The 72,089-nt window shown below is 43.9% G+C and overlaps 2 protein-coding genes, 1 long non-coding RNA gene and 2 pseudogenes across 6 annotated transcripts in view; 4 read left to right on the top strand and 1 right to left on the bottom strand.

The window, feature by feature from the left end:
- Positions 1 to 1,511, top strand: part of LOC146300576 (uncharacterized) — a 3,037-nt gene extending 1,526 nt beyond the window's left edge. For 2 of the 3 annotated variants that reach the window (XR_014766405.1, XR_014766403.1), the window contains 2 exons: positions 7 to 1,260; positions 1,343 to 1,511. This is a non-coding gene — a long non-coding RNA (uncharacterized LOC146300576). The remainder of the gene's footprint in view (positions 1 to 6; positions 1,261 to 1,342) is intronic. The other variant, XR_014766404.1, reaches the window with a different exon arrangement.
- Positions 1,512 to 21,955: 20,444 nt separating this feature from the next.
- steap4 (STEAP family member 4) lies at positions 21,956 to 26,027 on the top strand. Its single transcript, XM_084703905.1, has 10 exons — positions 21,956 to 22,453; positions 22,713 to 22,820; positions 22,946 to 23,016; positions 23,112 to 23,199; positions 23,489 to 23,767; positions 23,852 to 23,946; positions 24,049 to 24,159; positions 24,350 to 24,392; positions 24,652 to 24,816; positions 25,333 to 26,027. Exons 1-10 carry the CDS (start codon positions 22,253 to 22,255, stop codon positions 25,597 to 25,599), a joined length of 1,428 nt encoding a protein of 475 aa, XP_084560031.1. The 5' UTR covers positions 21,956 to 22,252; the 3' UTR covers positions 25,600 to 26,027.
- A 473-nt stretch (positions 26,028 to 26,500) lies between these two features.
- LOC146300574 (serum amyloid P-component-like) lies at positions 26,501 to 33,106 on the top strand. The gene is made up of 5 exons (XM_084703907.1): positions 26,501 to 26,802; positions 27,008 to 27,065; positions 31,425 to 31,527; positions 31,676 to 31,970; positions 32,694 to 33,106. Exons 2-5 carry the CDS (start codon positions 27,008 to 27,010, stop codon positions 32,913 to 32,915), a joined length of 678 nt encoding a protein of 225 aa, XP_084560033.1. The 5' UTR covers positions 26,501 to 26,802; the 3' UTR covers positions 32,916 to 33,106.
- An 89-nt stretch (positions 33,107 to 33,195) lies between these two features.
- LOC146300573 (metalloreductase STEAP4-like) lies at positions 33,196 to 44,199 on the bottom strand (annotated as a pseudogene).
- Positions 44,200 to 54,656: 10,457 nt separating this feature from the next.
- On the top strand, positions 54,657 to 58,281 carry LOC146300572 (metalloreductase STEAP4-like; annotated as a pseudogene). Its single transcript, XR_014766402.1, has 4 exons — positions 54,657 to 56,836; positions 57,049 to 57,154; positions 57,253 to 57,323; positions 57,682 to 58,281. The product of XR_014766402.1 is annotated as a metalloreductase STEAP4-like (transcript).
- The last annotated feature ends 13,808 nt before the right edge of the window (positions 58,282 to 72,089 follow it).

Here is a 72,089-nt window from a genome sequence, read left to right as displayed (position 1 = left end):
CTACAGATGACTGACGAGGAAGTCAATGTACTGGTTGGAAACCAGGAGGTATCATTGACTGACAGATGTCTACCCCAAAGTGGAGGCCAATATATTGGCAGGACAAGAGAGGTTGTGGAAGAGAACTTTCAATGGGCCAGGATGATGGCTTTGTGGTGGGGGACCTGGTGTTGAGAAAAAACATTCGCCAGGAACAAAGGAAGGGGGGCAAGATGGAAGCTGATCTTTTAGGTCCATACACCATTGTCAACATTGACGAAAAAAGTGCTGACCTTGAAAAGAAGGAAAAACATTTGAGAAGATCAACATCGATCATCTTAAAAAATACGTTGAACCCCAGCCAAGAATACCAGTTAAATAGATTGCTGCCTCCACGCCTCCTCCAGCACTGCAGCCTGTCCCCTCTACGCCTCCTCCAGCACTGCAGCCTGTCCCCTCCACGCCTCCTCCAGCACTGCAGCCTGTCCCCTCCAAGCCTCCTCCAGCACTGCAGCCTGTCCCCACCACGTCCCCACCACGTCTCCACCAGCCCTGCAGCCTAGTCCACAATCTTGCACCCTAGCCACAAGCCTCCAGTCTCCTGTCAGTCAAGCGTCAAATTCACTCACCCCAGAGGAACGTAAGTATCCTTGCAAGTTTCATTGCAAATGACTTTGAGCAACATACTGAAAGCCATCTGCATACATGCAGAACTCTGTCATTTGCCTCAGGACTTGGGTGACCTTTTGGAAATGTATGCTGCATTCAATTACAAATTAGTTCTCGGTAAATAACTTCTCTAATTCTCAGTAATAGCAGAAATCTGGTCGGCAAGGGGTGTTGTGGAGCAAGGTAGGACCCTACAAACTCTTTGCTAGAGACCTGCTGAATCTGGCCCCTGGAAGAGAGGTAGAGAGTGAGGTAAATGCATTCATTAAGTATTTCCATGTACATGCTTAAATATTTTTATATTTAAAGACCAATATGTAACTAGTTTCCCACACAATTGTCACTTTTGTGAATGCATTTATCCATGCCCACATTCTGAAGTTGCACGAAACAACTGTCAGAAATATATTTCTTGTCGATTCATTTACGATTACTGCAATGTGGCAAGGATCTTTCAGGGGATTAAAGAAGGTGACTACTTTCAAATTTTGTTCATAAATGGTAACAATACATACAAGTATTTATTAATTTTGTTTATGTTTTCAGATGGACTCAATGGCCTATGATGTAGTCATAGGACCAGTTTGTCACCAAAATCACTGGACACTTGTGGTGAGAATGTACATGCACTATAAAATGACTATTTCAATGTGATATTCCATCCTCTTTACATGATCTTGCGTGTATTGTGAAGGTCATCTATCCAAAGGAGAAGCGGGCGCTGTACATTAACCCCCTTGGTGAAACCCCTGACCAAATAAAAAATTGCAACGATATCACAAGGCAAGTTGTGTCAGTGGTAATGTTATGATGTTCTTCGTTCCAAATAACCATATTTTGCTAATCTACAGATCTTTCATGAGACAAAAGTTGGAGCTGCAACAAAGACAGCTGGCACTTGCCGAGGCGCAATTCCACTGTCCCTCCATCTCGGTCCCAATAATTCTCCCCCAGGATGGAGGTAAGGGGCATTTCTATTTTATTTATCCGCATTGCACAATGTATCCTGTTCAATTTCACTAATCAATCTCCCTTCATTGCAGGTGAGGCAGACGCCCAGTGAGCCAGAGGTGCTACTGCTTTTGTTTCTCTTAGTTTTTTTTGTTTGTTGAATAAACTACTTTTCCTTTTCAACCATGTGTTGTGTGGATCATTTTGCGTCATTTCCTAGCTTTCAAGGCCGTAATCATAATACATACTGAGGGGGACACATCTCCCCCAATATTCAAATCTGGTCAAAATGTCCACCCCAATATATTGATATGAAAATATAAATGTGCTATACGCTACGACAGGCAACCACACACACTGTCCGAAATGATCATAAATGTAATTCGTCCCCCCCAATGTTGACCCCATGGCTACGGCCTTGAGCCCTATACATCAGAGGTCGTCAACCCTGGTCCTCAGGGACCCCCTGTCCTGCACATTTTAGATGTTTCCCTGCTCCAACACACCTGATTCAAATGAATCAGTCGTTATCTAGTTAGGCAGAAGCCTGTTAACGACCAGGGTTGAAGTCGTTGTGTGATAGTAGGGGTAGGTGGTTCATTGTTGGGAGTAGGGTGGTGCTGATAACAGTGCGTGGTGACGGGGTAGGGGATGATGGACATCAAAACAGATTGACAAGCTCCTCTCTGGTCTGGACACCAGCTTGGTGGAGTGCTGCTCGGGTTTCGCGGAGGGCGAGGTTGGGGGCTTCATCTTCCGATGATTCCCCATCTTCATCCTCAGGAGGCGGCTCATCTGCGCCAACACGCACTGCAATGTTATGCAGCATGGCTGTGACAACAATCACGCGGCAACACTTTGCAGGTGACAAGCTCAGCCCCCCCGACGAACGATGGATAGTTCGGAAACGTCCCTTCCACCTGCCAAACACCCGTTCAATGTGGGTCCTGGTGTGTGTGTGGGCCTCATTGAACCTCTCCTCCTGTGGTGTTGCTGGGTTGGTCATCGGTGTCACAAGGTAACTCCGGAGAGGGTAGCCACTGTCCCCGAGGAAGATGCTCCTGCCGAACTCTCCTCTGCCAGCCTTCTGCCCCACAGCTGAGTTGGCCCACACAAAGCTGTCGTGTGTGCCTCCTGGCAACCATGTCCGTGATGAGGCTATCGTGGTCCACTGCCACCTGAGTGTTGATGGCAGTGTAGTGTTTCCTCCCAATCCAGCACGGATCCACCAGGGAGGGATTGTGAATTGGGATGAGTGTGCCATCCACGACACTGATTACCCGGGGGATCCCAGCCATGGCGTGAAATCCACTGTGGACCTGGCGGACCTCGTCCCGTGTGTTGGGAATTTTTATGTGTGTCCGGGCATGGCGCAGGAGGATCGGTGTCACGGCTGCCACACTCCGTGAAACCGATGCCTTGCTGAGGCCAGTGCCCTTCCCCCACCACCTCCAGGAAGCTCCCCACTGCGTAAAAACGCAGCGCGGCCAGGAGCTGCACCTCCGGGCTGAGGGCAAAATTGCAGCGGGTTTCCCTCTGGATGTGTGGTGACACTATCGTTACGAGGCGTTGGATCTCCATACGGGGAAGCCGGTATTTGGACTGGACAGCCCGGTCGGACAGCACATTCAATGGGGAGAAGTGCTGACGCACATAGGCATTTATATAAACCGTCTGGCTTCGCGCATGGCGACGCTGTTGGTGCGAGAATAGCTGTACAGCGAGAATATGCTGTTTTGCAGCCATGGTGTCTCACTCGCGTGGACTTCAGCAACGCCTTTAAATAGACTGGCAGGTGGAGCCTCTCTTGATGAGGTTCCAGCCGAGTTCAATTACACCTGTCAGTTTCCCTGATTTCTGTGAAATACCACAGGGTTTTTGATGTTTTTATATCTAATGTAAACTCATGCAGATGCGAATGTTTGTGAAAACGTAATGAGTGATAGTAATGATGATTCATTTTATTTATGTAGCTACAGGAACACATGGGCAATTATTTATTTTTATATCGTTATTTTTCTTCTTATGCTATTATTTTTCTTGCGTCAGTGTTCTGCAGCTGCGGGCGCACATTTATCATCACGTATGGTTTTAGTATTCCTCTGAGTGTCAGATATAACTTTCCCTCACGCGGCTGCAGTGAGCGTTTGGTCGCTAAGAAGGCTGTTAAGAGTGGGTCAGGCCGATCTTACATTTCCTTCTTAGTGAAAGATCTTCTTAAGCTAAGAGCGACTCTGGGAAACACGTCCTTCTTTCACAGCGCGCTTAAGAGCTTCTTAACGAATCTGGGAAACGCGGCCATTTAATGTTTACTAATTGTACTGTGTCTTTTGTAGTTTGTCATCAATGAGCATCAATGAGCAGAGCTTGTCATCAATGAGGACTGCTATACTACGCAGTGGAGAAGGGAAATCGCTTGCAGACTGGTAGCTGATTCAGGTTTGTTAGTTTGTCAATGTATCATAATTAATGTGTCTGAGAAACTATTTAAACTTGTGTAATGTGTTAAAAAACTTGTCAGAGCTGTGCAGAGCATGTGGAGATGCATGCCAAAGTCCAGGAAGAAATGCTCACGATGAATGGGTAAGCATCTTCAAAACTCTGTATATTTACAGTAATGTGATAATAATCTACTACCATGCTTCTCCTCAGATCCAGTGCACAGCATGTGGTTTATGGTTCCATTGGGTGTGTGTTAGGAGACCACCTTTGGACCACAACTACTATTGTCCAGTATGTTCTTTATAAACTTGTGTAGGGCTGCTTTGGCTCAGGTCAGTGGTTCCATCCATGGCCCTGCAGTCTCGGGTCAGTGAGGTCAATTGTGTTTTTGATGTTGGCGATCACTGTGGCGATTAAGGCCTACAGATCAACCTTTTTTATTATTTCTTGCAATACTGATTCGCTATGACTGCATTTTCGGAAGTGGCTTGTATTGTTTAAGGCCATGTGAAGTAGCGTTGTATAGTTCCTTAGATAGTGTATTAACGATGCGCTATATGCTAGCAGCCTAGTTTGTTCTCAGTTATTTGTATAGTTTTCTTGGAAGTCGCTTTGGATAGAAGCACCAGCTAAATGAATACATGCAAATGTAGTTAGACTTGTATAAACTTACACCACTTATTTAAGATGTACTCCTATATGTCAAAATGTATCCACCTTCCTGCCAAAGTAAATTCCTTGTATGTGCAAACTTTCATGGCAATTAAAACCCTTTCTTACTCTGATATTTCTCATGTTGTAATGTGCTGGTGTTTTCTTCTGTTCGTAAGGGATGCACTTGGTTGAAACCAGAGAGAAACTCATATCACTAAAGATTAATATCAATAGCTACTTCGCTGTGTCGGAGTTTGATTTCTGAATCGTACATCAGTTTGGAAAGAATGATTCGATTAAAGACACAATGCTTGGTTAATTCTGAGCCAACTCAAGTGACACTGTAGGCTATCATAAGCCTTTGTTTTGCAAATTCGGAGGGATATATTACTATATCCAGAGCTCAAGTGTCACGCATTCGCTGTGTATTTCTCACGCTTTTCATTCATTTCTCACGCAGTGAAGGGATAACTTCTGCCATAAACAATTAATGGACGAGGCACAGGCATTCTGAGATGAAAGCTGTCTCAAACTGTGTGTATTAGCACTTTGGGAACCAGTTGATTCAGAAAAAGTCAAATCAAAATGTTACCTGAAGGCCAACGTAGGTAAGAAATAATTAACTGGAAACTCAGAGAAAACTCATGTGTTCCAGTAGCTCACGGTGTAATGGTACCTATAACGGATATGTTTTTGCTCGTGGGATCGAATACCACTCGAATCTTTTATTTTCTTAATTTCCATTTATTATGGTGTGAATGGCTGTAATGTAATGTTCACTACATTTGGTCAGAATATATAATTATGAAATGAATTGATTTCAAAAGATATAGCGAAGAAGAAACACTCAGCCAAAGGCTACACAAAATTGCATAGGAAACTAATGTTTCCATGTTGTGTTACGTGTATTTTGATCGTATTGTCTGGGTTTGCAGCAACGTTTTTAGTATGAATTTTTAATATGTGGTGTCAGAGGGAGCTGTGATGTCGTGGTAAATATGGTTATTACCTCGAAACAACCCCAAATACGTGCATAGTAGCCTACATTCGGGTAGTGTCTATGGGAACCAGTTGATTTAGAAGAAGCCAAATCAAAATGTTACCTGAAGGCCAACGTAGGTATGAAAAACTTAACGATTTCACTACATTTCGTGATCTGGTGTAGCTCACGGTGTAAATCAACAGTCTTCAGTGCGTATGTCTTTTTGCTCTAGTGCGATCGAATCCCACTTTATGCGAGCCTGCAGATGTTTTATTTTTTTTCCATTTATTTTGTCGCGAATGGTAGTCTAATGTAGTGCGCACAAAGCCCGTAGGCCTACTTTCATATTTGCCAAAGCGAATATGACATCCGACTTAGAAAATCGCCAGTAATATGTTTGGGAATTTGTGATGAATCTGGTGATAGAGGCAGACAGATGGGTGCACGCACAGCTGGGGAACCAGTTAAATTGGGAACCAGTTGGGATGTAACACCGGAAATGAAAAACGTTTATTTTGACAAAGTTTAGCCTTTTGCATTGAAGACCGCGACGCACCACACAAGCTTGAGTTTAAATACATTATTTAATTTGATATTACTTACTGCACATGCAAGTCTTGAATTGCTTAAATGTATGATGCTGCCAGTATACCTCGGTACTATAGATAGTACTTAAGCTACTACTGTAAAACAGTCTATCCCATATAGTGCTAGTTCTATCCAGCCTAGCACACAGATGCACGTCAAATCTACTGCGTTGTCTCAGTTACACTATCAGGGCTTGGAAATACTGCGACTTGCTAAACACAAGCTGCAAGACCCAGTGACATTTTATATACAGCTAGCAAACTAACGTTAGCTAGCATCACTAATGACATTGGCTAACTCAACTTCGGTAGGCTATCCTCAGTGCAAGTAACAGTTGACACTGTTTGCTCAAAGATTCTGACACAAGTGCTAAGATTTCTCATAGGCCAAGAGAAAAAGTGCTAAGATTCCAATTGGCCCAGAGAAATGTCAATTATAAGAGTCATCCAATGTTTTGCAATTCTAAGCCTGCATGGCATACAGAAGAATGGCAGCCTACACCCCCCCCCCCCCCCCCCACCCCCCAAACAAAAAAACTCTCCAGTTCTACACAATTCACGTAAATACGACGGCGTATTAAGGCCGATTTATACTGTGTTTTTACGCACACAGGGAACGCCCTTTCCTTCAAGAAACGTCCTCTGCGTGTCTTCGCAGAGCTCTGCGTGCGCCTCCTGATTTTCCTGACTACCCGTCTGTCCGTGCGTCTTTTTACGGATACCCTTGGCTATGATTGGTCCCTATTGCGTCAGGGGTGGGGGGCGGGGTTGCCGTGACCAACAAGAGAACAGAATCCTTTGACCGCCATTGTTGTACGTTTTTACAACTCTTATTTCAGCTAAACAGTACATGTAAATCAGCATCTGAATTAAAATGTGACGAGAAAAGGACAGTGTAGTTGCTGAAAATTTGCTTATTTTATTGATGAAATGGTTCATTTGTAAATTTGCTCCGACTTTTCGATAACCTAGCTGGCATCGCAGTGCAGCGTCATCTACTGTTCTGGCTGTGAATTGCTTTCAGCACGCAGAGCCGTCGGAGTAGTATTAATTCAACCAGTCCATCCGACTCCGTGCGTGCGTCTGTCCGTTAACGGAGACGCAGAAGTATAAATCGGCCTTTAGGGCCAGTAGGAGAAAAAAAAATTGAGCCGGAGGAGGGGGGGTAACATTCCTAGATTAAAGTCGTAAATTTGCAAGAAAAGGATTCAGCAATAAGGAAATAGGCTACTCCTGATTTTTGCCCAGAATCACCAGACTGTAATAAGCATTCGGACTTTGAAAAGACATTGCAATTCGAATTCGATTTGTGATCAGGACACAATACGACAGATCCTCAAGGTGTGGATCAGTTTAGAAAAGGGCAGCGTCTTGGCTGTGTCCTGTTGAACCACAAACCAATTGAAAAGTATAATTTGATCAGGTCATCCATTACTGGGCTTTATACATGGCAAACAACGGCGTCTGTGCTGTGATGAGGTTGACCAAGCAAAGTGAAGGAATGAGGATCCTTGAGAAAAAAACAAATCCATATTTTCGACTTCATAATGTTGGAGAATCTCCAAGTTTTTTTCTCGCAAATTTACTTTTTTTTTCGCAAATTTGTGATTTTATAAACTGGGAGAATCTCTGACTTTTTTCTCTCAAATGTACGACTTTATTAAATTACTCCCCCTCTCTCCTCCGGCTCCGATTTTTTTTTAACCTACTGGCCCTAATACGCCGTTGTACGTAAATGACCCAATTGACCGAGAAAGCAATGATTGTCAGTTTGCAGCGACAAGTTTGGAGGTCTGTTATACTTTGGGAAGTTTACATTTCCCTTCACACTCCGTAATTTATTTTAGCAACATTCTCAGCCCTTATATCGCTAATGTTACACACCGTGGACGTGCACTCAGAACCGACCTAATGCTTTTTGGCATTGACATAAAGACAAATCATTGAAATTTTATTTGGTCTTCTTAATTGCTTACAAATAGAAATTCAACAACAAGTATTTATATAAGCTATTGTTCCTACAATTAACATTATTCACCTGTGACCACCCGCCCAAAGAAATGGCTGGGCCCCTGAAAAGGTCCAGTGAATGCCCCCCCCCCTAATTGGTCTTTACTTATATTAATGCATGCACGTGTGTCCTCTCTCTCTCTCTCCTACATAAAACATATGTAAACTGAGAGAGACTTATTCAGTGATGAGAGCTACATTATAGCAAAACAAATACATCTTTATACATAAAACTTAAACATGAAGTTTAATTAATATAACTGAGAGGCCTTAACAACTTGTGTGGTGCCGGGCCAGACACACACACACACACAAAAATAACAATTTGATACACTGAGATCTGCTACACTCACACCACATTTACTAGTATAAAATGCAATTTCGTTGCCTTCATCTTTGCCTATTATACAGCCATCTTCTGTATAGCTAACTTACCACATAATGGCAGACGCTTGGCGTAGCAGATATTGCAGACGCTTGGCGTCATAAGTGGATGGTGTCATGACAGAGATTGGCTGGAATACAGTGTCAAGGTAGATGCAGGTTACTGCTTTCCTTGTCGCCATTTTGGTAATACTGCTTGGGGAACAGTAGACTCGGCTTTCCAGGTCCGGGGCATTGTTCGTTGCCCAGAAAAGTGAAACATTTCCACGTTAACCAATGCGCCCTCTAGCCTGCGAGACAAGATTATGTCATTTAATTGCCTTAAGTGGCATTCAGAAACACTTAGTGAATCTTGACTTGCAGAAAGAGAACTGTCCGTAGTCTGAAACTGTAAACAACTAAATAGTATTTAGTATTAGTATTTTGTTAGTATTTTGTTTTGTCTCAGCATTGATATTTTTGACCCTTTTGTGCTTTGTAGATAGGAAAATGTCATCTTAAAAGAAGAGATGTATCAGAAGTTTTTTCACCACCCAGAGAGTAAGTAGCTATCAAGAAGGTCATTAGTAGCTAGTAGGAAAACTACCCACACAGTGCCAACCTGCTAACCCTAAATCCCCACCCATTCTACAATGGAAACATTGTGGACCAGTGTCCCTACCAAAGCTGAGACCAAACCTACGCCCTTGAGAGGGAGGCAGTGGCCTTTTCCTCTCACTACTACACTACACAATTAAGAAGGACCCACAATTGGCAGAAATATTGAAGTCTATCCTGCGAAATGCTATATATACATGTCACAGCATGCAGAACAAACTCATTGATGTACTCAGCGGTGTGGTTACGGAAGCTATAGTGGGCGAAGTAGGCATAAAAGGTTTATGGCACCCGGGATCCGACGGGCTACGAAAACATATCAATTGTAATTTGATGTCTCTGAAGAAAACCAAGCTACAGTGTGCCTTCTTACTATAACAACTGCCGATGCAGGAGATGCTAAAACACTGACGGACACTATAATAGCAGAGCTAACAAAAACTGTCCTGAAGATCTTAAGCCAAGTTTATGACGGCATACCTGCCAACCTACACGCATTTATTGTACCGACTACGCAATTCTTGGTCAAAATCCGCAGGTACGAAATGCCAGCTGAAACTACGCAAAACAAATCAATCAATACTCTCATCACTCTCAATGTTCCAAAAAGTTCTGTTGATTTTAATGGGCCACCCCAATGTTCGCAAGTCAGTAATTTTTTTTGATTCACCTCTGCAAAAAAGTAATGACCGCTGTCGTTGGCAACGGGTATTGTGCTTCTAATTGCGGTCGATTCACATATTTCATATCATTCCGCAAGTAACCCTGTCATTTAACGTAACGGAAAGTCATGGGAACTTAGGCTAACGCTGTAGGCTCATTAAGTAGGCTAACTCTGCATTGCTGAGGTACAGGTACAAGTGGGGCAGTAATAATCATTTACGTAAATGTGACTGTAATGTTAATACAATGTTAAAACGTGTTCGTTAACTTTGAGATCATTAATTAAATTAATTTCAATATCCTTATGAGATACATTTGTGTTTATAAAAAGTTAGCTGTCGTATCTAGGATAGCTAATGTATGATGTGATTAGCCTTGTTACGAGACAGCTACGGTGTGAATAACTGATGGAGTAGGCTAATTTAGCAGCAGTAACGTTAACCTAAATGCTACGCTCCCCGCTCTAACTTTGAATCGCTTTATTGGAGCAAAGTGACTATTACAAAGGTGTTTGACTACAGACTGCTAACAAAGCAAAGTATTCCTACTATTGCAGCCAGTCCACAGAACAGTCTTGCATGTTACTTGAGGTATAACATAATTATGACGTCAAATGATGAGAGCAGCCGATCAAAAAAGAAGCGAGTCCATGGCCCACAGAAGTTCCTGGCTAAATATCAGGAGCAATGGCCGTGCCTCCGTAGCCTGGCTCTGCCCTCCTACGTACTTCCGCTCAATTTTGGATTTTCGCTTCAGTAACTCAGCGAACAGAGGGAGTGGCTGAGAACGATGACGTTGATGTCGTGCGTTAGTTTGAGTTGTAGTTCAGTCATGGCGGTGGAGAAAAATGTGAGCGAAGCTATTAGGTCAGTTGTGGCAACGCTGCCGAATATCCTTAAATTAAAGTCGGAGCAAGAACAATCCTTGCTGAGTTTTGTTGGTGGCCATGATGTTGTGGCCCTCTCCCCCACGGGGTTCGGGAAAAGTTTGATTTTCCAGCTACGGCAGCTAGCTCCGTTACAGTAGCGGTGAAGGAGTCGGCTAAGGGGAACACTTGCGATTGGTTATGGCAAATCAGAGTGGCTCTGGGCAGATCCAATAGTTTTAAACTTCAACAGAGGACCCGCCTTCAAGGAAGTTACGTTTGTCAATGAAGCAATCCGAGACCCACATTACAAATGTAATGTACGAGGGTCTGGTTAGGACCAGACTAGTGCCTCCGCCCCTCAAAACCGCTGCACCATGCATTTTGCACATTATGCAATTATGATATCAACATTAGCCACCAAGGAGCTTCAGGTAATATTTTTTTTAACTTTTATGTGGATCACTGGGCATGTACATTTACATTTATGCATTTAGCAGACGCTTTTATCCAAAGTGACTTCCAAGAGAGAGCTTTACAAAAGAGCATAGGTCAATGATCATAACAACGAGGTAGTCCCAAACATTGCAAGCAGCCAAAACATGAAGCATACATTGTAAAAAAACTAAACAAGTGCCAAAGGGAAGACCCATAAGAGCATGCAGTTATACAAGTTACAAATTAAAACAACATGAACCACAAAAAGTGCAAGACTGTACCTGTAAAAGAACAATCAACAGTAAAATATTTCACAGTGAGTACAAGAGCAACAAGTCACTCAATAAGAGTCATTGTGATCCTGGAGGAAACTAACATCAGGTCCAGCCAAGCATTCCTGTTGTGCCGTATTCCCGGAACAAGTGTGTCTAGAGCCTTTTTTTTTTAGTTGGGGAGACAGTCAGTGTCCCTGATGGAGGTGGGGAGCTGGTTCCACCATTGGGGGGCCAGGCAGGAGAAGAGCTTGTGTTGAGCTTGAGCGGTGGGACCACCAGGCGGTTGTCTGAAGAAGACTGTAGGTGATGGGTGGGGGTGTAAAGTTGCAGGAGAGACTTGATGTAGTCGGATGCCGTCCTGTTCACTGCTCGGAAGGTCAGAACCAGGGTCTTGAATCTGATACGGCCGTTGATGGGTAGCCAGTGGAGAGAGACGAGGAGCGGGGTAACACGGGAGCGTCTGGGTAGATTGTAGACCAGGCAGGCCACTGCGTTCTGAATCCTCTGAAGAGGGCAGGTTGCACATACTGGGAGACCAGCGAGCAGCGAGTTGCAGCAGTCCAACTTGGAAAGGACCAGTGCTTGGACTAGCAGCTGGGGGGAGTGCTCAGACAGGTACCCCTCCTGATCTTCCGGAAGTTGTAGAGGGTGAATCTACACGACCGGGAGACTGCAGCAATGTTGGCCGTGAAGGAGCTCGTCATCCAGGGTCACCCCAAGGTTCCTGGCAGAGGATGAAGGGGTCACTGTCGCAGATCCCAGGGTGATTGAGAGATCATGGGAGATGGAGGGTTTGGCCGGGATGATGAGGAGTTCTGTTTTGGTGAGGTTCAGTTGGAAGTGGTGCTTGGTGCATGTAATTTCTTTGCTGTTAATCACTTTGAGCTGCATTTTTTTAAATTAAAGGTGCTATACAAATAAAGTTAATTATTATTAATAATAATAATTTCCAACCCTCTACTTACAAAAGCTTACATTCTTAGATCATTTTTCAATTGAATGCTTTTTTTCATTAGGCCTATATGATGTGTGCCTATGTACTGTAAACTGATTCAATTAGGGTTTTTTTGCAGACTGTCGACGCCACGTGGAGGGGGAAAAACATTCAAAATTGATGGCTGTTACAGATGCAGTCCCTAAAATAAACTAATTCTTCCTGCAAGCACAAGATTTGAGACCAATTCGGGCAGAAACCCTTTTCACCTCATTCATTGTAGAACACAATTTGCCATTAGCTGCTGCAGATCACGCTGGACCACTACTTCGGAAGATGTTTCCTGATAGTGAGACAGCCAAACAGTATGGCTGTACCCGAACAAAGACGGCCTCCATAGTGAAAACACTGGCCAAGAATGATGATGAGTGCATTAAAGAGGTAATGAAGCGGTCTCCGTATAGCCTTGCTACAGATGGGAGCACAGATATGGAGTACATAAAACTGTACCCCATTGTTGTAAAGAGTTTTGATGCCAGTCTTGGGAGGGTAGTTGTGATGTTGCTCAATATTTGTGAATCCAGACAGTCTACTGGGAGAGCAATATTTGAATTGCTTGATGGTGAACTGAAGAAGAGAGTCATACCATGGTCAAATTGTGTCAGCTTTGCAGCTGACAATGCTGCAGTCATGCAAGGTTTGGGGAAAGGCGTAGCGGCTTTTTTTGAAGGCACAAAATCCACACATCTACCTAGTTGTTTGTGCTTGTCACCTGATACAACTAGCCGCAGAGAGGGCATCCAGGCAGCGTAGTGTTAACATTGAAGACTTCATCACCATTTATTATCATCTGGACAAAAGCAGCAAAAGAGTCAAGGCACCTGCCACGTTCCAACGCTGGATGGATCGAGTCCTTGCTCCCCACAAGAAGTGCGCGGCAGCATACCTGGATGATGTGGTCATACACAGTCCAGATTGGGCCAGCCACATACCCTGAGTGCAAGCAGTGGTTGATTCGCTCAGGGAAGCAGGGCTCACAGCGAACCCCAAGAAGTGCAGGCTGGCCTTCAGCGAGACGAACTACCTGGGGTACACCATTGGGAGAGGGTTGGTCAAGCCTCAGGAAGCCAAGTTGCGGGCCATACAGGACTGGCCCCAGCCAATCACCAAGAAGCAGGTGAGGTCGTTTTTAGGCCTAGCCGGCTACTACCGACAATGTATTACGGATTTTGCTACCTTAGCAACACCTTTAACGGAGCTGACGACCAAACGGCACTCACGAATGGTGAGGTGGAACCCTGCAGCGGAGGTGGCCTTCGTTAACCTGAAGCAAGCTCTGTGCTCCATTCCAGTACTGGTGCCGCCAGACTTCAAGAAAGAATTCATTGTCCAGGCGGATGCGTCAGAGGTGGGTCTGGGTGCAGTACTCGCCCAGGCACATGACGGTGAGGAACATCCCGTTCTCTACATAAGCAGGAAGCTACTTCCAAGAGAGAAGATTTATTCCACGGTGGAAAAGGAATGTCTCGCTGTAACCTGGGCCCTCGAATCCCTGCGGTTCTACCTTCTGGGCCGACGTTTTACGGTGGTGTCTGATCATGCCGCTCTGCAGTGGATGGCCAGGAACAGAGAAACGAACAGTAGGATTACCAGATGGTTTTTGAGCCTACAAGCATTTAACTTTACTGTTGTCCACAGGGCTGACAAGCGCCACGGCAATGCAGATGCCCTCTCCCGGCCTGACGCCTTCTTTACCTCCTTCACCCCGACAAGGACGTCGGTCTCAAGGGGGGGGGACGTGTGACGTCACGAGAGGCTGGGTCCTGGAGGGGTGCTACACTGCCCTACAAAGCCAAAAGACCGTAACTCGCCGAAGTGTAAAACTGAGAAAAACGACTTCAAAGTTTTTGCACTTTCAAAGTAGTTGTCCTGCCAAATGTATTTTAGGTAGGACACTGGAAATCTATCAGTTTGATGTTTTAGTGATTACACATTATCTAAACTAGAAATTGTTGAAATTGTCTCCATTTGAACGTTTTTGAGTGCCGCAAATCAAAGGCAAAGAACCGTAATTGATGTTACGGCATTCTGCATTGGATTTCTAAAGCCAAAGCAGGCTTTTGGAAGTTACGGTGAAGACAACAACCTTATTTTCTCTGAAAAACAGACGAGTTCATTTAAGATATTTGGCCACATGATAAAGCAGACCTTAACTGTTCTGAAAATGAAAAAAAATCATTTTCAACAAAATTGAAGTTACGGTCTTTTGCCTTTGCACGGCAGTACATTCCCCGGAGGTGGTTGTAGCCCTGAGCAGCTATAGCTCCCTCTGCTGGGGGAGTCGAGAGCTCCCTCCCTCAAAGCGGGGCATTCCCGCACACCTGGGACTGATCAGACCCTAATGACCGAAAGGGTTCGGTTAAAAGGGAGAGCCACAGTTAAACAAAAAAGGGATGAGGAGAAGGATTCCTGGAGAAGGAAGAGGCGGTATACGTTTTCTGTCATCGTATGCAAGAGTTGAAAGTTTTTGTTAATTCTGAGGATCAGTAATAAACCCTTTGTTTTCGTTCAACCCCGGTGTCCTCGCACTATTTTGAGCCATCCCGCTGAGGGCTGTGTTGCCTCTCGTGGCATCACAGTAATGAACATGTTTTCAGAAAACCTGAAAAAAAGAGAAAAGTTGTCCTGACTCAATTATTCCCATCTCCTCTACAATATAGCCTATTCCTTTACAGTTTTTCTCCATTGCTTTGGCTCAATTCTTGTAACAGAAATTACATTCTCAAAGCTCCACATGCATTTTGCAAAATAGCCTATATGGTTCAGCACAACTACATAGATCACCTTCAAAAGGTAATATCTCACCCAAAATAGTTAACTCATGATTCAAAACCAAATCATTTTCTCTTATAAATAGTCAGTGCCCCCAAAATGAAGTTCCTTCTCGATTGCTTTGGCTCATCTCTCAAGAAAAAAGAAAACATTCTCAAACCTTTAAATACATTTGCCAAAAAAAACCAGATGGTTCAGCAAAACACCATGGAACACCTGCAAATGGTCATCTCTTTCCTAAAACAGACAACTTATCAGTCAACTAAATCCTTTTCTGATCCAAATAATCAGTGCCCCCAAAATGAAAAGTCCCTTTGGCATTGTGTAAACACTGCAGTTCAAAATGTTTAGATGTTTTGTCAGTATGGCAGTGAACCTTAGAAATATGTGCACTGTGCTACAGTTACTGTAGTAGATGTTTTTTTTTCCAGAATACAATGTGTCTCAATCTACATTTACATTTATTCATTTAGCAGATTCTTTTATCCAAAGCGACTTCCAGGAGAGCTTTACAAGATTGCATAGGTCACTGATCATAACAACGCAATAGCCCCAAACATTTCGGGTAACCAAAACATGAAGCATACATTGTGAAAAACCCAAATACAGTACGTGCCAAAGAGAAGAACCATAACAGCATGTAGCCAAACAAGTTACAACTAAACAACATGAACCTCAAAAGTGCAAGAGTGTACCTGTAGAAAAGCAAGCAACAATGTTTTGGCTAACCACAATGTTATCTCGTTGTTTAGGATCATTGACCTATGCACTTTTGTAAAGCTCTCTCTTGGAAGTCGCTTTGGATAAAAGCTAAATGAATACATGTAAAATGTAAATGTGTATCAAACAGAAAAAAGATTACAGTAATTCAAAAGTAGCCTACAAGGTTTCACATCACATATTGCACTTACACTGCCATGGAAATTGTTACTGTAATTGCCATACATCATGGTTACTGTAACAGGAAATGTGTACAGCACAATATACTGTCATACAATAAGCACATCAAAACTAACATTATGTATAACCTACACTAGTTGTATGAGTAACCACAGTAAGTTTCAGGCAAGTGACACTTTCCTAGTCAGAGTTAGCAGGGGGTGCATTACAGTAAACCTGGCATGAAATGCATCTCCTCTATTGTCTGTTCTGTATATCCCAGCATCAAATGATTCCTATTGTACACTGAATGGACTAGTATGAGTAACCATGGTACTTTTCAGGCATGTGACCCCTTCCTAGTCAGAGTTGCAGAGGGTGCATTTCATGGCAAGAAGGAAACATACAGTAAGAAAGAAAAGCAAAGCTGGAGTTTCCCTATTTGTCGTCCTCACTCTCCTGGAGTGCAGGCGGTCCAAGGACACCAGGAGTGTCTGGGTACTGTATGGGCAAAGACTGGGAATGTGGTTGACTACACCATTCTCTGAAATGACAGTACAAACAGTGATGTTTCCCCCGAGCTGGCCTGGGACAAGTCTATATATTTGATGGAAGCATTTATACTGCTGCATTGCTCCTGTCAGCTAACTAAACTTACTGTGTGATTGGTGATAGGATGTGTCCCCTTGTTTTGTAAAGTTCTAGTTGCACCTGACAATGACTGTCAGCAGATGATCCAAGAGATCCATATTACAATATATACCATGATGTTTTTCATGGTATTATGTGCCTGAAAGAATTTGACAGTGGAGTGAACTATTGTGCAGGTGATGATGTACACAAGGAAAAAATGCCAATATGTTTTGCAGAGAACAACCACTGACTGAGAAACAACAGTCAGTTTAGACCAGCAAGATGTTTGCAATTGAAAGTCGGCCTAATTGAAGGCAATTATACCTAACCATTTCAAAGATGTGCTAAATCATTTGAAATGTGTGCAAACTGTAGGCAATTGCACTTGTCATTTACAAGGATGTGCTAATACAATTGCAATTTGATTAAAGGAATGAAAAATTCCAATCTGTTGTGAAGTGCCCAGCGGTTTGGAGGTTTGCAGGTGTTGTTTTGAGAATGTAATTTCTGTTTCGTTAAATGAGCCAAAGCAATGGAGAAAAACTGTAATACTGGCATTGGCTATAAATTAAATATCAAGATGGATACACTTTCCTGCAGAATATGCAGGTATGCTCTTATTTTGACTCTCATACATGCTTTGTAAATGTGTGCCCCCCCTTGTGAAAAAAAAGCCCACCCATTGAATTCGTTCTGGAGCAGACTCTGCATCACAACCATTGGGAACCAATGATAAAAAGGCTGAGACAACACGCACATTGTGGTCAAAGCTGGTATACATTGTATGCTGTTCGGGCGTGTGAGGGCACTTGTCACCCCCCATATAGCTCGATGGGCGGCGCTATAAAGTCGCAGACATGCACGCACCCACATCCTCGACTACCTCACGGTGCGTGTCCACTACAGCGGAGCAGGCGGCGCATCGGCGTCAGTTTCCAATTCATTTTAAAATTAAACCGGGCGTTGACACTCCCATAATGCTGTATGCAAGCGTCAACGCCCTGTTTAATTGAAAATGAATTGGAAGCCGTCGCACAGCCCGGTCCGCTGTAGTGGACACGCACCGTTAAGGTCAATTTATACTATTCCGACTCCGTTACGGACAGTTGGACGGACGGATTTGTTGAATTTATAGTACTCCAAAGGCTGTGGGTGCTGGAAACAATTCACTGCCAGAAGAGTAGGTGGCGCTGCACTGCAGAGCTAGGTTATCGAAAAGTCGGAGCAAATTTATAAATGAGTCATTTCATGAATACATTTTCAGCAACTACACTGCTCATTTATCATCACATTTAAATTCAGATGCTGATTTACATGTACTGTTTAGCTGAAATATGAATTGTAAACTTACAGCAATGGCGGTCAAAGGATTCTGTTCCTTTGTTGGTCACGGCAACCCCGCCCCTGATGCAAGCGGTTCTTAATACGGACCGATCACAGCCAAGGGGTATCCGTAAAATGACGGACGGATGGATAGTCAGGAAAATCAGGAGGTGCACGTAGAGCTCTCCAAGGGGCTCCACCATCCCACCACCATCCCCTTCTCCCATGTTGTCTGTCTGTACTCCATGTGGGGGATTTAACTAGTTGCTCCCTGCCTCATGTCATGCATGTATGCTGCAGTGAAGGCAGGGAGTGCTTCCCCATGTACATCCATTCCGCCAATGTTAAACCTATTTTTCATGTAGGCTATATGAATAAATGGTGAAATCAATCACGTGAGTGTCTTGATTGAACTGGTGTTCCAGCAAATCTATTTCAAGATAAGCCTTTATTCTTCTGCCCAAAGTAGGCCTACACAATCTTTTGGTCAGTTTTTGGCACTTGCTTCATGAGATGCTGTTTGTACAACTCATTTACTGGTAACTGGGAATACATGAGATTACATTAAATTCCACAGTTCCACATGCAGAATTCACCTGCAATTACGTAAATGAACATCTCACTGGTACAGCATCCATGCTCTGTTCAACTGGATCAGAATGTGCAAATCAATTTTCTATTCTTTATTCTCTGAGTGTCAGTGTAACTGACAATTCCACAAAAGTCTGTAAATAAAAGTACATGGGGAGAGACCTACCAGTAGCTACCACATAGCCTGGCTGCCAGCCCAACTTCTCCGCGCCCACAAAAAAATTTGGTCGGGAAGTTGGGTCTGGAGGGTCTCGTATTGGGAACAACTACATAAAACCGGGATCTGGACGGACCAATGAAATTGCCAGGGCGGGCTTTATACATGATGGACAGATGATCAACAGTACCGTAATCAACAACGTCACGAAAGAGCCCTTGGGTTGAATTCGTTTTCAACAAACAACATATTAAGTTGCTCTGATTGGTTGTAGGCCTATCCAATTGAGCGTACAGGCATTTGTTTTACGAGTTCGGTTGAAACATGCCCCCTTAGTCACAGCCCAACGGAGAGTTTTCAGACTCATATTCTGACTAGAATTATGAGTATGACAACGTCAGGCTAGCTACCACACATACGCTTCTCTGAATCTATTTCTACGGCACCAGTCAACGTCTCTTTTTATCATCATCATCCCGTAATGAAAAGCATTCTGTTGGGGGTTGCTGCTATTACAAGTTGAAATAGGTGTAACTGGTGAAACTCACTCCTCAGGTATGTAATGGGCCACCCGTTTCAATGAATAGCTAGTTATTCTTTGGCGTAGTTGGTAGTGGTTGCGCTTGGAAGCCGAGAGGTGGCAGGTTCCACTCCCCGTGGGGGTGAACATTGGCCAGATGCCTCTGACAGAGCTTACAAGCCCACGTCCGTTACATACCCGTTACACAGGCACAAACTAATATTTACTTTGTATCATGTCGAATATGATTAAAACCAAGGTGACGTACAGGCTACAATCACAAACTTACAGGTCTAAGCAAAATATGCCTTACCTGTTCATAGTATGTTTTTATATTTAATATAACATTTTATATAACTTTTTCCCCTGTAATATTAACGGACAATGTTAATGTTCAATGTATGGGCTACTGCATTCAAATGAATGCATTGACTTGGCCAACAATTGCATTCCACGCCAATTGCCTCTACACTGCTACAGCCGTACAGCTTTTTGGGGGAATATGTGCTCAGACACGTATTAACACTTCTATCTGGAGTGTTGTGAAGTACAACAATGTTTTTTTGTCGCCAGGTGCCATGGTGAATCCTAATATCGGAGAGCTCCATTGATGGAGATTTCAATAGTTCTCAAGCCCTCGCTTAACTCAGAGTGGACGTACCCCGAGTGATTTAACAAATTAGAAAGGAAAGGAGCTTTTCTGGAACCGAAATTTATGTAGTTTCCCATTTTAGGGACAATCAACTCAGAGTTCAGGGTTGGGTTCACAGTTTGTTGAACCCACTTTCTGGAATATCCCCCAGGTCATCCTGCTGTCAGGCCTCAAGTAAACAAGCAAGAAAGATAACTCTGAAACATAAACAACACGGTCAGCTTCACAGTAAACACAAAGGAGACGTCAACAACAGAAAATTGAATCTTCACCCTTGGTTCACAGATTTCCAAATACCAATCAATGTTGTAAAAAAAAATTCTCAGGTCTTGGGTTGTTGTGTAGAGTTGGATTTCAGCTGATATGGATTGAGGAACCCTCATTGACATGCCCTGGTAGCCAGCAGGGCATGATGGGAAGGAGAGGGTTGCGGGTACTGGTTGCTAAGCAGCAGATTATAGTTATTACCACAGAAGGTCAGGACCAATCAGAGAGATTTTAAAAGTGTTTTGGCAATGAAATATTTGCGTTCAGGAGTTTGTGTACTTGCGTGTGTGAATGTGTGGGAACAACTTACGACTTTAACCTGAGGGTGTCACCTACAAGAAAGACTCAATTCACTGCACACACAATAAAGCATGCCACTGATAAAAAACAAGCCTTAAAAGATTATACATCGGTGGACCTGTGACTGACCTAAACCAAACCACCAGAGACTCTTAATGACAGTGCTCTGGGGAGGCTAGGGAGGGGTGCGTCCAGGCAGGAAACAGACTGGCTATATTAAGAGGTGAAGCGTGACCTGAGGGAGAGCATCTGCAGGCCCTAGATTAGCATCTGATTGGTGGGTCTGCCTGTGCACCTCATGAATCAGACAAAAGCGGTCACCTAGTCAAACATAGCCCACACACGTACTGTACACACAGACATGTACACTCGCATGCAAGAGCATGCACACACACAGACATGCACACACACTTTAAACAGAACCGTGCTGATAAATATTTTTTATCAGAGCAAAGATGGTTTGTTTGGTAAACATGTATTCATTTAAATTAAAGGGCATTCCACTCCAATTTGTCTTCACATGACCTACATTAGGTCCAGAATTTAAACACAATGTTAATTATCTCTCCACTGCAGAATACACTGAAGCAAATCTTGGAAAGTAAAAATATTGTAACTGTGTAACTCGGCAAGAAAAAAGTATTGTAAGTTAGAAAAACATGATCAGCCATTGACAGTTTTGTCCAGTATAGACTTCACGTTAAAACTTTTAGGTTTTGATTTTTCACTTAACTAACTTAAAGGTTTCAAGCGTGTGGAATGATTGTATGTATGACAATTTTGCTTGACTGGAACAATTATGTCCCAATTGGATACGTTTCTTAACATTTTCTTAAAGTGCTTATTCAATCTTTTGGAGTTCCCTGTTTTCTGACCAAAGCAATTAAAAAAATGGCCATGTCCCATCACGACCCCAGCAGGAACCATCCTGATCCCTCCGTCTGGGGTGATGAAATCCAGATGGAGGGTTGGGGGGGGGGGGGGGGGGTTGTCATGCCCCTGCACTAGGACAGCAGCTGTAGCACTTTATAGCTAACCTTTCAAATGTAGTTCCTAAGCATTTGTTGATCTAACAAGCATGTGGGTAGATGGCTCTTTTTGATTCTCATCTTCTGTGTGTTTGTCAGTGTGTGTGTGTATGAAGACAGTTGCAGATGTGGATGGACAGATTCTCCAAATCCTGGAAACCTACAGTGGATTTGGCAGGTCGCCGTGGCATTCCGCTGTTGCACAATAGCACACTCCTTCCCAGAACTGCATGTCCTCTGAGACAGTGGCTCATAGCAACAGAGGGGGAGCACACACACATACACACACGCACATGCACAAACACTCCCTCTTCTTCTTAACCTGAGACTTTCCCCCCCCCACCCATTTTAATGGGCTCAAATACTTGCTGACAGTGAGAAGAGAGAGAGAGACACACAAGTTCCAGAGACGCAGGACATCTTCAGACCTCTGGAAAAACTACAGGAGACCTGCAGGAGCTGACAGAACTTTGAGGACTATCATTTGGGAACGCCGGACATGTCATTTTGGGACTAACCAAGCTTTGCTTTTAAGATTCAGTCCCACCTGAACTTCCCTGTCAGACTGTCGAGTGTCAACAATAACAGTAGCAGACATCTGCCCTGTCTGTCTCTCTCAGAAGACATCACATTTGCCAGCATGCACATGGAGGAGAAGACCGAGTGTGTGTCACTGTCTCCGCTGGGCCACCCGACCCCCTCTGAACGTGAGCTGGTGTCCATCTTTGGGACGGGGGACCTGGGCCGTTCTCTGGGCCAGTGTCTGCTCCAGGCAGGCTACAGGGTGGTTTATGGTAGCAGGAGACCCCACAGCTGCGGCCCTCTGCCCCAAGGAGCACAGGTACCTGTCTGTCTGACTGTCTGCCTGTTGGTCTTCCTGGCTGTCTGTCTGACTGTTGATCTGTATCTGCCTGTCTGCTGCTGCCTATTTGTCAACCTGTCTGTATGTTTGTCCTGAATTCCTGACTGTCTGTCTGTTGGTCTGTCTGTTAATTTGATTGTCTGTTTGTCTGTCTCTGCCTGTCTGCCTGTTTGCATGTCTGTCGGCCACTGGTTTTGTACTTCGTATTTGTGTCGACATGTTACTGACATACTTACAGGTTAAGGGTCATGCAGCAGCTGCCCAGTCAGCCCAGCTGGTCTTCATAGCTGTCCACAGAGAAAACTATGACTTCCTGGAGTCTTTGGGAGAACAGCTAAAGGGGAAGGTCAGCCCTCAATATCCTCATGTCCTCCTCATGAATATTCATTGACTGATAACCTCATTATATTGATGAAGCTAATCTTTTTTGTATTTGGTTATCTGATTATTGATATCCTGATTGGATGGCAGGTGTTGGTGGATGTCAGTAACAACCAGAAGAAGGACCTATATCCCGAGGCTAACGCTGAGTACCTGCAGAGGTGCGGAATACACCAGTGTTTTAACTAAAGAACAGTGTCCAGAGTAAAGTCTGCTGACTGAGAGTATGTGTGTATGTGTTGACGTTTCTCACCAGACTGGTCCCTGGAGCTTCTGTGGTCAAAGGCTTTAACACCCTGTCTGCCTGGTCTCTGCAGAATGGATCCACGGACGCCAACAGACAGGTAGCACACACGCGGTGTACACACACACACACAAACACAGATCCAGTAAAATCCTTGAGGAAAGTGAAAACACATAGGAACATTTTTAGAGCACCATCAGCAAATGTATCACACACACGTGGATCACATACACATGGATCACACACATACACACATTGCTGGTTTCCCACTTAAATTAGAACCCCTAATTCAGTTCAAAAGGGGTTCTAGAAACTGTGCATGTGTGTTCCAGAAGTATACAGTAATTGCGTAACTGACGCCCAGCGTCTGTGTGTGTGTGTGTCGTCAGGTGTTAGTGTGTGGGGACAGTGCGGAGGCCAAGCAGGGCGTGATGGAGCTAGCCACCAGGCTGGGCCTCAGCTCACTGGACCGGGGCTACCTTTCCTCAGCCAGGGAGCTGGAAGACATCCCCCTGCAGCTGTTCCCTCAGTGGAGGCTCCCCCTGCGCCTGGCCATCGGCCTCACCGCCTCTTTCTTCTTCTACCTGCTCACCAGAGATGTCATCTACACATACGCCACCCAGGGCAAAGATGTCTCCTTCAGAATTATGGTCTCCCTGGCCAACAAGGTACCATGCAGCTACATTCTGATTTAGCTGACTGTTTTCCAACTTGGTGATATAATTCATGTGTGTGTGTGTGTGTGTGAGCAGGTGTTCCCCATCGTGTCTCTGATCATGCTGTCTCTGTGTTACCTGCCTGGTGTTCTGGCAGGGTTCCTACAGCTCTACAGAGGGACCAAGTACAGGTCAGACACCTGCTGGATGCTCAGTATTGATAGGCTGTAGGCCAGAGGGGAGGGTCTCTTTTCAGACAGGGTATTGTTAAAAAGTCTGTGATGTATTTGCAGGCAATTCCCTGATTGGCTGGATCACTGGATGTTATGCAGGAAGCAGCTGGGTCTGCTGGCATTGTGCTTTGCCGTCCTGCATGCCATTTATACCCTGATCATACCCATTCGGTAAGTGATGTTCACACAGATCAGTCATATTGGGGATAGTATAGCTCAGTGGTGGAGCATTTTAATGCAAACAAAGAGGTTGCAGGTTCAATTCCCACCCCTCAACATTGCTTTGGTTGAAAATGTATGCTAAATTAACACATTGTTATTTTAAGCAGTCCATGTTTCAGAACTGTTCATTGTTTTTCAGGTATCATGTGAAATTCTGGATTGGTGCAAATATTGTCAGACAGGTAGGTACATCCCTTGAACTGAGACTCAGCATGGTCATCATGGAAACACACCACTAGCAGTACAGTACACAGCCGCTACTCGTGTCTTGTCAACAAAACAGCATGACTGCATATATACTGTGTGAATAACATTGATGAACACTGCCATTGTAAACAGGAGGGAATGTAAACAAACGTTTTAGTTTCCCCCCCCCCTTTATCTCTCCCTCTATCTCTCTCTTTATTTCTCTCATTCACTCCCTCCCTCTCTCTTTCTCAGTTAAAGGAGAACAGGACAAGTGAGTTTGACACTACTGTGGCATGGCGTTCGGACTCCTACTACTCCCTTGGAATTCTGGGACTTGGCCTGTTCATATTGTTAGGAATAACATCCCTCCCATCAGTTAGCAACGCCCTCAGCTGGAGAGAGTTCAGCTTCATACAGGTGTGTGTATACGTATGTGTGTGTGTACGTGTGTGAGAAATTGCTTACTTTTTAGAGTTTGTTTTTCACAGTCTGTGAATGTGTAGGAGAGTATATCACCATCACCACAGGGAACACACTCATTCATAAATGTAACTGGGTCACATCAAGCTCATTTTCTAATTCATTCACTCTCCCTCCTACCTCACCACCATCCCCCCTCCCGATCGTCTCCCCCAAATTGGAGCTGTGCTGTAAATGTTAAGTTATTCATTAGCTGTAATTTAGGAAGCATACATTGAGTAAGGCCAGGAACTGTGTGTGCGTTTGCAAACGAGTGTGTGTCTGAGAGGGTGTGCATGTGTGTGTTAATTTAGGTCAAATTATCGTCTTTGCAAAGGTCAGACTGTCTCCTATCTGATCATTATGTGCTACATGGCAATCACGTTTTGTGCCATTGTGTGTAAGTGTGTGTGTGTATGTGTGGACGGAAGTGTGACACCCAAAATACTCACACCTTTGTCTCCTCCCCTGCAGTCCAAGTTGGGCCACCTTACCTTGCTGCTCTGCACAGCCCACACCTACCTGTATGGCTGGGACAGGTTCCTGCGTTCCTCCACCTACAAGTGGTGGACCCCTCCAGGCTACATGCTGTGTCTGGTGCTGCCCACCATGGTGCTGTTGCTCAAGCTGCTGCTCATCAGCCCCTGTGTGGAGCGCAGCCTCAGTCGCATAAGGCAAGGCTGGGAGAGGCGGCAGTCTGGGGGGCCGGCAGGGACCGTAGGGAAGCCCCTGTTGCTTTAGAAGACCCCCACGCACAGATGGTCACACAGCTCTCACTGCATGCACACAAGTCTGTCTTGGTGGTTTAGGCTGATAGCTCTAAGAGTTGTCAGGTCAAAGACTCAGATCTGCTGCTGAGTGTGCTGTACTGTATATTGGGAAATCATTTCCTCTTTTGTCTTCAAAAGAAAACACATTTGAACTTTGCTTAACCAAGTCAATTCTAAAAAGCCCCAAAATTAACCCTAACTAATTTCACCTTGGGTCACAGAACACAGCAGCGGCAAATATTAAATTGTTCTTTGTTGAAAGCATGCTTGAACCTATATTACCCACCCGCCTTCCAGTATGTCTCAGCACTTATCAAAGTAAATCACACCATTTCCCTTCTCATGTTATAATTTGATTTTTAAAATGTACTTGAAATAAACAGTATTGAAGACAATTAATTCATTCTGGTTTTCTGTGCCCACCTCACCCTCACCATGTATCACAGCTAATCACACCATTTCCCTTCATAGAGACAAAAAGCCCTATTTAATTAGTCATGTCAGACCAATCTCCAGGGCTGGCCAGAAATGTTGCTGTTATTTAAAGAAAGCTTCACTCATTCTCACTAATGTGAATGGTGTTCAATGATGCTGAAGCCAAAAGCCACTCTTACATGAAAGCTTTTCTGTCAAAAGACAGATGTTGTCTGTGGATGGAACCCAACTGGTAGGACAGGAATGTAGGGGGGCCAAGCAGGCAGAGAGACTCAGGTTTTAGCATAACACCCACATAATGCCCACAAACTCAGCTGTGTGTGTGGTGTATCTCGCAGAAAGGATACCAATAACTATTGGACAATGTTGTAACCTTTGAGCAATCTATGGCACAATACTTTCCTTTTGGATTAATAATGTTTCAGCTTATCTAAACTATTTTATCTCTTGTTGTCTGAGGGCCTGATCTGGACAGGTTGCGACAGACTCCTTTGTCAGGAAGGAGAAGGATGTGGGGCTGCTTTGCTCAATACTGGAGGGAAAGGAGGAAGTGACCAGATTAATGAGGAACACGTGTGAAGTTTTGTACACAAATGAACAAACATTCACAGGCACCAGACATTCAACAATACACACACATGCTGACACAGACACACACAGATAATAAATTAGAGTTTACATTTGTACAACCCACTCTCACACTATCACATAATTTCCAGACGAGAACACAGTCGGCAAGGTAGGAACGAGACATAATATTCTTGTGATCTTGTCTCAGTACTGTTAAACAACGTCTTGATACAAGAACATCTGTTCTGTAATCTGAACAACATGGCACTGTTTTCTACGGTTTTCAGATGTTTGCATTATTTAAAGTGAAATAAATGTATTTAAATATTTTGTGAAATATATTAGATTAAAAATTATTTTTTTCTATACTGTAGATGAAGAAGCTTATTCTTACACTTCTGATGTTCTCATCCGGCTATTCTGAGCCTCGAGGTATTATTATGTTACTATATATTATAGCATGGTCTGGGTGAACCGCTCATCTCACATCCCATTTGCTATTCACCTCGCTAGTCAATCTACTTCAGACTGGCTGCGGCCAACACGACAGTAGCCGCTACTCTACACATGGCTGATTATTTTATTCGTAAAAATCTTTATTTGATTTGGGGACAATGACATGACTGGATAGCTGGCTAGTCTTGTTTTTAAACATACTGTCAAATTATAATGACTGTTTGGAGAATATGTCAACTTGAATTCAGGTATATTGGGACATTTTTTGTAATTTTATCTTCTGAGTTTAAGTTTGTCATCAAGTTCCAAACATAATCCAATAAATGAGACATTTCGGAATTCCTCAAGGTATCCACATTATAAGTGTAAAAAATAAGTCTTCATGATATTTTATGAATGCACGGCTCACTATTTTAGTGGAGTTGACAAAACGAATTTTAAGCAACTTGTTTGGTAATTTGGGACAGTATGTTTGGTAATTTGGATTTGTTAACAATACATATATCTTTAAGGTTGTGCATTATGTGTTATCTTCTGATTTTGACATTTCCAAACATTTACATTTAGTCATTTAGCAAACGCTCTTATCCAGAGCGACTTACAGTAAGTACAGGGACATTCCCCCGAGGCAAGTTGGGTGAAGTGCCTTGCCCAAGGACACACCGTCATTTTGCAAAGCCAGGAATCAAACTGGAAACCTTCTGATTACTAGCCTGGTTCCCTAACTGCTCAGCCACCTGTCTCATAAAAGTGATCAACTGACACTTGTCCTGAAATGGTAGCCTAATGATTCGAAACCTGCCCATTAGGCTGGGCCAGAGACGTTGGGACTTATTGAAAACAAACAAACAAAAATGTTGTCAGACTTGGAGCAAACAGACACTTGTCAATGTGAGCTGGGTCCAGAGGATGGATTCCGCTGCCCCTAAATCCAGCTCTGGCATTCTCGGATGTTGCTGCACTTCTCCATGCCTTCGATAGGATGCCCAGCTTCAGCCCACCATTCTCCCGGGTAAAGACACGGCCCTCTAGGTTCCAGTTATGTTTCAGGCTTCGGAAAAAGGCCCTGTCTGCTGGCTGTAGAATGTGTGTTGTGTGTGGAGGAAAGCAAATTACGTGCACATTATTTTGTTTCATTAGCTCTAAGAATTCCAAATTAAAAACATGAGAGCTGTGTCCATCCAATAATACTACATGTGGACGGGGGTCGTTTTATGGGAGAGAAACATTAATTGCTTCCCCATGTCGAGAAACACCTCTTTGTTTATCCACCCAGTCTCAGTTGCTTTGACCAGAGTGTTGGTGGGAGCCCCGTAGCACCACTCAGAGCGCAAACGCTTTGCTTTGAAGATCACCATGAGTGGACCGTATTCTCCAGCTGCATTGAGACTTGCTAGTAGGGCGGTGGTCTCCCCTCGCTCATTTGCAGTGACCTCAAAGCAGGGCGAGCCTACTGGCGACACCACCCTCGATGATACAAAATGATCCTGTAAACCAGTCTCATCACAGTTCCACAGATGAGAAGGAACATCTTGACCTTGGCATTCAAGAACGGTGCCATGTTGTTCAGATTATCCAAGTTTTCTTGTATCAAGACGTTGTTTAACAGTCATCACTCATAGGTCTTAAACCATTGGCCGACAACTACCGGGTTGAAACAAGCAGCCCAAGCTGCAAAAAGGGCCTCTGGCTTCCTCAGGCCAAGACGGCAATGACTCTTCATGAAGGCCTTGAACCAATAGTGGCCTGCCTGACCTTTGTCCTCAGAGAAGCCTGTTAGTCCATTTGCCTGTGCAAACTGAAATGTAAGCTTCTGGATTTCTGGCTTCCTCATGGGAAAACCTCGTCTTGCTCGGTTTTCGATAATATCTGCTGAATTAGCCTCCACCTGCTCTGATAGAACTGGCAAAATGAATTAGTTTCATAAATGAGAACAGTTTGTAATTTATACAAAGTGCAGAAGAGTCTACACCTACATACATTAACAGAAGGCTAAGTTTACTGGTTGATAGCTCACTTAATATGTGCCGTGACTACCACACAAGGCATAAATATGCTTTTTCTTCAATGTTTTAACAACATGGTGTAGGTGGTGAATTGAAAGGCCAGAGACGCTTGGTGTTTGTCCCTGCCTTGGGAACCACAATTCACTTTTGGTTAGATTCTCAGGGAGATAATTGACTCGTTTATATCTGACTCCCATTTTAGAAATGTGCACAAGTGCGTTACCTGTAACCTAAACAGTTAATGCCATGAAACTCTGACGTAGGTAAAAAATAGTCTGCTTGATCAGAGCACCGACCCTAAATTATGCAATCACTCAGAAGCTCCGGTAAATTCCTTCAGAGCGTGGAGATCCACTGTAAGTGACTCAGAGGCCTTAAATTAAAACCTACTCCAAAAGTCTATGTTTATAATCTGTTAGCCGCATAAACCAGACTAGATCAAAGTTTTCACCGCCGTAGCTTAATAGATACGTTTCAAGGAGAACAAGTAACTTCAAAAGGCACAATAATAGTTTATTATCTAAATAGTAAGATAATCAATACAATGATAATGAAATATCATCAAATACAAAACATACCTTCAGAGCAATGGTTAATAAAGGTATTCACAATGAAGACTAGACGCCTAACGCACCGGGGCTGTATCGTAAACAGAACTCAAAGTGATTGGTAAAACTTCTTCCTATATACACCCAAACCTGAATAAAATGGGGACACCGGTCACGTGACTGAAAAGTTGTCTAACTCATACAAATTCAAATTGGATCATTAATCAAGGCTGCAGTAGACCAAGTGGTGCCTTGCAAGACAAGGGAATATGTTAAACACATGTTGGTCTGCTGCAGGCACAAACTCTGTAAACCCTGTACATGTAAATGTTACAGTATTAAAATTATTACTAGCATGTAATACATAAAATAATAAACAAAAGCATATCAAACATTACATTAAAAGCTGTTTAGAACCTTATTTTCAAGAACACAACTTTTAATGATAATTTCAGTCTTCCTCTGTCCAACTTCCTCTTCAACTGTTGAGATCACGTCTCCAGAGGTGTGTCATTAGGTGTGATTGTCGTTTTAGCATTCATGCAAATCAACGACTGTCCCAGACGAGTGTCTGGGTGACCAGTGACAAAGGGGCCAAAACAGCCCTACATTGGCCTTTAATAGTACTAATTTTTCAGGATATTATTTACATTTTTACATTTTGCAGACGCTCTTATCCAGAGCGATTTACAGTAAGTACATTCTCCCCGAGGCAAGTAGGGTGAAGTGCCTTGCCCAAGGACACAACGTCATTGGCACGGCCGGGAATCGATCCGGCAACCTTCTGATTACTAGCCCGATTCCCTAACCGCTCAGCCACTTGACAATTGGCCTTAAATCTGACATTATTGACATTAAATAATCTGACCCAAATTACAAGGCTCACTACACACAGCTCTGATGGTTAGCAACCTTAGCCTCTAATTCCTTCTGCTAAAAATTGCCTATGATACATCACTTAGGTTTTGTGTTGTTATAAATGTGACTTTTTCACTTTTAATCAGGTCATTTATGACTAAACTATTGACACATTTCATTTTATACCCTAAAAATGTTGTCCCAAATTACCTGAAACATGCTGTCCCAATTTACCACACCATGTTTGGTAATATGGGTAATTTATTTCCTTGTTTTAGTACACTATTACATCACACATATTTGCTCAACATTGGTGTCCACATTAAATTAAGCATATACATTTTACAGCCTTATCTTAAAATCCATCTAAAGCACATGTCATTTTTCTCACTTCTTGACTTTCGGGGTCAACTTCCTGTTTGATGCTGTCCACACCCCCCTGTGTGATGTCACCTACGTTATGTCATGTGACTTTAGTTATATGCTTCCTAAGCAATGTATTAGCACCACTAACTTTACCATAGCCTTTTCAAGGCAAAAGTCAAATGCTTTTTCCTTATGCTGTCCCAAATTACCTGATGTCCCAGTATACCTCAATTCACCCTATAGTATGGGTTCAGAATGTACAATGAGGAAGCTAACAAGTAACCCTAGCAGGTAGTAGGCATTGCTATGAGTATTGTTCTAGGTTGCTAGGTAACAGAAGCTAACTAAAGCTGGCTAGCTTCCGTTTTGGAAAAATAACTTTTTGGTGGGAGCGTCGGAAATATTCAGAACTCACGCATCTAAGGGTTAAGTATACTAAAAACAGACACATCTACCAGGTTTAATGTCTGAGCTTGAAACAAACAATAAAAACTGTGAGACATGATGTATTCTAATGATTCACTGGGATTGACTAACTCCGTCGCTGGCTTGTCTAGACCTATCAGGTAAAGTGTTCACTTTTCCTCTGGAGACCAACACTGCACACGTGAGACTGACAACGTCCAAAGAGACTTTCACCTCCATGACCGTGTGTTTCAGGTGGGCTTTTTTACAGTAATAGGTGGGATTCTTTAACAAACATCAAATAGACACTTAACATCCAGATATTGTTGCAGTAGCATGAATGGTGAAGGGTATGAATACCTCTCTCCCCATCCCCCTCTCCCTCCATCTCCTACACCTACAGGTTCTTCACAGACCTTTCCCGGAACCATGCCCTCTTCTCCATGGCCACACGTTCCAGCGACAATGCCTTCCTGGTCTTCAAGAGTGCAGCTGATGGCCGGATCCTTCACTATGTCCAGAACAAAGAGGCCCGGTTTGACGGGCTTGGCTTCTTCTCCAACATCTGGCAACCATTCTGCTCCACCTGGGCCTCTGACAGCGGGTTGGTCCAGCTGTGGTTGAACGGCAAGCCAAGCTCCCGCAAGTTCACAGTGTCAGCTCCACTCAAAGGGACTCCCATAGTGGTCTTGGGACAGGTAAGGTTGAAATATACTTCACGCTAAGTATGTGTAGGCATATGCTGATTGGCTGCATTTGTTTGGTGGGTATTTTGTGCATTTTTCTGGCCATTAAATGTATGCATGCCAACAAAAATCGTGGGGCAGTATGCCAAAGATTCTCTGACCTGCTGCGAGATAAAAATAGCAAAGAGCGAAGAAGTAAAAGTACACAACATTTTTAAGAGCAAAAATGCTGGTTCGCAATTACACCTAAAGACATACCTCCTCCTATGTCGCCATGATTATTGCTGTTGTACAAAATCTGAAGTATTTGTCAATGTATTTAGCCACAAAATGTTTTGCTGCTGACCTGCCTCCTAGTGGACACAGCTTTCAATGTTGACATAAAGAACGCAGTGGAGTATGCAAACAATGCCGCATGTGAAGCATTCGCGTCTGTATATAAGTACACGTACAAAACTGCAGTATATTTCGGCCTGTAGTCTGCAACTGCTGTCTGCAGTTAATTTTCTCCAGGAAAATCATTCTTATGAGTTGGACAGTCATTTCTATGTCCTGTGCCATTGTCCAAGCTCAGACAGAGGTCTCAACACACACTAAAGCTCAGTCTAACTGGAGTAGCTATACGTTTGTCAATGTGTATATTATTTATAAATTATCTAGATATTCTCAATAAAGCATCAATAAAATGGCTAAATTACTGTCAACCAACCCTGACCAGTACCACCTCTCCTTTAGGAGCAGGATTCCCATGGCAGTGGTTTTGCAGCCGACCAGTCTTTCGTGGGGATGATTTCCAACGTTCACATGTGGGACTACGTCCTCTCGCAGTGTGAGATTCAACAATTCTCCAGCGAAATGAGCTTCACCCCTGGGAACGTGATCAACTGGAGAGCCCTAGAGTACCAGGTGTCTGGGAAGGTTCTGGTGGAGGACAAACACCAGAGCTGTTCCAATTAATGAACCCTGTTCTTGTAGTGAGTTACACTGCAGCCTCAAATCACTTGTCATATTTTGACATGCGTAAACACCAATTGTTTCAGTTGTGCGTCTCTGCTACCAGTGGATTATGTTTGGCAGGACTAATATAATCTGGGTATGGGTGTCAGAACTCTTTTTGTGTGTGAAATTAAACATGATGAGAAACATGATTGTGAGGCTGCTTGTTTCACAGTATTTTGCAACTTAAAACTATCCCATAGCTACCCACTGATGCCTCAGTGCCTATATCAGTATCCAGTCACTCCCCACTGCACCCTGCAGCATGAAATGGGCCCAAATCATCATCTGCTGTAACAAAAATGAGACCAACTCTTGGTGCAAGAGTAAGTGAGAGCCTGTAGATCATCTGTGTAGATAATGTTGTCAGAAGCTGGATAATACGGTGTCTCTGATATCCAGCTTGAGGCAAGAGACACTGCATAGTTAACTCTGCTAGCACCAGAATGTCAGTGTGTGTGTGTGTGTGTCTGTGAGAGAAAGCCCAATGATCCCAAAAATTTGTTGATGTACACGTTTTCGGGGTCTTTGCCATGTAATGAGGCATATTTCTGACTGTGTGTGCATTTCACCTTGATAGTTTAAAAACACAGACGTCTTTGGTATGCCATGACAACTTTTATTTATAATTAAACTCATAGTATAAAATGTTTATAATTCTATTGAGCCATGACAAGTGATTTCATGTTTTTCCATGTATAAGAAAAAATTATCAGAAACTGATAAGATAAATGTTTCTTGTTTACACACAGTGGGTAAGGTTGTGTGTTGTATGTGTGTGTGGGTGTGTGTGTGAAGGGGGGGGGGGGTAAAGGATAGCGCACCAAAAATGATGCATTCCTCCCTTGTCCAGTTGAAACCCACAAAATCTCACTGGAAATGTCCCTGTTACTGGGAATGGAGGCTGGTGTCTTACAGATGAATGCTCTTCCCTGGCCCTCCAGCCAGCCCCCTGGGCGCCCCCCAGACTGCCCCCTCTCCCAGCCCTGCCGTATGCGACTGAGGCTGCGATCCACATAGGGGCTGATGAACAGCAGCTTGAGCAACAGCACCACGGTGGGCAGCACCAGACACAGCATGTAGCCTGGAGGGGTCCACCACTTGTAGGTGGAGGAACGCAGGAACCTGTCCCAGCCATACAGGTAGGTGTGGGCTGTGCAGACCAGCAAGGTCAGGTGGCCCAACTTGGACTGCGGGGGAGGAGACAGATGTGACACATAACTCACACAGGTATATGTCATAAACACATACACAAACATACATGCACACAAGCATGCACATACACTCGCACGCATGCACACACACATGCACACACAGACACAAATACCCACATGCACACACACCTCTCCCGCCTTTTTCTCAGTGGAACTGACCTTCAAAATAATGAAACATGTGACCTGAGTGAACAGTCTCATGCTCTGCTTTTTCCAGGTATCATAATTCTGCTTAATGAATAACTTAGCATTTAAAGTACAAAGTTACAGTGGGCAGACATTTCCCACCCTGTCTGAATTATAGAGTTAACTGGGTACTGGGGATAGTGAATAACAATTATGTATTTGCTTTCACTGTGGTTTAGATGGTGAGTATTGGAAGACTTGAATGTCACTTTCAATTATACATTAGGCAATGTATAATATCAACAGTCGGTAGTGCAGCTGTAGATGACTGATAGCAGAGAATAACAATGTATTGCAATGAACAGTCTGGCGCACACCACACAGCCACCAACATGCACATGCTGTACGCGCACCTACATGCATTAACATACACACACACTGTACACACATACACACACAAACCTGCACAAAAGTGAATTCCTTTCAGCTGAGAGAGGTGCCCACCGAGGGTAGAGAGGTGAGACCCAGCAGGATGTAGAGAGAGAACCCCAGCACTCCCAGCTTGTAGGAGTCCGTGGCCCAGGCCTCCGTGTTGTCAAAGTCAAAAGGAGTGCTCTTATTGTTGTTCTTCATCTGACACAGAGATCAAGAAAGAGAAAGAGAAAGAGAAAGAGAGAGAGAGAGAGAGAGAGAGAGAGAAGAGAGGAAGAAAGATTGAGACAGAGGAAGAAAGATTGAGAGAGAGGAAGAAAGATTCAGAGAGACAGAGTGAGATAGGTTGAGACCTGTTGCATAAACTTGGTTTAAGACTAGTCTTAGCCTTAGACTGTCTTAAATGGTCAGGTTAGACTAGTGTAACTAAGCCTGTCTGTTGCATAAATAGTAAGACTGACTTAATTTGAGGCAAAAAAGTTAGCCACGGTAAAGGCTGAGTTGCTTAATTAAAGGTCACATGAAATGCTGTTTTTGGATGCTTTTATATAGGCCTTAGTAGTTCCCTAATACTGGATCTGAAGTATCTTTCCTGAAATTCAGCCTTGGCGCATAATTACAGCCACTACGAGCAGTCCCTCAATGAACTTTCCTCAAAACGCGCTGTTTCTGTGTCTGTAGCTTTAAATGCTAATGAGGAGAAGAGGGGCGGCGACAACGGATGTATCGCAATGGCTGTAGCAGAGAATGTCTAATATAGAGAGAACTGACACTCTCGGGAAACTTCCGGATTCTGAACTGGTTGAAGTTCCATGTGAGGGCGCTAACGAGCAAGTGCAGAATGAATGGAGGTCTATGGAGCGGTACCCCTCAAAATCCACTTTTCTCAGGATATAATTTTTTGTTTAGTAATTTGAATTCTGAATTCGAAAGGGGAGGCAAAAAAAATACACACTGCTGGCTGTTAGATCGTTTTAAAGTCGCCTTTCTGTTCTAAAAAGCTTTTGAAAATGTCATTGACGTCATACACATCGTACGACTAGAGCTACTGCTTTACGGCAAGCTCTGGTCACTTACTTTTTTCTCTCAGGGCTTCGACAACACAGCTGACAGGTTAGGCTCTCCCTGTCAATACACATGCTAGAAAGAGTTTTGGCTTGCTGATGTTGTTGCTAATGTTGCTAATGCTCTGACATTCTGATTCCGCTTCGGATGCCATCAAGCGGGAGCTCTGGTCGTATCAGTCCTTCACTAACCAATCAGCATTCATTAGCAGAATGCTAGCGTGTTAGGGGCAACAACGACTCACACTGTACGAAATCAAAAGGACATAAGTACTCGTTCATTCAACTTTCGACCTATAATCCATGTTCAACATGCAAAAACTACAATCAAATTGGAGTTTTCTCAACAACAATCAGGCGGAAGAGACAAATTTAGCCGTTTAGCTCCATAGAATCCCATTCAACATGCACTCGCTCGCGATCACCCCCTGTGAAACTCTAGTGGAACTGCAGCCAAATTCGGTACAATGGGGCTTATTAGGGAGTGGTAAGGCTCTCCTTAAACAGGCTCTGGCTGTAGCCCCCGTTGCTGTAAGATGCCTCGAATTTAGCCATTCTCATCTGATCACCCTGGTTTGCAGAGGTGCACACTCAGTCATTTCAATGAGGGGAAAAGTGGATATCGCGAGCCATAACACCAACAGCAGAACGGTTATCCAAATAACAAAGAAGTGTACAACACTCGCGTTTGTATTCACACACACACTTGATGCCATCTACCTTTACATTAGCGACAGTAACTCAGTTGGCTTGTAGCCCCGTTGCTGTAAGATGTTTCTAATTTGCCCATTCTCATCTGATCACCCTGGTTTGCAGAGGTGCACACTCATAATTTCAATGAGGGGAAAGGCGGATATCGCGCGCTCCATAACACCAACAGCATAACGGTTATCCAAATAACAAAGAGGTGTACAACACTGGCGTTACAGCGTTTGTATTCACACACACACTTGATGCCATTTATCTTTACATTAGCGACAGTAACTCAGCTGTTAGCTGCAGAGCTAACGTTACAGCCACATTCTAAGGGTAGCAAGCTAGGTAACCATATACAGTAAAGCAACAAAATGATATAGCGTTAGTTAACTTACTTGTCCAAGGTTTGTGGCTTGACCAAGGAGATTTAGTAATGATCCAAAATTTTATTTCAGCAAGGCCAGATTTGTGTTGGCTCAAGTTGAGGAAACAGTAGTGGCTGAAATGTTTGGCGCAGACAATGACATACAAAACTCTGGGAAGTTGTGTTGGCACATTTCCAGCGAAAATACAATTAAGATACTGGTTGTGCAGAGGCTCGGATGAAGGAACTAAAAAAAGATTTGTGCTTGCAATTGTACATCCAAGCACCGAGCAACTGTTATGCTTCGTTTGTTTGCTCGCCATGATGTCTCTCCACGAAAAAACGATATGGCACTCGCCCTTGCACGATGGTAGCTCAGTTTCTCATGGGTGGGCCAGATGATCTGGGCGGGCAAAGCAGAGAGAGGGGAGGTAACCTTCCCCCGATCTACTTCACTCGGGGGAGATTTACAAACAAATCAATTGAGCCTTCATTTTGTCAAAGGTGGAGAAGAACACCCAGCGCTTGGTTTACACCTATCAAAAATTCTAGCCACTGGGGGACCAAAGGCAGGCTAGGGGAACTCATATTAATGTTAAATATTTGTATGCAACTGGCCCCATTGGCGGGCCGTCAGGGCCTGCCAGGCCTTCTCTGCTGGCCTAAACACACTCAAAAAATATGTAAACTAAATTAAAAGTTATATAATTATATATTTTTCTGTGGTTTCATATTGATGCTATTATGAAGTGTTTTAATTTAGGTACGACTAAGTATGACGTCACTGAAGGCCTTTGCGTGAAATGCACGGCCCGTCACTGGTTGAGACAGACAAAGAGAGAGAGAGAGAGAGAGAGAGAGAGAGAGATGGTCAGATAGACCTTTAAGCAGCAGACCTACTACCAGTTGAACACGATTTGCACCATTGCGTATCTTTCCAGTAGTATTTCACTGCAGGGGTTCCCAAACATTTCAGCCCACAACCCCTAAAATAATGGTGCCAGTGACTCGCGACCCCCACATCCACGGAGGTGGTTTACATATACAGGACTGTCTCAGAAAATTTAAATATTGTGATAAAGTTCTTTATTTTCTGTAATGCAATTAAAAAACAAATGTCATGCATTCTTGATTCCTTACAAATCAACTGAAATATTGCAAGCCTTTTATTCTTTTAATATTGCTGATTATGGCTTACAGCTTAAGAAAACGCAAATATCCTATCTCTAAATATTAGAATATTTCCTCAGAGATTTAAAACAGCAAATCAAAATCAAACCATTAATGCACTCAGTACTTGGTTGGGAATCCTTTTGCACGGATTACTGCATCAATGCGGCGTGGCATGGAGGCAATCAGCCTGTGGCATTGCTGAGGTGTTATGGATGCCGAGGATGCTTCAATAGCTCATTTGCATTGTTGGGTCTGGTGTCTTTCAGCTTCCTATTCACAATACCCCACACATTCTCTATGGGGTTCAGGTCAGGGGAATTGGCAGGCCAATCGAGGACAGTAATGCCATGGTCAGTACACCAGTTACTGGTGGTTCTGGCACTGTGGGCAGGTGCCAGATCATGCTGGAAAATGAAATCTTCATCTCCATAAAGCTTTTCAGCAGACGGAAGCATGTAGTGCTCTAAAATCTCTTGGTACACAGCTGCATTTACTCTGGACTTGATGAAACACAGTGGACCAACACCAGCAGCTGATATGGCTCCCCAAACCATCACTGACTGTGGGAACTTCACACTGGATTTCAAGCAACTTTTGCTCCTCTCCAGCCTTTCTCCAGACTCTAGCGCCTTGACTTCCAAATGAAATACAACACTTGTTTTCGTCTGAAAAGAGGACTTTGGACCACTCTGCAACTGTCTGGTGCTTCTTTTCCATAGCCCAAGTCAGACGCTTGAGTTGTCTTGAGTTCATAAGTAGCTTGACCATGGGAATACGGCTATTGTAGCCCATTTCCCGGACCCGTCTGTGAACAGTGGCTTTTGATACCTGGACTCCAGCTTCAGTCCACTGTCTTTGAAGCTCCCCCAAATTCTGGAAGCGACTCTTCTTCACAATGCTGTTAAGGCTGCGGTCATCTCTCTTGGTTGTGCAGCGTTTCCTGCCACATTTCCCCCTTCTAACAGACTTATTGTGGATGTGCTTTGACACTGCACTCTGTGAACAGCTTGCTCTTTCAGAAATTTCTTTTTGTGTCTTACCCTCCTGATAGAGGGTGTCAATGATGGCCCTCTGGACAGCAGTCAGATCAGCAGTCTTCCCCATGCTTGTGATTTAGTTAACTGAACCAAGCTGAGTGTTTTTCAAGGCTCAGGAAACCCTTGCAGGTGTTTCGAGTTAGACGATTCAAGTGATTAGTTGAATACCCTACTAGTATACTTTTTCATGATATTATAATATTTAGAGATAGGATATTTGAGTTTTGTTAAGCTGAAAGCCATAATCAGCAATATTAAAAGAATAAAAGGCTTGCAATATTTCAGTTGATTTGTAATGAATCCAGAATGCATGACATTTTTGTTTTTTTAATTGCATTACAGAAAATAAAGAACTTTATCACAATATTCTAATTTTCTGAGACAGTCCTGTACGTGGGAGTAAAAATAGGCCCTGGACGTTGATAAAGACCAGCCCACCAGAATCGGCCCCCGTATACGCCACCACAGCTAACCTGCTAATGCATGCACATTCTGTGTTTGATGTGATGCTAGTTTAGGGTTGCCACCTTCGATACAGAAAAATAAGGCACGCCTGCCGCAGCGGGGGTCACACCACTCAGGGCCACAAAGTAGTAGTGTGCAGTATTGTAACATGTCAAGCTTACTTCCTTTTATAAGTGTACTTCTTATTACGCGGGGGGTGGGGGGGTATCTGGAGCTGCCTCCGCCATTCTTTCAAATTGACTCTCCGCCAAGAGACCTGCCCTCCTGTGACTCTGATTGGACGTGAACCTGAAACAAACCGATTGAACCAATGATGGCAGCAGATATTTGTCAGAAATATTAATCTATCAAGCATTGCACAGTCACTCAGTGAACAAGTTTAAGAAAGCTTTATTGCTTGCGGCCGCAAGGAGACAAAACATCACACGCCATTGTGCTCAAAGTTTGTCTGCTAGCATGTTGTGCTAGCTAGCTATTTAAGCAGCCCCACTCTTTACAGTCATTGGTTAAGACAAAGGCCTGCAAATGTCCCATGGCTCTTCTTCATTGGCTTCCTTGCATAGACCTGGCGTGTGTGTGTGCCTGCGTGTTTTGAGTGTGTGCATGTGTGTGCTCTTTGACCCCTGTAAGCTTGACCAAATAATTCACCCAACACAGATAAAGCAAGACATCTTTTATGGCCTCTCCAGTAAGATAGAGTGGGCAGCCCAGGTCACCTTGTTTACATATGCCTCGTGTTACCCAAAGTTCAGATTTGGGGGTAGGCCTCTCAAATAAAATGTATTTGTATATCCCTTTTTACACACAAGCATGTCACAGAGGGCTTCAAATACGCCAATAGAACTGCCCCTCAACCAACCTAAACCCTCAAGGAAGACAAGGAAAAACTCCCAGAAAAACTCCCAACAGGAGAAAAAATTGAAGAAACCTTGGGAGGAGCAATTCAGAGAGGGATCCCCTCCTCCAGAGACGGTTGGTGAAAGAGAGGAGCAGAACACAGGCTAAACATAGTCATACAGTGTCAATGGGTTTTGAAACACCAAAATCCATTGTTGAACTTTACAGATGTAGGACAGGACCGACGACCAGGCAGGTGCTGACAACCACAAGGGATGTGTGTGTGTGTGTGTGTGGGGGGGGGGGACTGAGAGGGGAGAGCAGGGATTAGAGAATGCCAGGAGCAGCTAACAGTTACAGTCATAATAGAATGAGATCCCCACCGGTCAAGTGTGAACTAGTGCAGCAATTTAACAGAGCAAAAAGGGGGTATTTATTTATACTTTATTTGTAACATCTAAATGTAACATCTAGATGGGGCAATATGAACATATAAGCTACAATTTAAAAATTACATGTGATACACACATAGGCAAACACGCACCCAAGGTTTATAAATAAAGTACATACACACATACTTACCTTTTAACAATTGTAGAATTGACTAAACATAAAGTTTTTAACCTAATTTTAAATGTCGAACCAGTATCAGCCTCCTTAATTGAGACAGGTAATTTATTCCAGAGAAGAGGGGCTTTACATGAGAACGCCCTACCCCCAGCTGTTTTTTTCTTAATTTTAGGAACCACCAGATTGCCGGCATCTTGAGATCTTAGTGTCCTTGCGGGGCAATAGGGTGCAAGGAGACTGGAGAGGTACAGTGGTGCCAATCCATGCAAAGATTTGTAAGTTAGTAGTAGAACTTTGAAATCAGCTCTGGCTTGGATAGGGAGCCATTGTAAAGAGACAAGAGTAGATGTTATGTGATCAAATTTTATTTTTCTAGTCAATAGTCTAGCAGCAGCATTTTGCACCCGCTGTACATTTTTCAAGTAGGTAATTGGGAGGCCGGAGAACAAGACATTGCAGTAGTCCAATAGCGATTTAACAAATGCATGTATTCGTTTTTCAGCATCAACCTTTGAGAGGAATTTTCGTATTTTGGCAATATTAGGTAGATGGAAAAATGCAGTTCTAGTAATTTGCTTAATATGGTACTCAAACGAAAGGTCTGGGTCCATTGTGACGCCTAGATTTTTTACCCGCTGGCTTTGTGAGACTGACTTTGTCTAAGTCTAAGGTCAGATTGGATAAATTATTTCTGTATTTTTAAGGACTGAAAATTTTAAACCTCAATTTTATCCGAATTAAGAAGAAGGAAATTTGCTGTCATCCAAGTTCTCAACCTAGCCTGACGTTGTCATACTCATAATTCTAGTCAGAATATGAGTCTGAAAACCCTCCGTTGGGCTTTGAGTACGGTGCGTGTTTCAACCGAACTTGTAAAACAAATGCCTCTACTCTCAATTGGATAGACCTACAACCAATCAGAGCAACGTATTATGTTATTTGTTGAAAACGAATTCAACCCAAGGGCTCTTTCGTGACGTTGTTGATTACGTTACTGTTGATCATCTGTCCATCATCGTATAAAGCCCGCCCTGGCAATTTCATTGGTCCGTCCCGATTCTGGGTTTTCTGTAGTTGTCCCCAATACGAGACCCTCCAGACCCAACTTCCCGAACAAATGTTTTTGTGGGCGGGAGAAGTTGGGCTGGCAGCCAGGCTATTCTTAACCCAGAAACACATTTTTCCATAGCATGTGGAAAATCTCCAGGCTTTATAGACATATATAGCTGAGTATCATCTGCATAACAGTGAAAATTACACCTTTCTCTACACACAAGGAATGCTGAACACAGAATCATTCTTATACAGGATAACAGTTACATCTTCAATTTCTCCAACAGTATTATCCAATCAGGGGTAGAATAGGACGAGTCTTCACAGAATGCGGGTGGGATGATTTGCATAGGATGCTGCATTAAAGACAACTCTGAAAATACAGGACAAACCCTGCCTCGTATTGATTCAAAACGGGACGCGCTAATTTGGAGACGCGATAATTTGTTCTCAAATACGGGACGATTCCGTATTTTAAGGGACGGGTGGCAACCTTATGCTAGTTCGGGAGCTCTATAAAATATTTTTTTGCTTTGTGTAAAATAAACATAGCAGTTTTTCAATTGGTAAAACCGTTTTATGTCTTCATTTTTCAGTCCCACCCTTACGTTTGTTAGCCTGGTTTTCCATCGTTATTCTTTGTCCCGGTGTTTCCGATGGCCAGTCCGCTACTGCGGGGCTGTGCCAAGGTGGTGGATTTTCAAGTCATATTATTTTAAATTCTCAAGCTGTCAGGGGGCGCTGCAGCACCTTCAGCACCCGTAGTTCCAGCGGTCATGGGTATTCCCTCTCCACTGAAATCCAAAACTCAGCCAGTGTCGGCTGAGAACGCAGCCTTCAACGTTCGATCGCTTGACAGTTCAACTAATGTGTCCTCCTGGTTGGATGTCAGATGGTTTGCTGTACTTACAGTGAATGGAAAATCAAAAGGCTGATGGCTTTTTTATTTACATGCATAAATTTAACAATTTTTTACTTTAAAAAATGTTAGCAAAAATATGCTATTTCTAATTGTTTTAAAATGTTCCTTGATTTCTGGAAACAGTCTCTGGAAAGCGACCCTCTCGTTGAGAACCACTGTCCTACTATACCTCGTTGACCACCCGGAAGATGAAGGTGTGTCTGACAGAGTAGCGAATGGGAATGATTAGAGTAAACGACGTGTAGGGAGGCAAAGCCCAACGCCAGCAGACCCAGCTGCTTCCTGCACAGCATCCAGCGGTCCAGCAAATCAGGGAATCGCCTGTAACCACATCACAATCTGTCCAACCCAGTGGCTCTCAATCCTGGTCCTTGTGCCCCCCTGCCCTGCATGTTTTAGATGCTCCAACACACTTGATTCTGATGAGCTTGATAATGACCCATTCATTTGAATCAAGTGTGTTGGAGCAATGAAACATCTAAAACATGTGGCAGGGGGGCACGAGGACTGGGATTTAGAGTCAAAGGTCTAACCAATACCCTGTCTGAAAAGAGCCCCTCCCCTCCGGCCTATAGCCTATCACTGCTGAGCATCCAGCAGGTGTCTGACCTGTACTTGGTCCCTCTGTAGAGCTGTAGGAACCCTGCCAGAACACCAGGCAGGTAACACAGAGACAGCATGATCAGAGACACGATGGGGAACACCTTCTCGCACCACCAAGCTGGAAAACAGCCATCTAAATAAGACTGTAGCTGTGTGCTACCTTGTTGGCCAGGGAGACCATGATTCTGAAGGAGACATCTTTTCCCTGGGTGCGTATGTGTCGATGACATCTCTGGTGAGCAGGTAGAAAAAAAAGAGGCGGTGAGGCCAATGGCCAGGCGCAGGGGGAGCCTCCACTGAGGGAACAGCTGCAGGGGGATGTCTTCCAGCTCCCTGGCTGAGGAAAGGTAGTCCCGGTCCAGTGAGCTGAGGCCCAGCCTGGTGGTTAGCTCCACCACGCCCTGCTTGGCCTCCACATTGTCCCCACAAACTAACACCTGAAGAAACACACAGGTCATCAGCTATGCAATTGGTGTATATTTCTGGAACACACTCATGCACACTTCCACCTACAAACGCACACACTGGGTGTCAGCTATACAATTGATGCATACCTCTTGAAAACACATGCTTATTTTTTTATATATTTTGAAACATTTGCACAACTTGAAGAAATTAAATTCTGGAAAAGTGAATTGACCCCAATTCGGGCATTTCAGAACCTGCTAACATACTGACAGACCAGGCATCTTTACCCACACACCAAACTCTAGAGAAACTGAAGATTGTGAAGAAAAAAATCTTTAGACTACGTATTTATGTAAATCTAATGTGTTTTTTTTCTGAGTGTGAATGTGTGTGTGTTTGTGTGTGTGCACAGTTTGATTGGCAGATCTCTCAGGCAGAGGAATAACACAAGTTTTCCCCAGGTGTGTGTAAGTGGACTAGGCAGGCAGCCATGGCCTACTATATTATGGTGGCAGACACAGCAGAGGATAAGGGGACAGATAAGACCACTATCTGAATGTGACGCAAGCACAACCCCACTGGATCTAATCAAATCGCCAGCCAGGGAGTACCACACACGCGTGTGCGCACCCTCTCATTTACACGCAAACACACAAACAACAGCCTTGCACAGTAGGATGTGAGTTATAATGTGTGTGTGCTTGTGTGTGCGTATGTTTAAGTGTGTGACTGTGTTTGTGTGTGTGTATCTGTGATCAGTGTGTATGTGCCTATGAAGAGTGTATGTGTGTGTAATGAGAATGTGAGGGTGTGTATGTTTGAAAAGAATGCAAGGCAGAATCAGGTTTGCTCTCAGGAGGGTTGAATGTGTTTGTGTTTCTCTCTGAAGTTCTGGAACTGAGGCTGAAACGTTGGTCTCATCTCTGCAACACGAAGTTTGTGTGAGTATGTGTATACTGTACTTACGTGTGCCTTGGGGTGTGCATGTGCGTGTGTCAGTGTGTGCACATGCGTGTTTACCTACAATGTGTGTGTGTGTGTAGTTAGTATTCATACTATCCTTGCTCCATCATACATTGCGGCACTTGAAATGTAAAACAGAACGGTTCCGTAGGTCCTACATCCCCTCTGCCATCAGATTGTTAACCGACATGTGCAATAATATGTACACTGTCAATTATCATTGTAAACTGCAATACCAGTAAACACAGTTTTTAAGTATATATTTTTGTACATAGGTGTATCTTTCTTTTCAGATTTCTTCATACTTGTATATTCTTTTTCTTGTATTTATTTAAATTGGCTGTTGTTGGGACATTTCCCCGGTGTGGGATCAATAAAGTCAATCAATCATTGTCAGGGGAACACAATGAAAACAAAACAAACTGCAGTGATCCACACAGCCTTAACCATACAGGATAATCACAAATACTCTATTCTTAGTGAACCAAAAACTTTGAGGGGTTTAGACTGTATCCATATCCAAACACAAAGCGTAAGTAACATTGTGGGCGGGACTCCGGCGCGGTTGCTATTTTGCCGGCGGGATAAATGACTTTGCGTCTGGTGCAAATTTAAAATGGGTTGGTCTGAAGTAGCTACATTACTAATGGGTGTGGTTTGGGCGTAATGTGCAATAAACCAATCAGAGCGTCATCTCACATTCCCTTTAAGAGCAGCGCTTGTTCCCTGGCAGATTGCTATTATAACATCGGATTTGCCAGGCGCACACCAGCGGTTCACAGCCGACGAGACCGACGTTCTAGTCAGGGCTGTAACAGATAGAGGAATGACATTGTATGGGAAAGGCAGAGCAGTTTTCTCATTGCACTAAACTGCCCACTCATGCTGCTCATTCAAATTCTTATTTTTATATATATATTATTTTTTTAATTGTTATATTTTTAAGTTGTTAAGTTCTTAGAATTAGTTTAACTATTGTACTTTTTTACTTAATTTATGACCCCTATATGTTTATTGTTTGCACCTTCCTGCCACAGTAAATTCCGTGTTTGTGTAACATAGGCTACATGGTGAATAAACCGAATTCTGATTCTAATGGAGGTGGGAGAAGAAACCCAACGAAATTTGCTTCGGTTAAACAGGCGTGGGAGGAAAGTGCCACAATTGTTACAAATCAAGTTCACATACATAGACATTTCTCATGAAAATCTTTTTATAATCATTGAAGAAATCAAAACAATGTAACGTAGCTTTGCAGAAAGAAGACCCTGGCCTCGCCAGCAGTGCGCGCGGACCAAGCTTGCGCCCTTAAAATAGCATCTGTATAACGCGCCATCGACTTCAGACTACGTTTTTCCTGGTCAGTGGCGGAATTGTTTTTCTGAAACTGAAAAATAGCACCAGGGAACGTTTGCGCCAGAACACGCCTCAATTTTTTCGCTGAACCGCCCCCGGAGCGCAAAGTTATTCCCTAATTTACAGACGTGCGTCTGTGGAGGGAAAAGTCCGCTTTGCGTCAAGTGCAAATAAGGAATGATACTTGCGTCATTGACAAAGTCAATTGCGCTGGGTGCAAGATGCAACATGATAGAGACGTTCTAGCACGCAAGTTGGAGGTTGGATTATGAGTGAAAAATACCACCACCAAAATTATCCAACCATTGGAATTTGTTGAGAAAGCGATTTCGAGTGGAACTGCAATCTCGGATTTTTAATTTAGGTCGTGAAAGTCTTTGAAATTTTAGCGAGTGCGGGTCGCCCGTGAGACCGCCTAGTCTTTTAGGCGGCAGCCATGCTAGAAAGTGTCATAGTAGTATTTTCGTAATTTTATAGTTCAATTTTACACGAAAAAACAGAAAGAGGGAAATGGTATGACGATATGACTATTGTGAAGACAGCCAGGTGGTGAGATTTTAATGTAGGTTGCTGTAAAAACTTTGATTTGTTTGCTATGTGAGAGCCCCGTCAGCCTCCATTGACGATTGCGGCAGCACAACAACAGCGTTCTCGATCTGCGTCTGATGAGCATCTTCTTAATTTTGAACCTGGGTCAATTCTACATCAAAATGGTGAGCAGTGTTTTAAAGCTATGGCGATTGCGAAGACAGCCAGCGGGTCAGCATATTTTTGTGATTTGTGTAAAACTTGGAATTTGAGTGAGACTGCGTCTTGTTTTGACATCGTTAGCCTGACTGAGTCAGAGTCAGACTCAGCTCACCCACTAGCAGTGTGTAGTAGTAAGCTACTGCCTTCAGTGCTTATTGTTATGTCAAAAGAAACGTTCTCATTTCCGGCACTTTCAAACAATTAGTGAAGTGTGGCTAGCAACAGCAGCTAGCTTGCCTCTAGAAAACTTCTTTTGAATTTGCCATGTCCCCCTAAATTAATGTCAAACGTATTTACGTTTTGGGGGGTATATTTTCAGTTAACAGACGGTACTGTACTGTTTGAATAGCAATTACATCTGAAATACTGCCTGTGACAACGTAGTTACAGCTTGTTCCAAAGGGGGTTTGCTTATTTCAAAGGTGTGTTCATAATGAATTATGCAATATGAGTAGCTAGGCTAAATGCTTAAAAATATCACTAGAAGGGAAAACGGAGCCACCTGCAACCAACGCAAGCAAGCACACCCTACAATTTCCCCAGAAATTGTACACTCTCTAGTTATTAGGATTCCTCCATAATAGCCATGTGTCGTTCGTGAACGATTCGTTCATTTTGAACAAATCCTTATAAGGACTCGGGAGTAACGAGTCCTCAACGAGTGATTCATTCATTTCCCGATTTTTCACGTGACCTGCATAGGCTCTGTACTGGTAATTTGAAGAAAAAAAGATTCGTTCATTTCCCGACTCGGTCTTTCTACGAGTCTTTGGATCATTTTTCACGTGACCTGCATAGGCTCTATAGCTAGAGGAAACGAACGATTCGTTCATTTCCCGACTCGGTCTTTCTACGAGTCTTTGGATCCTTTTTTCACGTGACCCGCATTGTATTTTTTAGTAGAGGAAACAGTTTCCTTATTCCTTTTGCGTGGCCGCTGTTTTAGTAAGACGTGAATGATATTCGCTCAAGTCATAATACTGACTGGTTTAGTTATTTTTACTTTACATTACACTTACAGTTTAGTGCAGTGTAATTGTTTGACGTGATAATTAAATGCTAGTGTGATAATACATGACCAAATCATACAAACTCATGATACATTATTTTAATGCAGGAATTTCTTTGAAATAGTATCTGCGGGTGCACATGTCATGTACTAACCCACATGAGACTGTCATACGTGTTTGCAGTGGACGTATGATATTCATACGTCTCCCTCCCCCCCCCCCCCGTTGAAATGAACGAATGACTCGAAAAAAGATTCGTTCATTTTACTGAACGAGATTCAAAGAACCGTCGTCGTCGTCATCTGCCGCTTGTCCGGGGATCGGGTCGCGGGGGCAACGACCTAAGCAGGGAAGCCCAGGCTTCCCTCTCCCCGGCCACTTCCACCACCTCTTCCTGGGGGACCCCGAGGCGTTCCCAGGCCAGCCGAGTGACATAGTCCCTCCAGCGTGTCCAGGGTCTTCCCCGGGGCCTCTTCCCAGTGGGACGTGCCCGGAACACCTCACCAGGGAGGCGTCCAGGAGGCATCCTAATCAGATGCCCGAGCCACCTCAGCTGGCTCCTCTCGACGCGGAGGAGCAGCGGTTCTACTCTGAGCCCCTCCCGGATGACCGAGCTTCTCACCCTATCTCTAAGGGAGAGCCCGGACACCCTGCGGAGAAAGCTAATTTTGGCCGCTTGTATTCGCGATCTCGTTCTTTCGGTCACTACCCATAGTTCGTGACCATAGGTGAGGGTAGGAACGTAGATCGACTGGTAAATAGAGAGCTTCGCCTTTCGACTCAGCTCCTTCTTCACCACGACGGACCGATGCAGAGCCCGCATCACTGCGGACGCCGCACCGATCCGCCTGTCGACCTCGCGCTCCATTCTTCCCTCACTCGTGAACAAGACCCCGAGATACTTGAACTCCTCCACTTGGTTCAGGATCTCCTCCCCGAACCGGAGATGGCACTCCACCCTTTTCCGGTCGATAACCATGGCCTCAGATTTGGAGGTGCTGATTCGCATCCCAGCCGCTTCATATTCGGTTGCGAACCGCTCCAGTGAGAGCTGAAGGTCACGGCCCGATGAAGCCAACAGGACCACATCATCTGCAAAAAGCAGCGACCCGATCCTGAGGTCACCAAACCGGACCCCCTCAACACCCTGGCTGCGCCTAGAAATCCTGTCCATATAGGTAATGAACAGAATCGGTGACATAGGGCAGCCCTGGCGGAGTCCAACCCTCACCGGAAACAAGTTCGACTTACTACCTTCAAACTGTCTTAAACTCACAAATCTCACTTTTCTATATCCGATTGGCTTAGAGATGGTTTTGGGAGCGGTGATCCCGCCTCCTTCTACAGAGACACAAAACATTTTTTACAAGTTACAAATCTTTTTTACAAGTACACAAATATCTTTTTACAGAGCTCCATGCCTCCATCTCCTGGCACTAATTTCACGCAATACCATAGTCTCAAGCATTCAAAACCTTTGTGGCTTTGCCGCCTCATTTTATACCCCGACATGTCAGACTTTTGGCAAGTACGAGACAGGTTTCGTTCAAGATCACGTCACAAAATGTTTCGAATCACCTTGACACGTGACCGGAAGTGTTTTCAAAACCTGTCTCGAAACGTTGTTCTGATGCAGTGAGTGTTGAATGTGTCAGGAAAGTATCGACACCTTAGTACCGAGCAGCCCATCAGTAGCTCTACCCTAGCCTAGTTGCCCACATGACTATTGTTAGTTATGCATTGACTGAGAGTCTGGAAAGAGGTCAACTCAAGAACAGTTTCAATATCCTATGAAAAGTTAATAGTCAGCCCTTACTAGTCATAAAATCTCAGCGGTCTGTGTGTAGCAGAGAGGCTGACTTGTAACCATATGTTCACAAGTTCAAATCCCCGTTCAGCCTGTTGTTGTTGACCAAACGTGAAGTAGTTTGGCTCTCTTGTTGTCCAAGTCTCAATCTTTTACAGTGTACATGTTTATAATGTTTTTCCATTTTGCGGAGGAACCCGCATCGCTGCTTGCAGGTATATTAGATTTTTTGTATTTATAGTGTACATTATAGCTATTTTATCCTTTATATTTAGTTTATTTTACATACCTATCCCCTTAGTATTAGTTAATTAGACTCTGCACCTTGTATAGTATAGGTAGACTTGTTTATTTATTTAAGATTTACTCCTATATGTTGAATGTATGCACCTTCCTGCCAAAGTAAACTCCTTGTCTGTGCAAACTTTCATGGTGATTAAAAACCCCTTTCTGATTCTGATCACCACACTCCATCTATCTTTCTCTTGTCCTTACTCTCACCGTCTCTCCACCCCTCTCTTTCTCTGCCCCCCCCCCTCTCATCATTTCTCTCTCAATTTCTCCCTCTCCTTCTCAGTATCTCTGAGAGTGTGTCTGTATCAGTCTCTTTCACTCGCTCTCTGTCGGTCTCTGGGAAGTGATAAAACGAGGGTAAAGCAGAATTCAACAGAGGAAATCACATCTGCGTATATATCTGCAGATTCATGTAACTCTTCTCCGGTCCCTGCGGCTTAGCTTTGACTGATAAGAGTCCTGTCTTCAAACGTCCGTCCATGGTTATATTAAATTAAAATAGAGATAGAAGAATCTCTTAGCATCATTCCTGCCTCATCTAAAGAGCATGATCATCATCACACACACACTCAAACTCAGTAGTAATACAGTAGATACACGCACACACACAAACACCAATATTGGTTTGTGTGTGTTTCAGCATCAACTGAACTAGGCAACAACAAAAAAATCTATTCTTCACAAAATCATATTTTGCTAAACAGTTTCATAATGAATGTCCCAAGTGTGTCTGTGTGAGAATCCAGCAATGTAATATTTATGCAATATTTATGGGAATACTTGTGGGAAATACTATTTTTAACTCACATCTTTATTCTTCCAAGGAAACTATTACCATCTCTCAAACCCCTCCAATTGGACCTGTGATCTGAGGTTGTTCTTAACGTATAGATTAGTACTGAAGTAGTACTTAAGTACTGAAGACAGAAAACATCTTTTTGGATATGAAGAAGCTGTTGTGCATAACAGTCACCTCAGCTCTAATCTGGAGTCACCCTCTGGAATTTTCCACACATCTCAATGGCATGCCAATGTGTCCCTAAACATATGCGTGAAATGCCACAAGATGTTCCTTGATCACTATGTAGTCCAGGTGCTGCTGTGCCCCTGGACACCAACCAGATCTCAAGATGTTCTACAGGAACGCTGGTACTCTCTGCAGACTTCTGTTCAGGACATCTCTATTAAATCTTTCTTTCTTGCATGTTTGTGTATGTGGAAAGGATGATAATGGGATTAGCATTAAAGCAGTGGTTTTCAAACTTGTCCTCAAGTACCACCTGTCCTGCATGTTTTAGATGTTTCAAAAAAAATCTAAAACATGCAGGACAGTTGGTACTTGAGGACAGGTTTGAGAACCACTGCATTAGAGGTTACCTGAGGTAATGATGGGGGAAACAAAGCTTTCCGAAGCAATGAACTATTTGACACAATTGTGTCGAAAAAGTATTGCTTTTTCGAAGCGTTGATATATCTTCTCTATAGGGACATCTGCTGGTCAGTATGGTATGGCGACTGTTTCGAGCAATGGACGGAATCAAGTGACGTCAGTCCTTGAGACGTCAGTCTCACAATCGTCATTGACAACTTGATAAATAAAGGTTAAGTGTCAAATGTTTCAAATTTTAAGTGTCAAAAATATGTTATCATATATCTTCTTGTATTATAAACAACGTAACGTCTTTGCTACTTTACCTTCATAACATTTATTTTTAGGTTCTTATAATATTAATTACACGAACAAGTCAACTGAGTATGCCTAGTGGTAAGAACGCTGCCCCTCACCCAGACATAGTGAGATCGCATTCGAGCACCACGTTTTAGTGGAAGTATATGCTAAATGAATATATTATATGATAATGTAGGCTAGTGGTTAAAGTTTTGGAACATGCTTTTGCAATCGGGAAAGGGATGGCCACATTTGAAGGCTGGTAAAACTAGAGAAAGATGTAGGCTATGTGCTTGTGTACACCTACTATCTCACATCTGCATCTATCTCTGTCTATCTAGCTCTGGCAATCTATCTGTATCTCTGGCTCTGTCAATTAATTTATTTTACAGCGTCAATAAATACGCCTATATCTCCTCTCTATAACCTACGAATATTAGTGATTTCTGATGTATTTTTAAGGGTTTGAATAAAACGCTGTTTGTCTCAGCTGCTCGTGTGACTTTGTGTCACTTTGACAGGTGATCACGTGGTTTTTGCCCATTTGAAGCCACGCTCAACACGTTTGTGTCAGTACCAATTGTTTCGAAAGGTCAATACCGCTTCGTGAGCACGGTATCGAGTGTAACATCACTAACCTGGGGTGACATTTCCTTTGAGGACAAAATCAAACAAACACCATGTCCTCAAGTGACTGCTGCAGCAGATGTCTTCCTATAAAGAGAAAGAGACCTGAATAGCCAAACCTGAAAAGCCATCTTAAAGGGGTCATTGATTGCAAAACCGAGTTTACCTTGTCATAGTTGAATAACGACAGTTTGGTGGGTAAAATGGACATACAGTGAACCTCAGTCTATTGACGCCTCTTTCCTATCTAAATCTCACAATTTTAAACTGCAGCTGTAAAACGATCGGTTCCAGGCTGTACAGGGAATGCTGACACTTTTTAGAGTCTTCCTAAAGAACCAAACACTCAACGGGCTGTGATGTTTGTCTATAAGAAGATCCCTGCGCAGGTCAACCCTCAATTACACATTTGCTCGAACCATTTCACCCAGGACAGTTTTGAAAACCTGGGACAATGTAAAGCAGGATTTGCTATGAAACTGTTGCTGAAAAGAGGTGCTGTTCCGACCTTATTTTCATCACAACCGCAAGCTGTAGTATGATGTTGTCGCTAACAGTATCAGAAATGCTAACGTATCCTGCCTGTATCTAGCATCGGTAGAATGTGTGATGATGATGAGTTTATTGGCAATGGGGCTAACGTTACTTCATGTTCCTGACTGTTTCATTCAAATAAATAACCTGTGTTGTCATGCTCTGGATAAGAGCGTCTGATAAATGTAAATGTACAATTCAAGATGCATGTTTGTCCAGATCTATTTTTCAGCAAGATAGCTAGAGCTAACTGAAGCTGAGCTGAATCACAATAGTTTGTTTGCTAAGCTGTAGTGCTAACGTTACCCACCTAAGTCGATCCCGTTTGCTTCGACAACAGATGTGGAAACAACTAACGTTATCATTTCAAATGATATCTAGTCAATCTGTTGAAAACAGTGTTGTGTAGACACAATAGATTTATTTGCACGTTTTAATTTCAAGTCTTCACCTTCAATGTTTCAGTGAGTGCTATTGGCCGTGTTGCGTCTTTTCTCCGCAGCTTCACTTGTTGTTTTTTCACAGGGCTATTTCAGAGGATGCATCAGGGCTCATAGAACAGCACCTTGGCCATTTTCAGCCCAACCAATGTTACATACCCTATTCGGAGACCTTAAGGAACAGTGTGAAATACCCCCCAAAATTAGTCAATGACCCCTTTAAAGGTTATTATTAGTCATTTTTCCTGTGATCTCCCCAGGGCACACATTAAGGCCTAAGTTATGGACTTTCTGCATAAGCACTGCCACAGCAGATAAACTGTGCTAGCAAGACTAGCTGTGTGTTTAAAAACTCATTAGTCTCTGTGGAACCCAACGTCTACAAAAGAAACCAATGTTCTTCCACCTGAAATAACCCCCAAATTTTACATCCTGCCCTCAATGACAGTTTAACACACTGTTTGGTCATTAGCTCTGGACAACAGATGCTAGATTAGGAGGATGTTATGTTGACTCCCAACTGCAGTTGTTCTGTGTTCTAATCCACATGCCATTTTGCCTGCAAGACACAGCCAAACTCTGTCACACATGCAAAGACACACTCAGTATAACTATAACCCCACACACACGTAGACAATCTACAGTACATACAGGAAGCAGTTTGCTACTTCTTCTTCTATTAGAACTCTGATTTCTGAACATTGATTTGCTGTATGACAACCAGTTTTGGGTAATGTTACTTTTTAAGTAACTAATTACAGTTACTAGTTACATTCCTTGTAAAGTAACTAGTTACGTTACTTGCTATATAGTAAGGCGTTAAGTTACTTTTGCGTTACATTAAGAAAAGTGTTTTATTTTTAACAGGCCTCGACATTAACTTTTTGAGGCACTTGTCCTTCGGACAAGTACATTAACGTTTCACTTGTCCAGACACAAAAGTCACTTGTCCGGGTAAAGATTTATAATTTAATATTTTTTTTAAATGGTGTTGACGTTTCTAGGTTGCTAGCGTCGGCAGTGGTGTACCTAGCAAGCTTTAGCAGCATTTGTATCAGTTAAATGTATGTAGTTAAATACCAGCTAATATTCAACTGTAAAGTAGGTGCTCAAGCACCCCTAAAAATATATATTATTCTTTATTATCATTTGATGCTGGTAGTTCATGAAGACAGGGACATCCTTAGTTTTTTTATTCATTCAATATTTTTCATAATAATACATACATGTATTAATTGCTATCAAGTGAAATTTGGGATTTATAATAGCAAGGGGGTTTAGCACTTTTGCAAGGCACTGTATTCATGTCACATTCTAATTGGGGACTGAGCAACCCGAGAGGTCTGATCCTAGAATCGCCCCTGCTCAGACGCTCTAACACCAAACCTTGTACTTCTCACGCTGAGAAGGCAACGCAAACCAAGTTGTCCTGCTAACGTTGGAAACAGTAATGGACGAGGTGCAGGCCCACGGAGTGAAGCAACATAGACACGCGAACACCTGTGAAAGCTTGTCTCGCGGCCATTTCTCTTATTTTAGATACAGTATAAGTTTAGATAGCTTGCAAATACTGAGGATAGCCTACCGAAGTAGAGTTAGCCAATGTCGTAGCAATGCTAGCTAACGTTAGTTTGCTAGCTGTATAACATTTCACTGGGTCTTACAGCGTTTGATTTACTGAATTTATTATGAAATGGTCTAGCCATTTGCCTACTTGAGCAAGTCACACAGTTTTTAAGCCCTGAGAGTGTAATTGCGATGACACAGTAAATACCTTTTCAGGTAATAAGCCCCCGTCAAGTTCAAGTGTTTACCATTAAATTAGCTGCACGGTCTGATCTTGGGACGAAGCCACTTATTTTGTGTTTTGCTAATGCAGAATTCGGTCAAATAAATTCGGTAAAATAGACGTAATAATTGGAACATAACGTGAAGTAACATAGCATTTTATTTGGTTTGAGTTTTAACTTGTCCAGTGGGACAAGTAAAGTTCTCTTCCACTTGCCCTACAAAAAATCCACTTGTCCCGGACAAGCGGACAAGCCTTAATGTCGAGCCCTGTTTAAGACAATTCACCTTGGTCACTCTTATGCCCAGAAGGCACATTTAATGGGTTGACCTCAGCAATAGCACATATTGTACTGAATATTCAGTGTCACTCGCATATTACATGACCAATCCTCATTATACAGCAAGACGGATCAAGGTAATAATCCACTATAATGAAAAGCAATATTTGCATGAAGTTCTTTAATCAAGAAACTCTTTAATCAAGAAATAATGTTGTAAAATGTCAGGCAGAAGTCTAGTAGTTAGCTAGCTCTACAAGGGCTAGGTTTGAATCTAGGAGCAAAATGAAGCTAAGCTATATGGTCGCAAAATGGTGTTCACTTATGTACTAAACCAGACTATTTTACTTACTGTAATATAATCCTAAACCAAAACCACTGCACGATACAGCAACACATCACACAAGCTTGAGTTCAACACATTATTTAATGTGACATTACATAGGCCAGTGCATGCAAGTCTTACATAACTATTTAGCTGGTCGGCTCCATGAAGCCGGGTAAATTGGGCCCGTGAGACTGCGCACCCAAAAGAACGAAGGGGAACCCAGCTGTCTAGCAGATTAAGACGTTTTCTTGGGTACCTAGCGAAAAGTAGCCTAAACTTTCCGAGACTTTTATAGCTACATGCTGAGTGCTCTCGACCAAAAGACTAAATTAAGTTACGCGCTACTTGTTTGAACAAGGAATGAGTAACGGATTAATTCAATTAAATAAGTAACACGTTAAGTTACTCGTTATCAAACAAAAGTAGTCTGACTACTGTAACGCGTTACATTGTAACACTGATGACAACATATCTTACCATCACATTTGAATGGATTCTGGCTCTCTTAGATCAGTCAATACCGTTGGTCTAAAATGATTAGTTGTCAGTGTAATTTGCCTCAAATAACTGCAAAGATCAATATGTACAGAAATCAGCAATGACTTGATGCGTTTGTGCTTTCCTCTTTCTCTCCTACACACACACACACACACACACACACACACACACACACACACACACACACACACACAAAAAGATAAGGATGTGTAATCAATGCTGTTGACACATTGCTGATGAGTTTTATCTTGTGGAAGGATGTCTCGGAAGGACAAGGTCAAGGATCACATGGTGTAACTGGATGGAACAGGGTTTGGCTCGGGAACAGACATCCACCTAGCCCTCTCACTAACCCTCAGCTCACTTGCCAGCATGCACATGGAGGAGAAGACCGAGTGTGTGTCCCTGTCTCCGCAAGGCCCCCCGGGCCCCCCTGAGTGTGAGCTGGTGTGCATCTTTGGGACAGGGGACATGGGCCGTTCTCTGGACCAACGTCTTCTCCAGGCAGGCTACACAGTGGTGTTTGGTAGCAGGAGACCCCACAGCTGTGGCCATCTGCCCCAGGGAGCACAGGTACCCGTCTGTCTGAATGTCTGCCTGACAGTCTCTGCATGCCTGTTGGTCTGTCAGTCTGACTGTTGATCTGTTGGGCTATTTGTCTGACTGCCTGGCTTTGCCTGTCTGTCTGTTTACATGCATGTCTGCTTAGAGATTTTGTACATGTTGTCATGTTAATGATGCATGAACTTGTGTGAACTTGAACATGTGTTACTGTAAATTTCCAGGTCAAGGTTCATGCATCAGCTGCCCAGTCATCCCAGCTGGTCTTCATAGCTGTTCAAAGAACACTATGACTTCCTGGAGTCTCTAGGAGCACAGCTAAGGGGGAAGGTCAGCTCTCAATATCCTCATCTTTGATAATTATATTGGCGAACATCAGCTGTTTGTGATTGAGTTATCTGATGATGGATGTCCTGATTGGATGGCAGGTGTTGGTGGACATCAGTAACAACCAGAAGAAAGACCAATACCTCGAGGTCAACGCAGAGCACCTGCAGAGGTGAGGAACACACACAAAAGTAATATACAATGTGGGGGGGGGTCAGATGGCTGAGCGGTGAGGGAGTCAGGCGGTTAGGGAGTCGGGCTATTAATCAGAAGGTTGTTGGTTCGATTCCCAGCCATGCCAAATGACGTTGTGTCCTTGGGCAAGGCACTTCACCCTACTTACCTCGGGGAGAATGTCACTGTACTTACTGTAAGTGGATAAGAGCGTCTACTAAATGTAAAGTAATAACAATGTACTTTGACTCTGTATAGACTAATTTCTAAGAGGTTATGTGTGCGTTTGTGTATGTGTTCCTGTGTGCCTTTCTATGTGTGTGTATTATTGTGTGTGTGTTGACGTTTCTCACCAGACTGGTCCCTGGAGCCTCTGTGGTCAAAGGCTTCAACACCCTGTCTTCCTGGTCTCTGCAGAATGGACCACTGGAGGAGAAACAGGTGTGTAGGAGGGAGGGGCTGAGAGAAGAGAGAGAGAAAGACAGTACAGTCGTGGAGCCAAAGGGGTGGCACTGGACCCCCCTGATATCGGACTGGCCACCCCAGGTGCCACCCCAAAATGTTATTCACTATCCCTTGCAATTGGATGCTGATTGACATTTAATTTATGTTGTTAAAAGAAGCGTTTCTTTTGACATCTGGCAGCAGGGGCGAATCTAGGTTCCCACTTTTGGGGGGGCTAAGCCCGTAGATAAAGCCTATTATTGGGTGTGCTTTCCCTTTTGGCAAGGGCACAACCTTTGTTCTCTCACATATATCTTATTATTATCTTATTATTTTCCCACCCCTAAGGATCAGTCAATATTTGGACAACATAGACAACGTTGGTGTCAAAATGTTCGTCTTGGTCACGATTGCGTCGCTTCTATTGGGATTTACGTTCCGTTGCACACTTTAGAAAGTTACAACGTTGTGTGTCAAAAAGTGGGCTAAGATGAATTCTGTAGTCTCGTGTTCAATCAGCTGCCGCTATGATCCGAAATAAACGTTTTTAACAGTTATTCCGTTGTCTTCTGAATGTGTTCTTATGTATTTTTTATTAACATGCATTAGGCCTACTTGTCACTGTATTGCTGTCACGAGTTTCATTGTAAACCCTACTATTGCAGTTGTTTAGAAATGGTTGATGAAATTGCAACTGTCAGAAATGAAGGCGATATACATTGCTCAAAAAAATAAAGGGAACACTAAATTAACACATCCTAGATCTGAATGAATAAAATAATCTCATTAAATCCTTTTTCTTTGCTTCCGTTAATTGATCTTTTTTGTGTGATTTTGTTGTCAGCACATTCAACTATGTAAAGAAAAAAGTATTTAATTATGCTATTTCATTCATTCAGATCTAGGATGTGTTATTTTAGTGTTCCCTTTATTTCTTTGAGCAGTGTATACGGTCCCATTCACCCGAGTTTCTTTCTGCACCATGGCATGCCCATTTCTGAACGACATTTTGGATGACGAAGCATTGATATTGAGAATTGCTTTCAGACGTGAGAGGTTAATACATTGTTTTACAGATATGCAGAAGTGTGGATTGAAGTCACTTCTTTTTCTAGTTTCTTTATCTCCAGATACAGTTTCCTCAGTGTTTTTTTCTTGATTTCAATACCAAGGTCCAGATCCTGGAGACTTTTACTGACAGCAATCTGTGCATCTGCCAGCTCAATTAGCTATTTCAGATGTTGAGTAGAGACATCTGACAGTATGTGAATTCTGTAAACCACCCATTGATTAGTACAGCAGGAATTGTGAAGGATTTAGATTTCCTTTAGCCCATACTTACTATGTTGCCAGGCTGGCTGTCAGGCCACTACGTTCTCAGAACCCTTCTTGTGGCGCATTTCGAGATGGTACTGCCCTACAAAGGCAAAAGACTGTAACTCGCCGAAGTGTAGAACTGAGAAAAACGACTTCAACGTTTTTGCACTTTGAAGTAGTTGTCGTGCCAAATGTATTTTAGGTAGGACACTGGAAATCTAGCAGTTTGATGTTTTAGTGATTACACATTATCTAAATTAGACATTTTTTTAAATGTTGGTCTTAAACTGCACTTTTGACCCCTATTTTGAAGTTACAGTCGTATACTATAGTCTATAGTAAGTGGTCATGCCAAGGCAAAATACAGTAACTTCCGTTTCTTTGCTCACTTAGTTGCTTATCACGATATAAACTCTGTATATTATAAGCCAATGTAACATACACGTGGATAGCTGTCACAAGACTCACAAGACAAGAGTGTTTTTGATTAAACTGCCAGGGTAGGATACTTACAAACGACTCATGTTTGTGATGTTTTGTGTTGAATGCCAGCGAGTAGGCTAGGCTAATGCTAGATGTGTTTGTTGTTGCTAGGTTATGTATTAGTTAAAGTGAAACGCGTAACTACATTTGAACGTTTTTGAGTGCCGCAAAACAAAGGCAAAGAACCTTATCTGATGTTACGGCATTCTGCGTTGGCTTTCTAATGCCAAAGCAGGCTTTTGGAAGTTACGGTTAAAACAAAAACCTATTTTCTCTGAAAAACAGACAAGTTAATTTAAGATATTTGGCCACATGATAAAGCAGACCTTAACTGTTCCAAAAATGAAAAGAAATCATTTGACAAAATTGAAGTTACGGTCTTTTGCCTTTGCACGGCATGGTAGTTCTGTGCCATTAAAGCCCAACGCATAAGGCGTTGGTTGTGATTATACATGCGGGCAAGAAAAACTAAAGGGTTGTGATCTGTGAACAACACAACGGGCAAACTACAAAACCCAACATAAACTTCAAAATACTGTAAGGCAAGCAACAGGGCCAAGGTCTCCTGCTCAATGGTAGAGTACCTTGTCTGACACTTGTTGAACTTACGGAAGAAGTAGCACACAGGGTGGTCCACTGCTTCCTCACCCCCCTGCAGCAGGACCGCCCCAGCCCCAACAAAACTGGCATCGACCTCCAACTTAAACGGCCTCTCAAAGTTGGGGGCAGAGAGAACAGGTCCACTAGAAAGTAAAGCCTTAGCAGAGTCAAAGGCACACTGACATTCAACAGTCCAAAGAAACGTTACAGAACGACTGAGTAAACGGGTCAGTGGAGCAACAACAGAGGAAAAGTTCCTACTAAAGGTACCATAACAACCCAACATCCCTATGAACCTGCGCAAATCCCGTCTTGTCGTAGGTGCGGGGAAGTCTGTGATGGCAGACACCTTGGCGGTTAACGGACGTACCTTGCCACGGCCAACCTGTTTGCCCAAATAAGTGACCGTAGCTTTTCCGAACTCACATTTAGCCAAATTTAGAGTTAATGAAGCCTTGGCTAAATGGCTGAACACAGCGCTTAAGGTACCCATGTGATCTGACCAGGTAGAGGAATGAATGACCAGATCATCCAAGTACGCAGTACAATTCGGGACATTAGCCAACACAAGGTTCACGAGGCGTTGGAAGGTGGCAGGAGCGTTGCGCATTCCAAACGCCATAAGTGTACTGTAAAAACCTATCAGGGGTCACAAAAACCGAGATGTCTGAGGCACGGGAGGTCAACGGTACCTGCCAATACCCTTTTAGCAAGTCCAGCTTGCTAACATAGGCAGCGGACCCGATAGTGTCCACGCAGTCATCAATGCGAGGTAAAGGGAACGAGTCGGGGATTGTAACCGCGTTCACTTTACGGTAGTCCGTACAAAACTGATGGGTTCCGTCAGGCTTAGGTATCAGGAGACACGGAGAACTCCACGGATTACAACTTGGCTTAGCCATCTGGTTGGCTAACATATAAGCGGTCTCCTGGACCATTAGCAACCTTTTCTTTGCGTTAACGCAATATGGATGTTGTTTGATCGGAGCCGCACCATCCACATCGTGCTCCAACACAGTGGTACGAGTGGGAACATCCTTAAAAAGATCCGGAGAACTACGAATCAGGGCCATCAGCAATGGAAGGGAGAACAGCATCTCCGAATTACACAATCGAGCAGTCTGTTGGGGAGTGTTTCGCAACTCTAGGCCATCCTCAGCATCCGCAGTCACATCAGAGCTGGGAACTGGTACCATGGCAGAGACCGATGAGACACAGTGGCAGACTCGAGAGTGGCGCCTGCGGTCCGGTGTTTAAATGACATAATCTGTTTCACGTAATTTCGCCTCCACCAAGTATGGTCCGGAGAAACGGGCACTGAGGGCTGACCCAGGCATGGGCAACAAAACCAGAACTTGGTCATCTGGCTGTAAAGACCGACCAACAGTGCTGCGATCGTAACGCCGTTTCATTTTCTTCTGGGACACCGACAGCGCTTCCTTCGCAAGAGTACAGGCTCCGTGTAACCGTTCGCGGACCTGACTCACATAGTCTAATACGTTTACCTTAGGGCAGGGGTCAGTTGACAGCATCTGCTCCTTTAACACTCTCAAGGGTCCACGCATGGTGTGACCAAAGATGAGTTCGGCGGGGCTGAACCCTAGGGATTCCTGCACGGTCTCACGGATGGCAAACAACACAAGTGGAACACCCTCATCCCAGTCCTTCTAGGTGTCCATACAATACTTCCGTAACATAGACTTCAATGTCTGGTGCCAGCATTCCAAAGCACCCTGGTCTCAGGATGGTAAGCACTGGAGACCTTATTGGTGACAGCTAGAGTCTTTAGCACATTCCTGAATAACTGCGACGTAAAATTGGATCCCTGATCAGTTTGTAGCACTTTCGGCAGACCTAAGGTGGAGAAAAACTTGATCAGAGCTCTAATCACTGCTTTGGCTGTGATCCGACAAAGATGGATAGCCTCGGATACCTGGTGGCACAGCACATGATTGTCAACAAAAACTGGTTGCCAGACCGCGCCTTTGGCAGCGGACCAACGCAGTCAACAATCACCCGCTCAAAAGGCTACCCCATGGCTGGTATGGGATGTAACGGAGCCGGCATTATCCTCTGGTTTGGTTTCCCCATCACTTGGCAGATGTGACAAGTGCGACAGAAACTGGCTGCACTTGACTTCAAACCAGGCCAAAAGAAATGTCTCAGGACCCGATCATAGGTTTTGGTGATCCCTAAATGACCGGACCAGGCATGATCATGAGCTAGGGACAACACCCCCTGTCGGTGCTTCATAGGCACTACAATTTGGGAAACTGAAGTCCAATCAGCATCTGAGCAGTCCACTTCCTCATCAGGAGTCCATTGTCAATGAAGTAAGCTACCTTACTCTGGCTAGCTTCGTCTGGTGTGACAACGGAAGAAAAACATTTCAACAATGTGGGGTCCTCTTTTTGCAGTACGATTAAGTCTCCGCGGGTCAGCTATATTGGACCGGGGAGCATGTCAGAAACAGGCTTACTATCAGCCCGGTCATTGTTTAGAGCAGTAGGTTTTACCTCTCTTAGGTGTTCAGGGGGTACACCCACCTGCCCTTGGTCAGGGAATTCATCGTTAGCGTAGACCGGTTGAATAACAGTGCCCTCCAAATCAATCATGTCACCAAACCTACGGGACTGTGCCCGAGTGACAACACAGGCCGGGAAGACCCCCGGAAACTCCTTTGCCAAACTATCAGATATTAAACCGATCTCTGGAATGTCTAGCACCTCTAAAACAGGCAACACCTTACCCCGGCTATGTCATTACCCAAAATGAACGTAACCCAGGTACGGGGAGAGCGGGTTGAACCCCCACTCTGAAAAAACCTGTTACCAAGGCCGACTCAAAATGTACCCAGTGTAAGGGCACCGGCACCATCCCCATTTCGATACCTTGTAACATCACACGAGACCCACTGTACGACTTGTCGGACCAGGGGAGAGCATCGGTGAGGATCCCCGACTGCGCAGCACCAGTATCCCTCAGGACTTGAACTGGGTGTTGATAAGCTTGGTTGCCTGACAAGGAAACCAGCCCCGTAAACACAAAAGGATCGTAAACAGGGTCAGACCTGATGGGATCCGAGGTAGCACTAGGGACTGTTTGAACAGAATGAGCGGCTTTCTGTATTAACCCAAACCCTTTTGGGGGTCTTTGGACCTGGCTTGGTTGCTGTTTACGCCTCAGGACAGGGCAGTCTACAATGATATGCCCTATCTTGTGACAGTAATAACACTCCCGATTGGACGGTTGCGGACCTTGGGAGCTAACAGGACGAGAGGGAGGAGGGGATACAGGCTTGCCCTCGAAGTGAGGCCTTCCAAAAACGGTCTTGTGTGTTAGCACAAACTCATCTGCTGACACGGCAGCATGTGACAGGGACGTCACCTTCTGTTCATTCAAATACACCACCAGACGCTCAGGTAAACTATTCTTGAACTCCTCCAATAGAAGTAACTCCCTAAGAGTAACACAGTCGGTGGCTTTACTGGCCGTACACCAGCACTCAAAAAGAGACTCCTCCCGAGCGAACTCCCGACCGGTTTTGCGCTTTTCGGTGGTTTCTGAATTTCTGCCGGTAAGCTTCAGGTACAAGCTCGTAAGCCCGAAGTACCTTAGCCTTTACAATGTCATACTCTAAACTGTCAGCCAGCGAGAGAGCCGACATAACCTCCTGGGCCTTTCCAGACAGCCTACATTGAAGCAGGAGCGGCCAAACTTCCCAAGGCCACTGAAGAGCCGCCGCAACACGCTCGAATGCTCCGAAATATGAATCAACTTCGGTTTCTCTGAAAGGAGGAACCAGGGCAATATGTTTACTCAAGTCAAACGTACGTGGAGGGTTGACAGTGGTGGGCGACACCCCTACTCCTGGGTGTTGCTGAGCAAGAGTCGGGACGAGCCTACTGGCGTCCAACTCAAGTTGCCGGATTTTTACCTCCTTTTCCGCTTCAATTTCCATGCGGCGTATCTCTAGCTCCTGTTCTAGCTGTCGGGTGTGGGCCTTTTCTCGGTTCTCCAACTCGAGACGCGCTAAAAGGACTTTCAATCTGGCGGTTAGACTAGAACCCACCGCCACATCAGGGGACAGCGGATCAAAACGTGGCAAAGTGAATGGGGTTTTGGAAGGACTGGTCCCCTCCGTCTGAGGTTCCCCCCACTTCCACTTGTTGCTCCTCTTTGCTCTCACTTAGACCAGACCCAGCGAGTGGCGCCGTGCCTTCTGACGACAGCACCTGCCGTTCTATCAGCCCCTCCCAGACCAAACGCCGCAGGACAGCTATGGTGGCCTGTTTGGGAACTGGAACCTGAAAATGGGCTCCTATGTCATATAGGTCGACCTTACAACAGACATCCAGCACCTCCACTGAAGGGGTTTCCAAAAAACCCTGCACTAGAGAGGTAGCCATAGCTAGACAGCGCCTGCACACATACTAGGCCTACTACCTACACTACTCCCAAGAATCCTGCTGCACTACACAGAGCCGTGCCCTCGGCTCACGGCCACAACCCCCAACTTAGCAGTTGCAGTGGGAAACGTAACCCGCTGCAACTGCTAACCGCGGAACGGGGGCAATAGGGAAAACGACACAGAACAGCCGGGGTAACGGAAAATATAGGGAGTTTATTTTCTCCTCACAAATACCAAAGTAAAAGAACAGGAATCACAGGGCACAACAAAGACCAAACGATGGGGCTGGGAGAAAGGGGCTGAGCGGGTCCAAAGCAAAGAAATCCAATAGGTAACCTCCCCACCCCTAGCCTGCCAACCGCCCCTCCAACACAAACATATCTGGCACACAAATAAGGCGCCCTAAACAAAACAATACAGGGGGTGGTCCGCCCAGGGTCTTACCTAGGGTGTATAGACAGAGTAATCCTACAGGTAGAATGTAAGCCCATGGGCGTCTAACCTACAGGAATCCCCCTTCCTCCAGGGTTTAAACAAACGGCACAACACTAGGTATACACAGAACATATAAACCGTACATCACCCAGTCAAGGTTTTATGGCAACAACAGACAAACCCTCCTCCCAACAGGAGAGAACACAATAACTTAAATAGCAAAGGAAAACTGGGCGGGGCAGGAACAGATGTGTAATTGAAGGTAATTGAGTGCCTCCGATTGGCTGCCACTGATTGGAGGACACTGATTGGACCACAGGAGGGCAGGACCTGGAACCCCTGGAGAACAGACAGGGACAGGACAGAGTGCAAACAAGCAGTACAAACAGGGAGGGGTCCTGGAACGCAACACCTACAGCGTCTGGATCCTGTTACAAATATATATATTATGAGTGCTATATAACTGACTTTTATCTTGTTAATTGTTGTGTGGTTTGTGTTGTATATTCTCATGCGATGCCTTCTCGCTGCATACAAATTGCCCTTCTGGAGCAAAGAATAAACTGAACTGAAATGACTTCTCATCCATTATGGGCTAAATATTCATTTCCATACGATTTACATGATACCTCAGCCCTGGAGTCCTGTGACACAGTCTCCTCATCATCAGCTGCAGAAGCCCCTTCCCATACTGCAGAAGTTCCTACCCCTTGCCATATTGAATAGACTTTGTATTGACAGGGGGTGCCAAGCCATGTGCTTTTAATGAATAATACTCACTGGATCTTCATCTGGTGGCAGGAGAGTAACTGTGTCGCTGGACACACAAGGCCTGCAAGTACCTTCTATGAAGAGGGACGTTTTTGCAGGTGGTCAGTAGCTCTCCCACCCTGAATCCCTTCCATCACAGGCCTTCCTTGGTTTAAGACAAGAACCAATTCCCCAGCTGGGGTGAAGCCTGGAGCCCCCCACCCCCCCCCCCCAGTGCCAGACAAATGAGCCTTCTTCTTAACTGCTAAAATCAGTTTATATCAAATATGTAGCAGGCATCATGTAAGTAATTACATACCATTTACAAACTGTTAAGGCACTTACCAGCCTGCAAAATGTTTTTATATTTTATCTTGACTTGTTGCCAGGATCTTTTTTGTCCAGTCATGTTTGTTCTGTATGAACATTAATTGTGGAAATATATTTAGAATTAGACACAGCTTATAGAGATTTGAGCATATGGTTGTAAAACATATTCTTGCATTGTGAATAAGGGTTTGAAATAAGGCCTTGACTTTAGGGTAAATTTCCTGGGGAAAATTAATTCCCTCTGCTCACTTTTAAGGCAAAGTAGGCTAAATAATAATAAATTGTATTTACATAGTGCCTTACATGGTAGGCAATAAAGCAATTGAAACAGAGTGTACAACTTTCCTAGTAAGTAGGCTAGATATTTTTCAATCCTTACGCATTCAGACGGTCCGCGATTGTCTGCCAGGCTTTTCTCTCTGTTTAATAACAACAGTCGTGTTTCTGTTTTTACATATTATATGCTTCACTATGCTTCAATTTCCGTAATTAGTTACTGCTTAGCGGGTGAAAAATATGCCGCACGCGTCTTCTCCATTTCTGCATCAGTCAATCTGTGATCGATACCATGGTCTGTTTAAGAAAGCCATGAAGGTGCACTTATCCCAACTATGTACATCTGGATTGACATAGCTTCACCTTCTCATTCTGGTTTGGCAAACTAATAAGCGATGAGCGGATCACACTAAGTCCAGCTGCGCTTTTTCAGTTGTCCTGGATTTCTTTATTCAACTTTTGTGCAATAGCCCCCTGGTGTGATTTGGTCTGGTCTGGTCAAGTCCTGCTTGGTCTGGTTAGTACTGGTCAGGGGGCTGGAAAAGGTTACAGTAACCATGGAGACTGATTCTATTTCAGTGAATGTAATACTTTAAATCTATGGCTGTTCTCAAGTAACTCTTCGGTCTAGATGAGGATGAGAGGTGAGGAGGCCTCCTCACTGTATTAATTTGAACCCAGAGGTTGTCCACATCCCCAAGGAGCACATTCTAAAGAACACCAGCCATGTTAAACTGAGCCTATTGCAACTATGCTGTACAACATGTGCACATGTCTTCGAGGTAAATTTCTGGTGATTTACTACAGAATTACATTGTGAACTTTATTGTTATGATAATTTCCATTCTTGACGTTCCTTCTTCATTTTGGGAATTTGGAGACAAACAGAGTCAGTCTGTCTTTTCTTGTGGGAAAAATGACAATCCTATGGCAGGTTGGCAGGGTAGATAAGACTGCAGGAATTACGATCTCTCTGCATTCATAATAAAGAGGGAGTCTCATTCATTGTTTATTGTACAAATCTATCATGAGTTCTGTTCGCCATTGTGTCTCTTAACGCCTTGTTCTGTGGTATTGTGTTTAACCCCCCAATTACCATCCAGTATTGTGTGTCCTGACATCTGGTTCTGTCGACCTCATTCAGTGGTCTGACAGCCGCATTTAGAAGATTAATGAATAAATGAAATGTGTGTATTTGTGTGAACTCTACTAAGTGCTTGTGTGAGTGTCCCTGTGGGCACTAGTTCACTTGGTAAAAGTTTTAGCTAGTATTGTGTTATCCTTGTTTTTAATACAGTTTTTTTTTTACTTTTCCTCTTTTTTTCTAAACTTTACACACAAATCCAAGAATTGCCCACACAAAATGCAAAATGCCTCGCATCTCTTGCATGAAGCACTCCATTCAAAATATCACAAACACATTTCAAAAGCAAACATTTGTCTTATGTTGCAAACACCTTTGCCATTATATTACATTTTTGGATATATCATATACACAGTTATTCAAAACCTAAAACTCTTCTTTCATGAGCTCCTATGTACATTCCTGTAACGGAGATTTTGACAAACTCATGGTAAACATGAAAACAAGATTGAAACCAAAAATTGTTTTAGTTTTTACTGTGAGCATTTGTAGTTGTGAATACAGTATTACATAGTACAAAAGAAAGTGTAGTAGGACAGAAACCAAACCTAATTTTGAAAAAGGTGATTACGGATTGGTGTGAGTGTGCCATGAACTGTAGCATACAGTAATACATACTATTTTTGACAATATTGTCAGAATGTCTACTTACAGTCACTGTACTGTTGCACAGTACTGATGATACAGTAATACACCAGACTGACCAATCATGCAGTGCATTGCAGTCAATGGATGCATGGGTGCTAGACTATATGTATTTCAGTCAAGACAATTGCGTATTAGATTTGAGCATTTATTGTTACATGACATGGACATGTAGATTTAACATTGGATGGATGATGGAATGGTGGATGATCTAAGGGAAGCAATCCCTGCCTCCTCGATGCAACACATACATACATGACATATGAGGCAGGGAGCAATAAAGATATAATCCCCCAACACACGCCACCACTCCGCCATGCAGACCATGTGTAGAGCGGAGCGCCGCTGCTCCTGAGCCACAGGAGGACCCCCTGACATCCCACTACGTACGTACTAGTAGCGAAAACAGGCGTTTTCTGGATGCGGGGGTCATGCTAGCATTAACGATGACTAAGACTATGTGTGCATATCCATCATGTTACATACCATCTGATGTGTGGTTTACCGAGCCGTCCCACGCGCACATCCCATCCAGACCCGGTGCTGGACGGAAGGTGAACCTGCAACAAGCCAAATACACCGACCATCTCCCCGGTACCCTTCTCATTCGACATCGGGCAGATAGCTACCTCCAGAGAGCTTCCCCTCTTTGCGCCCGTCAGCGAACCCATCAGGATGTACGCAGAGGCAGCATGTACGCCGGAACACGAAGATATGCTTATCTAGTGAGAATGACTAGTGTCAGCAGAGCACCTGCTGTTCCCTGGCCGGTATCCAGGGTGTCTCCGCAGATATCTTGACTCGGACGCTGGATTCTGATCGATTGCTACCGAATCAGAGCACGTCTGCGGATCACCAGTGCTGAGCCAAGATCTACGGAGACATTCTACAATGCTTGAGATCTGGTAACCTCTCATCCATACAGGGCAGAGTTACAGCTGTCTCTAGAGACCCATTCCTCTAGCGCCCGTCGGCAACCCCAAAGATGTACGCGAGGCGCATGTTGTACCATCAATGTCCCTATGTGAGAATAGGGCTGTCACGATTACTACTTTTTCTTGTGCAATATATTGCACCAAAATTGCGATAAACAATATTATTGCACACACATCAATTGTAACCCCCCCCCCCAAGGCGAGTTTTGGCGACGTGTTCGCACGTCTATGTCGCTTCACTGCATCATCCCTTATTGTTTACAACGTTATCAGGGCTACTTGGTTGGTGTTGCCTTTTCAGCTTGAGATATACAAAGTGTGGCGTGAGAGCGTGTGAAATGGTTGAAATGCGTGTGTCTCACGGCCAATGCGTGAGAGTTGGCAGCCCTGTGTTTGTCAAAAGTTTGCAACATATTTGTAAATGCTGTTTTTTTACCGTGTTTAATGGATGCATCTCTTTGGCTATGTAGCAAGTTACGCTATCCGTGAGTGTGCGCCATTTTGCGCTGTCAAGTTTATATTTGCACTGTCGGGAAAAGGCATCTGTAACAGAACTGTATGGAAGACCCCTTTCCAGCTCCAGCTGCAGTTGTTGTTCACAGGTTGAAAAACTGGGTAAGATAGACAGTTATGTATTGCTAGGTGAGATGTTAGCTAGCTAGTTGCCTCTTTTCGTTTCCACTTGTTTTAAACAAAGTTGACATACCGGGCTCGTTCACGTTAATTGGCTCTCATCTCATTTGGCTTGAAGACGAAATGTTCCCACACCGGAGCTGAAGATTGCAGCTTTGAAACCAAGTCAATTTTTACTTGTTCTTCCTAACTAGCTGTAGATGTCACGTAACAAAACACTTTATAACATAGTGAGTTCACGCCTTCACCTGTCGGTGTCCGCTCTGTGTGTGTGGAGACGCTAGTCCCGCCTACGCTTTTGACACAGAAAGCAGACAAGATGACTGAGGCAGCGGGATCGACTAAAATGTTGGTGACATTCGTTCTTATGCAAAAATTAATATAATCATTATTTATTATTATAAAAATAATCAGTTGCAATTTATCGCAGCACCAAAAATTATTGCGCTCATTTCCATATACTGTGCGATAAGTCAATATATTGAGAATGAATAAACAAATGTGTTGGCAGAGCACCCGCCGTTCCCTGGAGTCCAGGGTATCTCTAGAGATATCTCGATGCAGACACTATGGATTCTGATTGGTAGCTACCAGATCAGAGCACGTCTGCGGATCACCACGCCCGAACCGAGATCTAAAGAGATATTCTACTGCTATGGGTTAACAAGCCGACCCAGCCACCACTGTACTGCCGTTCATTTATTAATGCAGTAATTACACATGACCACATGGCCGCAAGCTCCGTTCATACAAAACTCATAGACCTCTGGGCTCCGAGGATGTCCAAGGCATTGGGGCGTACATAGTGCTTGTATGCCAATGAAGACCAACGCCCCATCATTTTCAGAGTGGCTGTAGGCACTTTGGATGATGCCCAGGTGGCTGCCCCGATCCGGAAGCAGTGTGCTGTGTACAGCTCCGGGGCCAGCCCACAGCGAAAACACAGTACGCGGAGTCGTTGCACGAACCAGGATCTCGTCATGGCCTTGCCTTCGTCGGTGACGAACAAGGGCTTGGATGGCGTCGCCCGTGGGCGACATAGCAGATATCGGGACATGGAGGAGAGTGGACAAAAAACACAATTAGTCAGAGAAATCACGATTGGGGTACCTCTACATGCAACAACTGTAAACATGTCGCTTACCACAGAAACACAAGATAAGGTTAGGTCTTGACATGGATCGTAAGTGGCACACCTGGAGGTGAGTTCCCCACACCGCAGAAACCCATAGAAGGCCGTGAAAAATACTGACTCAAGAAGAGTGTCGACGTAGGGCCCGAAGCACCCTTGTCTCAAATTGGACACCAGCGTGTGCAAGAGGGGTAAGGTGATTGGTAAGCGTTTATCTTTGGTCTCCGTACGCTGCTTCCTCAGCCCGTTCATCAGCAGGCGGATACTTGGGTTCCCGAGCAGGCTGCATGCTGAGGGCTCCGAACAACGTACATTAAATTGAATGCCTGACACCAGTGCTTTAATGGAGGAGGGATGCAGCTTCCGTGATTCGAAGCAATGAACTATGAAGGCACACAACAGACATGTTCACAGGCCTAGGGCTCACGCCGAATGCGGCGCAGAAACCAGAGAATTGAGTCCATGCCCTGTCGTAGGATTTTAATGTGGATGTGGCGATACCCTTCCTCATGTATTCACCAGCCGATACAACATACATGTGCAGCGCACCCGGGCCTAGTCTAGCACCGTTGGGGGAATGGCGGACACGCCAACCCGTCCGGTAACGCGTGAGGGCGCAGCATTCGGAACTCCTGAAAATTGAAACGAGACAGAGCGTCAGCGCTTCGGTTCTCTAGGCCTGGAATGAATGGGGCTCGCAATATGAAATTACCAAGCACGCTTGTCCACGTTAGCCGTCTGACTAAGCAATTAATGAAAGGCACCGAAGACCTCCCTTTGTTGATGATGTACACTGTAGCTTTGTTGTCACAAAACACGGTTATTTTCTTCCTACACCATAAATGCCCCCACAACAGACAAGCAATCACAATTGGATACAGTTTGTGTAGAGCTGTGGAGTAATTTTCCGGAGTTAGAGAGACTATCTCCGCAGGCCATGCTCTGGAGAACCACTCGTTACCGTAAAACCCCCCGAACCCAACTGAGGGAGCCGCGTCGGTGTACAAATTGAGAGCGACAGACGACTCCACGGAATCGTGATAGAAAAAACTGATAAAACTGTCCAACACCACGCAGTCTTGGAGAAGAGGCACGCTTTTAGCCAAGTCCAACAGACGGGACACGAACGCACGGCCCTGGGGTATGATGCGCATTGCAAAATTCAGATGGCCCAGCAACGAAAGCAGTTCACGTTTAGCCATCGAAGCGGCGCCCGAAGCAGCCTTCAG

This window comes from Hypomesus nipponensis, chromosome 2, assembly GCF_054491055.1.
Source record: "Hypomesus nipponensis isolate SF chromosome 2, ASM5449105v1, whole genome shotgun sequence".
Classification (NCBI taxonomy): Eukaryota; Metazoa; Chordata; class Actinopteri; order Osmeriformes; family Osmeridae; genus Hypomesus; species Hypomesus nipponensis.
The sequence above is the reverse complement of the archived record's forward strand: the minus strand, read 5'-3'. Positions and strand labels throughout refer to the sequence as shown.

Bases quoted from the DNA above. Each gene is read 5' to 3' on its own strand.
- steap4 (XM_084703905.1), top strand. From the start codon at position 22,253: ATGCACATGGAGGAGAAGACCGAGTGTGTGTCACTGTCTCCGCTGGGC. The intron at 23,768-23,851 runs GTACCATGCAGC...GTGTGTGAGCAG, and splicing joins TGGTCTCCCTGGCCAACAAG to GTGTTCCCCATCGTGTCTCT. The intron at 24,817-25,332 runs GTGTGTGTATAC...CCTCCCCTGCAG, and splicing joins GAGAGTTCAGCTTCATACAG to TCCAAGTTGGGCCACCTTAC.
- LOC146300574 (XM_084703907.1), top strand. From the start codon at position 27,008: ATGAAGAAGCTTATTCTTACACTTCTGATGTTCTCATCCGGCTATTCT. The intron at 27,066-31,424 runs GTATTATTATGT...TGGCTTGTCTAG, and splicing joins CGGCTATTCTGAGCCTCGAG to ACCTATCAGGTAAAGTGTTC. The intron at 31,971-32,693 runs GTAAGGTTGAAA...CCTCTCCTTTAG, and splicing joins CCATAGTGGTCTTGGGACAG to GAGCAGGATTCCCATGGCAG.